General features: G+C 47.4%; 5 protein-coding genes across 8 annotated transcripts; 2 read left to right on the top strand and 3 right to left on the bottom strand.

Moving 5' to 3' along the window:
- Positions 1-4,301: 4,301 nt before the first annotated feature.
- Positions 4,302-20,731, top strand: quob (quattro b). 2 transcript variants are annotated; one of them, XM_088309549.1, is made up of 24 exons: positions 4,302-4,594; positions 8,114-8,311; positions 8,427-9,894; positions 10,886-11,071; positions 11,172-11,292; positions 12,677-12,770; positions 13,132-13,218; positions 13,291-13,407; positions 14,072-14,170; positions 14,249-14,397; positions 14,678-14,816; positions 14,893-15,009; positions 15,114-15,311; positions 15,392-16,236; positions 16,331-16,580; positions 16,777-16,866; positions 17,364-17,588; positions 18,403-18,573; positions 18,982-19,159; positions 19,220-19,336; positions 19,581-19,823; positions 19,990-20,168; positions 20,249-20,294; positions 20,381-20,731. In XM_088309549.1, the coding sequence occupies exons 1-23, from the start codon at positions 4,592-4,594 to the stop codon at positions 20,279-20,281; spliced, it is 5,307 nt and encodes a 1,768-aa protein (XP_088165675.1). In that variant the 5' UTR covers positions 4,302-4,591; the 3' UTR covers positions 20,282-20,294; positions 20,381-20,731. The 2 variants fall into 2 exon arrangements, with proteins under 2 accessions (XP_088165675.1, XP_088165676.1); XM_088309550.1 differs by lacking the exons at positions 18,982-19,159; positions 19,220-19,336; positions 19,581-19,823; ... (1 more) ...; positions 20,249-20,294; positions 20,381-20,731 and having other exon boundaries at positions 16,809-16,866; positions 18,403-18,552.
- Positions 20,732-21,508: 777 nt separating this feature from the next.
- On the top strand, positions 21,509-28,627 carry tgm2b (transglutaminase 2b). 3 transcript variants are annotated; one of them, XM_088309875.1, is made up of 13 exons: positions 21,509-21,726; positions 23,301-23,480; positions 24,486-24,704; positions 24,885-25,003; positions 25,204-25,332; positions 25,391-25,568; positions 25,678-25,810; positions 26,104-26,210; positions 26,290-26,529; positions 26,591-26,866; positions 27,388-27,548; positions 27,614-27,750; positions 28,156-28,627. In XM_088309875.1, the coding sequence occupies exons 1-13, from the start codon at positions 21,717-21,719 to the stop codon at positions 28,304-28,306; spliced, it is 2,040 nt and encodes a 679-aa protein (XP_088166001.1). In that variant the 5' UTR covers positions 21,509-21,716; the 3' UTR covers positions 28,307-28,627. The 3 variants fall into 3 exon arrangements, 2 of the variants coding, with proteins under 2 accessions (XP_088166001.1, XP_088166002.1); XR_015845860.1 differs by lacking the exon at positions 28,156-28,627 and having other exon boundaries at positions 27,392-27,548; positions 27,614-27,747; XM_088309876.1 differs by lacking the exons at positions 27,388-27,548; positions 27,614-27,750; positions 28,156-28,627 and adding an exon at positions 27,240-27,376.
- Positions 28,628-32,884: 4,257 nt separating this feature from the next.
- On the bottom strand, positions 32,885-35,662 carry LOC148326614 (keratin, type II cytoskeletal 8-like). Its single transcript, XM_088308793.1, has 9 exons — positions 35,235-35,662; positions 34,575-34,783; positions 34,421-34,481; positions 34,248-34,343; positions 33,961-34,125; positions 33,758-33,883; positions 33,448-33,668; positions 33,303-33,358; positions 32,885-33,223 (listed from the first exon to the last, which is right to left on the bottom strand). Exons 1-9 carry the CDS (start codon positions 35,571-35,573, stop codon positions 33,075-33,077), a joined length of 1,422 nt encoding a protein of 473 aa, XP_088164919.1. The 5' UTR covers positions 35,574-35,662; the 3' UTR covers positions 32,885-33,074.
- Positions 35,663-38,948: 3,286 nt separating this feature from the next.
- On the bottom strand, positions 38,949-42,668 carry LOC148326613 (keratin, type II cytoskeletal 8-like). Its single transcript, XM_088308461.1, has 9 exons — positions 42,142-42,668; positions 41,126-41,334; positions 40,972-41,032; positions 40,799-40,894; positions 40,512-40,676; positions 40,309-40,434; positions 39,999-40,219; positions 39,861-39,907; positions 38,949-39,779 (listed from the first exon to the last, which is right to left on the bottom strand). Exons 1-9 carry the CDS (start codon positions 42,529-42,531, stop codon positions 39,622-39,624), a joined length of 1,473 nt encoding a protein of 490 aa, XP_088164587.1. The 5' UTR covers positions 42,532-42,668; the 3' UTR covers positions 38,949-39,621.
- A 12,648-nt stretch (positions 42,669-55,316) lies between these two features.
- Positions 55,317-59,961, bottom strand: LOC148326612 (keratin, type II cytoskeletal 8-like). Its single transcript, XM_088309222.1, has 9 exons — positions 59,440-59,961; positions 58,148-58,356; positions 57,922-57,982; positions 57,738-57,833; positions 57,487-57,651; positions 57,172-57,297; positions 56,854-57,074; positions 56,458-56,498; positions 55,317-55,811 (listed from the first exon to the last, which is right to left on the bottom strand). Exons 1-9 carry the CDS (start codon positions 59,866-59,868, stop codon positions 55,558-55,560), a joined length of 1,602 nt encoding a protein of 533 aa, XP_088165348.1. The 5' UTR covers positions 59,869-59,961; the 3' UTR covers positions 55,317-55,557.
- Positions 59,962-64,877: the final 4,916 nt, after the last annotated feature.

The following is a 64,877-nucleotide window of genomic DNA, read 5'->3' as shown; positions in this document are numbered from 1 at the left end:
TGAAAAAGACTCATCTTGACCACAACCACAAAGCAACTGAGCTCGCAAGACGGAACAAAGCAGAGAAGTAAATACAAAAAAAAGTGAGAACAGACACAAGACAAGTGGTGACCAGGCTGACCACAACAAATAATAATAATTAATTTAAAAAAAAGGGACAAAAGGGAAACATGGAAAAAAAAAATCACATCTAATCAAAACCAAAATCAACAAAACACACTTCATCGTTTTACATTCAAATGATTGTGCCAGAGCTTAAGAAGCCGAGATAGTTGTATCGTTGCCACCTTTTTAATTGCCATCTACAGAAAAACAAAAGTAGACCGACGATTGTCAAAGAGAGCCAATACAAAATCTTTGGCCAAACGTTTTAAACCGCATAACAAGAACAACTCGCACGGAAAATGTCATGACTGCAACCGCAAAAAAAGATGACAACACGCAACATGACAATCAGCAGCTCAACAACACAAACGCAACAACGAGCACAACAACGTTCAAAGCAACCACAACATCAAGAAGAACAAACAGCACAAGAACTTTCACAAACAAGTCCAACACAAACAACAACAACCATCACAATTATTGTCATCGTTGGAATGTTGTTGTGACTTTGTTTGTCAACACCTGCTCCTGATTTTAGTTGGCCATCAAACAGTTCAGCTTCGAACCGACAACTTCCAGAAAAACAAAAAGGGGGCGACCAAAAACAAGTGCAAATGTTAACCTCGCAGCGTTTTGACATCTGCGTGCAATTGGGCTGCCAATTAAGTCTTAACCAAATAAAAAAACCACAATCAATAAAAATGTTTTGTTTCTGTGCAAGAACAATGGCGTCTCACATGAACATTGTGAGTCCTCAGCAATTCTGTAGATTGACGGCAAATCACAAAAAAAAGCCCCCCCCTCAAAAAAAAAAAATCGCACTTTGAACGCAAAGTCCTCCCACTAGAAGAACTTCCCACTTTGGCGAGTCCAGCTTTTTCATTTTCTTTTCTCTTGCCATCCGTGGTGATAAGCTTTTACTCGCACACGAAATTGCCCAAAGAGATTTGTGGCTGCGTTGTGCTCGAATTGTCTTGTGTGTTTATGACAAATACGATGTTATGAGATAAAAACACGAGAAGACGTTCGTGCACTTTGTGGGACGGTTTATCACGATTGTTTTCTTTTTCACCATAAATGGAAACCACCTAATAAGTCACAATGACAAAAACTTGCTTTTGGAATGACTCACATCAGATGATGAAGATCAAGCGGAGGACGTTTTACTTTGACGCAAGTGTGATCTAAAAAAATGAAGATGCTTTTACACTTCCATAAAACATTTCAAGTCACGATGCATCGCTCATATTTGGCACGCTGATTTTACTGAACTGGAATGAAGACGAAGAGAAAAGCGCACCTAACAGCGTCGTGGCGTAGAAATAAAACTGCAGCAGAACTTTATTCACGTGTTGCAACCAACACTACAACATGTCCAAACACAAAGCTAATATTAAACTGACCCCCCCCCTCCAAAAAAAAAAATGCGTGCCAGCAATTCAAGCGCTCACAGTCTCGCTAAGTGCGTTGGAATGTCCCTTATTTTGCAAAGCTCTCTTTTTTCAGATCTCACACGTTTTTCTTGAGTGACGTGCGGCTCAAAATTGTCTCTTGAAAGAGTTTGTGTGCAAAGGGAACATCTGCGGTGGGGGCAAAAGCATCTGCTCGATGGAGGTGGTTAACACAAGCACATTTCCAGATCACGATCTGATCCCGGAAATGACGTCACAGCAGCAAAAGGTCCCTCTGGACGCTGACAAGAGCGGAGCGAGCGCAACAAATTTGCCATTGTGCCTTTTGGCCACCGTCATCCTGTCACATCGGCACAAGACGAACCAACATCACAGTCGCACATTAAGAACTGCATAAAAAAAATAAATCGGCCTTCGTCACCGATCAGAAAGTTCGCCAGCCGCTCCTAAAACAACTTGGAAATCATGGAATGGAGTGCTGCGCGTGCGGGAGAGAGGAGAGCGTCGCATGAAGAAGCTTTGAAGCACATCCCAGTTGGGATGACGTCGAGGAGATAAAGTTGGTGTGCTTCTGCCGTTGTGCTTTGTGTCTGAAGATTATTTACAAAAGCGCACGACGTGTTTAGACGGCTGCTTAATGAACCCACTTGGGCGTGTTCTTCAAACTTCCTGCCTTTGGTTCTGCGTCTGGAAGTCTCGCTCACTATCTGTGTGTACATTCCCCCGTCTGGTTTACTCTGCTTCTCTCGTGTGTGTGTGTGCGTGCGTGTGTGTGTGTGCGCGTGCGTGCATACGTGTGTTTATGTCTGCATTTTTGGGTGCGCGCCGTATCAAATCTCCACAATCAAGTGAGTCACAAGACACTGAGCAGCCCCCCATGCAGCAATTTTTTGTTGCTTTAGATGGATAGCCCATCTGGTTTCCATGAAGGATCAAAACACGGAGACGGCCCGCTGCGGCCGCCGCATTCATCTTTCCCATGAGAAATGTTGCCGTCGCAATTGGAGCGGACGGGCGGACGAGATGTTTCTGGAACGTGACCTTGAGTCAAAGTCAACGAAACAAACAGCAAGATGACATTTGGCTGTTCAGTCACGATTTTAGATCGCCAAATGTTGCCAACATTCCAACGGCGTATTTCACGTTGAGTTGAGAGACGTCACGCAAAGAAAAGAAAACAAACAAAAAAAAATCTTGTTGCGATTGCCATGAGAGTGCAAATCTTGAGGTCTGCCAAGCACAAACGTCTGAAATAAACATGGCTACTTTTTTTTTTATTTTGCATAAAAGTTTATCGGAATACTTCTTTGGCCGATATTGTACAGTTTCAAAATGTTTGGTGGAAATCGGTCAAGTAGCCAAGTTGACCAATAAAAAAACAAAACAAAACAAAAAAATAAATCCGACAGCAATCAAGCGAAAACTTTGGAAATATTGTCAACACGAAAAGGATACAACAAGAATTTCAAAAGTAAGCACGGCGTTGTCAATAAGATGATGTCAAAAACTAAAAAGAAAAAAAATATATATTTGCCACGAGAGAATCTTGAGCAAGTGAACAAAATGACAGAAACAACCGAAAGCGACAGAAACGGTTTGCATTTGAGGCACGACAAGAACGAAAGAAATGTCAAGAAAGTCTCCGGCCGTTCTCAATTTGCATTTTGTCGTTTGTGTGTTCTGAAAGTTTTACTCCGAATTTCTCGCTCACGTCCAAAATAATTCATTGAAAATTTCAAAATTGGCCCCGAGTGTGAATGCTCGTTTGTCCGCCCTGCAATTAGCCGGCGGCCAACGGCGCGTTTCCTTCCATTTTGCAACGCGACGGGCACGTACGTGACGCATGCAAAATGGTTGCGGTTGATCTCAGCAACCATTTATCACGCCACGCCTCTACCTTTTGAGTTCGCAGTCACGCGACTCTGCTCGGACCTCATGCCGGAGTTTTTAAGAGTATTTGCAAGAAACTGCTTTCCCATCCGTCTCCGCGATATCAAGACTTAAGAAACAGGAGCCGCGCCTGAGCTCTTTTGCGGTCTGAAGAAGGAAAAGGATATTGCATGAAATCGTGAGAAGCAAAAATGCAGCAGTGAGGTTTGATCTCCAGCTTCAGCCGCGGCGTAGACCCGCTGGATTCAAAGACGCTTCACGCGCACACATCCCTTCATAACAAAACGAATGTTCAAGAAGTTGGCGAACGACCCCGCTTGCGCTCAATTTTTGGCTCTCGGACAAGAAGAACGAGCACGGGTCCCGTCCGCCTTTTCCTTTTGAGAACGTGATGCAAGCTGACGTCGCTTTCAAACGCGATGTCACGTCTGGAGGGCGCAGCGGCACATTCCTCGGGTCAAATGTGAAGCCGGCGGCCTCGCGGGCCTCACGACGTCTTTGATGGCGCTCAAAGGCCACACGGCGCGCCTCGAGACAATCGAGGAAGGAAATGAGAAAGCCCGAAGGTGATCCGGCCCGATTCAAATAAAACGAAAGCGGCCACGTCCAAGTTGGGGCTCGCTCTCTCAACAAAACGCCAGACAAATCCGTGTTTGTGCACAGCGGGCCTCTCGTTTCTCTCTCGGGCGATCTCAAGTCTGAGGGCGTGTTTGGGTGTGCGATAAAGCCAGCGTGGACTCGGAGAATGTTGTGAGAAAAGAAACTGAAAAGCCTCCAGGGGGATTTCCTCCAAAAGGGAAAGCATTCTCCTCCCCCTCTCCAACAATCTCTTTTCCCTCCCCTCTCTCTCTCTCTCTCTCTCTCTCTCGCTCTCTCTCTCTCTCTCTCGCTCTCCCCAGTTCACCCTCACACAGTCGCAAACAAGGAGACTTGGCTTGACTTGTTTTTCTTCCTCCCGCTGCTTGTTTTTTTTTCACGGAAGCAAAGTGGCTTTTGTGAGTTTTCCATCAGGACATGCATGGAGACGTATCGAAAGAGATGACAGCCCGCCAGCCAGCTTCTGTTTCGCTTTCCGCCGCTGCTGCTCGAAACATGGCAAGGCGCCCCGCGCACATCCAACGGAGCGACTCTGCCGACGATTGTGATCAAAGTTGCTGCCTGCGACAGGACAAACTTTTGTGAAGATGGTAAGCGCGCATTTTTATTGTTACGTGCCGTCCGCTTGGCTCAGGCATGTTTGCCTCGTTGTCTTGGTCAAGTGCGTGTGCAACGCAAGTCCGCTTCTTTTGTTGGGCTAAACATCAAAGACAAATGAAGCCCACCCAAGTGCAGCAAAAATGGACGTCACTTGAAAGTCCGGAAAACTTTTTGGTGCAGCACTTCAAGAAGTTGACCCCCCCCCCCCCCAAAAAAAAAGAGTGGCGCAAAAGGCTCCGTTGTTGAGCTGCCGCAAGTCCTTCACATTTAAAAGACTTCAATCACGCAGACGGGCCAAATTCTTCAGAGAGGCCAAACACTTTTGGTTCCGCAGCTTTTCAGGTCAAACGAGCAAACGTGTTTTGGAAAAACATGCTGCAAAGTCAAACTCAAGGTTTATTTCGGTTTGGGGGGGATCGTTTGCAGCGTCCAAAGAAATTCCAAACTTCAACAGAATCGCAAGTCAAAAAAAAATGTTTGTTCGAGTCCATATTGGACGTCCCATCCCAAGTCAAGTTTCTGATTTTGTAGTGACCGTCACACTTTTTCCCTCGTGGTCATTGGAGCGTCACCAAAAGCCCAACCTAAATTCAAAGAAAAAAAAAAGGAGTGAACTTTCAAGTCAAAAAGTGTCCCCAGCACATATCAACTAAATATTTGCGGTTGTGAAAATTGTTTCCCGCCACAACATCATCGGGAAAATTTCATTTTTTCGGGTCGTTGCTCTGGAAAGAAAAAGTTTGGACCACTCTGACCGAAATGAAGCGAAGGCGCTAAACATTTATTTGGGGACGAAATAAGCTGAATTGGAAGTCAATTGAAAGTTTGGACTTGAAGTTTTCACAAGGCCATTTTTAAACTACCAATAGGAAATCAATTTGAAGTGTTTGGAATTTTCTTTTCACATTTGGAAGATCAAAGAATTTTGTTTCGTTTTTTTATTTGCAAAGCATTTCCGCTGGAGTTTCTACTTTAAACACGTGACCGAGCTCCCACAGACGCGCCGAGCGGGTGTGTACATGTCAAACAACTTTGCAAACGCGTCCTCTCAAGCGACGCTGCGCCATTTGGATTTCTGACCTCGATCGGACTTGAGTGGCGAGCCAAAACCTTGCCTTTGCGGTCGCGGGGAGCAATCTCGCCGACTTCCACACGAAGGTGTCGAACCACGTCAAGCGAGCAACCTTCTTTGTGCATGACATGAGAATCAGAATGACCACATATCGTTTTGCCGATTCACCAAATTAAGGCAGACTTTCAATCCCAACCACTTCTTTGCGTGCCAAATTCAACTCCAAACTGCCAAAAAATGAAATTTCAGGTCGATGTTCTTGACGTGGTCGAGCCCAAAAGTCGTCGTCGTCGTCGTGGTGGCCCGATTCGCAGCTTTCTTGGCATGGCGTTTCCTTCTCTTGGTGACATCATCGAAATGCTTTTTGTTTGGCAAACAAGGCATCCGCACTTTTGTTGCCACTCTGTCAGCGTCTGTCGTCACGGCTGAGTTGCTGCCGTCGACGACGCGTCCTTACATGTCACACGCATGTTTGCCTCGTTCACTAACAGTGGCCCGGAGCTCACTTTTTTTTTCCGGTGGGGATGTGATGACATCTGCAAATGTTTGACGCAAAGCCTGAGGCAATATGGAGAAACAAAAGCTGCAATAGGCCGAGGGGGGGGGGGGGCTTTAAATGGCAAACAAGACAAAGAGAGCAAGAACCTTTATGGCAAACAATTGTCAGGGCGCACAAGGACTTCTTTGCTGGAGACACAAAAGCTTTTTGGAGCTCAATCTCACGGCACTTTGGCAAAAGTGGGCGGGAAGGAGGCGGCCGCGGAATGTGGCCGTCAACTCGCCATTCTTTGCGCTCACTGCATGCAGACGAGAGAAAGGCTGCGACAAGTCCGATGGAACGTCGCACACTGGCTGCTTGTGAAAGTCGCGACGTTTGGCATCTCAAATAAAAGAAAGTTCTTCTGGTGGAGGAAGAAACACCACGCTGCCGTCATTCGCAAATCATTTCAAGCGTCAAATATGCTTCGGTCCGATATTCGGAGCCCATGTGAAAAAAACTCAAGTTCAGTTGAGGGCAAATGTTCGCTTATGGGTTTTTTTTCAAAATAATTCCTGCTCCACTTTGGAACCGGTGTGACTTTCTTTCTAGAAAAACAAATGTTCAACAAATTTGTCGAGGGAAGCTCTCACAATTAATCACGTGACTCAGACCCGCCCAAGCGCCCACTGAGGTCCACTCGGGTTTTGTTTGTTGGAATTCGAACCGGAGCCACATTCAAACCTTTTAAAAATATTTGGGCTCAACTCACCAGAAACGTGACGGCCACACAACTTGAAACGTTTCGATGTTTATCGACGTGAATCTACTCCGGGAAGAACTTTGAAGAAATTGAAACGTCTCCTGTGGGAAATGAAATTCTGAAGCGTTGTGACATCAAGCTGACAGAGCGGACGGCAACAAACGACTCAAACAGCTGCGATGCATTAACGACAGCCGGCCAGACCTCCTCCTTTCGATAATCTATTGTTACAGATGCGCACGCCGAAAAGGAAACATTCTTTTCTACTTGGTGCACAATGTCTACAAGTCAGCCCAAATCCTCACAGATCAAATGTCGATCATTTGACAAATGCCGAGCGAGCGAGCGAAGGCAAAAGCGAATTCTTGACCGAACCTTTCCGACGTCCGAGCTCGTCAAAGCGGCTGCACCGCGTTGACTTTGGGTCAGGCCTGGTTCTGATGTGGCTGACAGCCAAAATCTAAATCGGGCCAGCCAGGTGAACGGATCCTGAGAAATTCCAGAAGAAACGACCCGAAACCAAGTCTCGCATTTTAACCCCGTCATCGGTTGCTCTTTTCGCGTTTCCATCAAAGTTTGGAAGAAGAAAAAAAAATTATTGCAGGTCAACAAAATGTCAAAAAGAAAAACCTTTATGTAGAAATTTCTTTGATTTTTTTTTTTTAACATCAAATAGAATTTCATCTTAAGTCACTGACGGTGTGGTGGGACATCCGCCTGACGTGCGAGCGGGCGCCGTGGGTTCCGTTCCCACTCGGCGACGGGCTCTACGACCGCCCTGCGACTGGCTGGCGACCCGTTCCGGTGTCTGGTGCTCCTTTCGTCCGTCTTCAGCTGGAATAGGCTCCCGCCACCCGGCACCGGATCGTGACATGACAGGATTGCATCTTTTTACGAATTTATTTGCTCCATTTGTTAACTGAGATCAATTGTTCCTGAGGAGGTTTCAAATGTTCAAAAAATTAAAAAATAACATTCCTCGTCAAAACGACAAATTTTGTTTTTAATCACAAGAAAAAACGTTTCCAGATGCGTAAAGATTTTTTGAAAACTTCAACACAGACGCAGAAAAGCGCAAACAACACGTCGATGTGGCACCGTCTCATCACTTCGGAGTTGCGCCGTCCGTCAACTTTCTTTCCCCTTCACACGGAAACAGCAAGTGAGCTGACTCCTTTGTTGTTGCGGTCGTGCAGAATCCACAATCTCTGGACGCGTCCATCCAGAGCGCCCTCTCGGCCCTCTACCCGCCTTTCGACGCCACGGCGCCCACCGTCCTCAGCCAGCTCTTCCGCACCATCGAAGAACGTTACCATGGCGATGCCTTGCAATGCCTCTTGGATTTCCTCATCCCGGCCAAACACGTGCTGGAAAGTGTGCAGCAGGCGGCGTGTGTAAGTAATCCGCGCAGCCGTCGCCATCGCCGCAACTTCAAACGACTTTCGTAAGCCGAGTTTGCAAGTCGACGAAGCGCGAGAAAAGAACAAACGTTTGCTTTTGTATTTGCAGGCGGGCTATTCGGATGTGGTTTTCCGCTGTGAGGGCTGGCCTCTCTGCCTCCGCGACCGAACCGCGGTCCAGTTAGCGGCCGTCAACCCGTTGCTGCTGCGGCCCGGAGACTTTTATCTGCAGGTGGAAGCGTTTGGCCGTCAGGCGGCTCGTATCGTCCTCAAAAGCCTTCTGGACGGCGGATGCGGCCGAGTGGAGGAGACGCCGATCCCCGAGACTTCCTACCCGTGCATCTTCACCGAAGACTGGCTGCGCGACATCAACGACGGACGCCGCGGGACTCCTCTGACTCACTGCTTACTTTGCACCGAGCGAGGCGTCGTCAAGTCGCCGTGGGCCGAGGTGGCCGTCCCGGAGTTTTTGGACAAGCCGAAGCGTTTGAGCGCTCGTCGGGAAGCTCCTCCCGAGCCGACGCAAACGTGGCTTCCGTGCGCTTTCGCCGTATCCACTTTGCCGCCGGAGGCTCGGGTTCTTCCGTTAAACGACACGATGTCAGCATCGCTAAGACCCGCGAGTTGTTCTTCCAAACCCGTCCGATTAGAACATTATCCACCAATCCCGAGATCCTATTCCAAAGCTCCGAGCAAACCTGTGGGTTGGGTGTCCCCGAACAGCTGGGACAGCCGCAGCGCTCTCCCAATGGAAGGCGATTACGTTGACTTGGTGGATGTGGCAAAAGGGGAGGAGTCCGTTGGCAAACACGGCGGCCAATCGCGTCCGGCAAATTCCGTCTTGATCCAAGCTGCCAGAGCGGCGCCTTCTGCGCCGCCGGCGAGCGGCGTTTTCTGCGGACGCAGCCTTCAGGATGCGCAGGAGCTTGGCGCGCCGTGCAGCTCAGAAGAGGACACCAAGTGCGGGCACAGGAACTCGTACTTGGCAGCGCTGACAAACCCCGTCGCTTTCGCAAAAGGCGACGTTGGGCACCTTGCCGCGCTGGAGGAGGTCAGCCTTTGTGAAGATCGCCAACAAAACCCACGTGGACACTTTTGCAACCGCCGCCGTCACGTGTCCGCTTACGACTTTGCCCAACACAGACACGGCGGCGAGCCAACAAGGCAGATCTCGGACTCCCCTCGCAAAAGTCAGGGCAGGCCCTCAGGTCTTGAGGCAGACGCCATCGCGAAGGAATCGCCGCTTATTTTCACGTCAACGCCTCCCGAAAGTCAACGCAAACTTGTCTGCCCGTCGGCGCACGTGGAGCCACTTTTCCATTGGCGTGATGCGGCGGACAAGAAGCCGCGGCAGAGAGCCGATGTTCCGAAATGGGCGGGCAAACACAAAAGCAAGGCGCGGTCCGTGTCCAGCGTCTCCGACACGCCCAAAGCGACTCCGCTTTTTGACAAACGCAACAACAGAAGCCGCAGTGAGATTTGCCCCGAGACAATTTGCAGCGTGATACGAGACCAGGAAGCTCAACGGCCAGATGAGGCGACGCCAAATGCGGGAAGAGTGAAATTCGACAGAAAAGGTGAGATCAAAGAATGACGTTTCCCTCTTTTCAAAATGTCCTCAATGAATTTGCACCAAAACCGAGAGAGAGCATTCGGAAAAGGCGGCATTACGTCGCGAGCTTCCCTTCAGGTCACGCATTGGAGACGCTCGTCAAAAAATGTTATTCGTCCTCAACATTCTCATTTTTGAAACATTTTTGTAATAGAGCTGAATTGACATCACCATGATTGATTTCAGGAAATGGACTCGTGCGGCACAGATGAACATGAGGACATTTTGTTGCGTTGTCCTACGCGATCCGTCGCAAGCCCGCATCTTGACCGCAGATATGCAAGTCACGCGCCAAAGGCACAAAGCTCGGGCCGGCCTTTGTTGGCTCGCACGAGAGACAAATTGCCTTTTGTGAAATCCAAAGCCGCTTTCGGAGCTCGCCCACTGCGGTGTCGCTTGCGCGCATTTGGAAAGCTTGACACAGACACAACGGGGCTGGTGTTTGTCGGCATTTACAAAAAAGGCTCATCGCTTGTGACGTGCCGAGCATCAAAGTGCAAAAGTCCAAAGTAAAATGGCTCACGTGGAACCAATTACTTGAGAAGCTTAAGCATCCTCGGGTTCCAGAAAGTTCTGTTTTTACTCGTGGCCTTCCTGTGCGAAGTTTGCGTGTTGGCCCCCCCGCTGGCTTTTGGGGATTCGCTGCGGATATGCCACATTTCCTCCCACATTCCAAAAACATGCCCGTGAAGCTTCATAGAAAGTTGGAAACCGTGCCGAATGTTTGTTCGGTCGTGCCCTCTAATTTCCGAGTCAGCTGGGATCGCCCCGATCAGAACAACCGCACCGATGGACGGATGCAGTGGCAGTCATAGTAGTCGATGCCCTCGTTCGCCATTGTCCTGCGATCGACTGTCAACCCCTCCGCGGCAGAAGCGTTCGCCGCTTAAGGCGACTGACGCTGAATTCCAAAACGGACGGACGGATGAAAGCATGTTTGTGACATTTTCCGACAGATTCGCAGCCAGGCGCGAGTGAAACTTGGTCCGCTTCAGATGGACTCCACGACTCAAAGACAGAGCACAAATCTTCCGCTCGGGTCCCGTGCGCCAGCTCGTTGCCGCCTCCGTCCAATTCAAGTCTCAAGTCCGCCCTCCAAAGCATCAGCGGTTTGCTTGAACTGGCTGTCATTTGTTTGCCAGGTACTTTGTCTTTGAACAATTTAAGATTTCTGAAGGCCAACATTAACGTCGGGAGGGAGCAAAAGCGACCTTGATTCTATTTGTCCTTGCTCACCTTCAGGCAGTCGGGACAAGACTGGTCGGGCGGTGGTGGAGGTTCACTGCGGCAAGGAGTGGCCCTCACCTCCCCTCTCCGCACAAAATGTCTGCGAGTTGCTGCTTTACCTCCACGCCTTACCCAGGTGTTGCTTACGTGCACGACACAAAAGTTTCAACAAATTTGGCGCATCATAGCACCATTTCTATCAATATGACTTCAACAATTCTTGCCCCCTCCAAAAAAAAAAATTTAAATAAAATAAATCACTGACTTAGTAGATGGCGAAATAACGCGATGTGCGCTCCTGATTATGATGCAAATGACGAACGACAACATGGAAGCTTTGCAACGCGCATGCGAACATTCACAGAGCCCTCAAAAAAAAAAGGAACTGGGTCAAATATGAAAAAAACGTCATTTGACGTGTTGTGGCGTCCAACTAGGCAAGCTAAGACGAGAGGAGTTGAAACATTGATGACGCGCATCCCAACTATTGCATCATCGCCATCTTGACTGTTGTTTTAGGTTTGTACGAAAATGACAGGCACTTACTTCGTTTGCCATTCAAGTTCGCTCTGTTGGACTTATCAGCTCTCTCTCTCTCCGCAACACGAGTTGGCCGACGTTCGACGTTTGTTTCGCTCGCACTTGCTTTCCTTGATGATTTTGACCATGTTTTACGCTGATTTTTACGCTCAGCAAAGCTTTCTTCCCCGTGCTCACCCCACCACACGATCCAAACAAAACAATAATTACCCACAGGTGTGTGCACCTTCTAATAAGAAAGACCCCCCCCTTGTGACATCACCAATCACTGTGCGAAAGTGAATGACGTTTGAATTCAACAGGATATGCCAAATGGTTTGCCAACATCGACATAAATGTGTCCATTAATTCAAACATCTTCACGCTCTCACTTGTTTGTCAATATACACGCTTGCTAAATGCTGAATCAGATCAAATTAATTGATTGTCGACAGGAATGAGGAACACCAACGTGGTGGTCATGTAATAATTGTTATGGCCACAAGATGGCAGTAAAATCCTATTATTTAATTTGCCGTCAGTGCACCTTGGGACGTCATCACAAATGTTGCTAACAGAACCCTCACTTAAAACTGCGAATCCTCTGGACGTGATCAAACGGATCATTAAGGCCAACTGATAGCGTTAGCTAGCGAGCACTCTCGACTCACGCTCGAACAACGTTTCATGTTCTCTTTACACTGACCCGCACATGGGCTTTGAAGTTCAACAACCAATGACGTCATGTGACAGCACGCTTCTCACAGCTCAAAAAGTGCAGCATGTACTGAAGCCAGGCTGGCCGCCAACTGTCTGCTTTGCGATGGCTGCTCGATTTAGCACGCATGCCCGACGCCAAGGCCCAACTCACTCGGTACCGTCTAGGCCATCATGATGTCAAAGGCTGAGAGAGGGGAAGTCATAAAAGATGATGAGCGGTTTGGTGATGAAGAAGACTTGAATGTTTGGAAGCGCCCTAACGTCACTCATTGTTTTCTTAGGAAAGATGTGCAAGAACTGGGAATGACTTTGGTCGTGGATGCCAGGAAGAAGGCTGCCCCGCCTCAACTCTACAAAGCTCTGCTCATGGCACAGGTTCAAATCACAGCAAGTGACCCAAAAGACGTGGAAGAAATAAAATCGAGTACTCACATGATCCATTTCTTTACGAATGTGCAAATGTCCACGCAACCAGGGGGCGACGCCCTCATTTGAGTGACGTTTAGAAAGAATTGAGGCACATTTGAACACGTTTTCTGGGCAAAACGTTCTGATAAATTGCCACCTGCGCAACATTTTCATATATTAATGCCAGACATCAGAATTTGCAAGTAATTAAGTTTCGGGGTGACAGGGAGCCTAACACGCAAGCGCTAATGTGTCGTGTTTCGTGTGTCGCAGAACGTTTGTCCCAAAGTTCTACACGAGAGTCACGAGCCTTTTGTGTTTGCAACAGGAGCAAGCGCTTCACGCTGTCCACAGTATTGTGATGCTGGTGGATAAAGACACATGTCCCCGCCCTGAAAAGCAACCCGGTCTGCAGGTAGGAAATGTTCGTCAGGCGCACCATCGAGATTCCCGCGCCCGTTTGCGCAACGTAGTTGCTGTCCGTTAGACGGACGTGGTGACGTCGACGAAGGCCCTCTGCAAGACCGTGGACGCTTCCCAGCTGACGTCGGAACTGGGAGGAACCTTCACCTACAGCCACAAGGACTGGCTGCAGTTTCATCAGGTCAGGCCCCGAATTGTGCAATCCTAATTATCATACTCGGATGTCCAAAAGATGACTTGGACCAAGCGGGGAGTCCCCATGGGAATCTTAAAGATGTAAATGAGGAACAGACAGCCGTCTTTTTTTTTTTGGTGCTTTTTTTGCTTTATTGACCAAAAGTTGAAGTAACCAGTCAGCAATAGCTTATTGAGCACTTGAAATAAGAATGATGTGCAAAAGATTTGCTCGACGGAGGTCATTTGACACAAAAGTGAAGAAATGTCTTCTGTCGGCTTTGAATTGGAAAGATGACATAACAGCACACGCATCGGGTTCTGGTGGGTTTCCTCATCCTTGTCATGTGCTGCTCACTGCACATGTGGAGACACTTTGAAACTTGGAATTTATTGACCTTCAAAAAAAAGTAAAAAACCCCGACTTGGGGTCACCAACGCGGAGCCCGAAGGCCTGTTCTCAAAAATGTTTTCTGTGATCATCATCATCATCGTCGTCATGTCGCTTTGTAGGCTGCATGCAAATGCAACCGTTTTGTTGCTCTTTTCTTTTTGTTCAAAGAAGTATCTCCCCGTTTTGAAATTGTTGGTGATTTTTGTTCTGAGGGAATTTCAGAAGAAAGTAGAAATCATCTTACGTTCCACTAAAGCTGAATTGGGTTTCTTTTCAGAGACTGGTTTCTTTCATAACGGACCTGCAAGACGCCGACAGTTTGTTGCAGAGAGCGATTACTCAAGTGAATGACGGCAACGTCATGGACACGGCGCAGGTCGAAATAAATCAATGAATCCATCAATAAAATCCTGTCCTACGTCATGTGTGAAGTTGTTGATTTTCACTGCTGCAGGAAGTACGCGTCGGCATTCAGGAGCAGCAAGATTTGATGAAGGAGGTGCTGGAGGACGCCCGATTGGTGACGCTGCAGAGAGAAGGTGGCGCGCTGCTGGCCAGGTTGAGGAGGGAAGAGTTTCGGTTTCCACAGTCCGAAGATTACAGGTATCACTTTTGGGTTGTCATCGCACAGAAAACGCAGAGCCGAATTTTCTCTTTAGTCTTGGCACGGGTTGGATTATTGAAAGAAAGAAATAAACAACAAGAAATCAGCTCTGAGAAATTGTGCTAAGAAAAGCAAAAAAAGAAAAGCTGGACGTCAAAGCCAAGATTGAGTTTTTCGAAATGAAAATTCGTGCCGATTTCCGGAGCATGTGCTTTGTTTTTTTTGTTTTTTGGTTGCAACATGGTCTTTGACACAAACGACCAACGCGTGTTGCCGCAGAGATGCTCTGGAGTCGGTGACGCTTCTGTACAACCGGATGGAGGAGAAGCTCCACATGCTGGTGATGAGCTCCAACGAGTCGCTTCAACAATTGGAGCTTCTTTTCGTGCTCAGGGACATGGATGCAAAAATCAAAGAGGTACCGCCACTCGCGTGTGCGTCGCCTTGAAAACAAAATGGCTGCGCCTTGATTTTGCGCCGCACTCCGTCTGCAGTCGGCCGTGTGGTTCGGCGACGAAGGAGAACGGAGACTGAAGGAATTTGAGGAAAAAGCAAAGTCGTACACGGAAGACATCTTGCAGCAGTACGACTCATTCTTCCTTCAAGCGAAGGTAGCGACATTCCTCGCGCACGCGCACGACGACTCGACGCAGGCATTTTGGCTTTCTGTTTATTTCTTCAAATGTCCCCCAAAATTGGGCAACGTTGATTCCAGAAAAAACAAGAGCACGCCTTGACTCTGGTGACTGAAGCCGAAAGGAATGCGGGCGCACGTGCGTCCGGTCCAGTGGCAGACGTTTTTCAGACGCTCGTCGCCACCTTCAAGTGCAACGTCGACGACTTTATGTCACGTGCGCAGCAGATGCAGAAAGACGTGAACGCGCTCGTTCAAGTGCATCGTTTCTGTGATCAGGTTTGGCTTTCGACGGCGACGTTTGCCCGCTTTGACTGACGTGAGCGAATCTCGCATTTTTTTTTTCTTTCTCCGCGCAGGCATCCGCCTCGGCCGAGGAATGCAGCCGTTTTTTGGAGCCGCTCGAGCTCGGGTGTGACTTGGCGCCCAACGCTCTCAGCACACTGCAGATGTATGACGAGAGATTGGCGGGCGAATTCTCCGGCCGGCATTTCCAGGCCTCGAAATCTAAGGCCTGTTCTTTAAGATCCGGATCCTCGGGGGCGATGAGCGCCTGGAATGCGGCTCGGCTGCGCTGCCAAGAGGTCAGGCGGCGTCTTGAGAAGATGCAGACGTCGACGAAGGCGTGCCGAGACAAGAAGCGGAAGCAGCCGAGCGCTCGCGCGGACGCCGGCGGACCGGACCACCAGATTGAAACGAGGCCGGCGGAACGAACCCTGACCCCGCAAGCGACCTCTCAAAACCACGCCCTTCATTTTCCCAAACGTGAAGACGCCACAGCCGCGGCCTTCAAAGCGGCTGAGCGCGGAGAACCGCCGGCTCGGCAGCTTGTCCTACTTCCAAACAAAGAAAGTCCGACCGGGCCGCAAAATGTCCGCTTGCACCTTCACGCGCGAGGACACCACAGCGAGGGTGACTTGAGGAGAACCGACGCTGAGCTTTCACGGCACCGAGTTTTGGGCCGGTCCCTGAGCGAGGGATCGCGTGGAAGCACTTCTGCGCCATCCGAGTGCCGCGTTTCACCTTTGAATGTGAAACGGCCGCTCGATCCGAGGACCGAGACGCCATCGGCGCCAAACTCGGAGCGTCTGAACTTCAAAGCAAAAGACGCGGCTCATGAAGAACGTGCCGTTTGGACCCGAAGCTGTGACGACTACAACGAGTCGTCGGTCATGGCAACAGAAAACAACGGAAGCAAAATTTGGTAAGTTTTGCTCCCTCCTTCACGTTCAAGCGTCGCGAGATCCCGTCCGGGAAACTTTGAGCGGCCTCCGAGACGCTCGGGCTTTTCTTTTCAGGAAACTGCAGAAGATCATGGAGGAGCTGGTGTCCACGGAGAGGGAATACGTGAAGGCTCTGGGTTACGTTCGCGAGCACTACTTCCCCGAGTTGGAGAGGAGCGACGTCCCGCAGGACTTGAGAGGCCAGAAGGGGGGCGTCTTTGGCAACCTGGAAAAACTGCACGACTTCCACCGCCTTCACTTCTTGGCCGAGCTGGAGAAATGTGCGGAGGAACCGTTCCGGGTGGGCCGCGGCTTCCTGCGACATGTGCGTGACACAATTCTTGCTTCATTTGCGCTCTGGCAGGTCGTCTTTGGAACGCGATCATTCTGCCTGACGCGTTCCGAGCCAACAAACGCACCGCTCGTGCGTTGCGCTCATCAAATTCGTAAAAGAATGTTTCAGCGTGACACGTCCTCGTGCTTTTTATCTAATAGCGTTTCTTTCTTTCACCTCCTTTTAGAGAGAAAACTTTGCTTTGTATGCCCTTTACAGCAAAAACAAACCACAGTCGGACCGTCTTCTCAGCAATCATGGAAAAGCTTTCTTCAAGGTGAAGCCCTCCACTCGCAATTCAAAGTCGTCGTCATGTGAACAAGCAATGTTGCGGCGGTGACGCTCCTCGTCATCTTCAAATGTTATTCAAGATGATCACGTCACGTTTTTCATTTGGCACGGTTGCAAAAGTGGCAAATTTGTGCGCTCCAAAATCAATTGAAGGTTCTCGGATCGATCGAAAAAGTCCAAATTCAAGAAAATCTGACTTAATTCAATGTTACGGCACGTGGCTTTCATCGAATAGCGTCGATAGTATTCAAATATCGACACGAGCGCCGCGCAGCAGAAAAACATATTCAACCGTGTTTTTTCTTCTGCTGTAGCGTTCCATGTCGCCATTGTTCCTAATATTTGGATGGCCTCATTCCATTTCGGAAGAAAGTTGCCCTCGAGAGGCGCTCGATGCGCTTCACGCCGTCCATTGGCTAAACTCGAGCTTCGTTGCCTGCAAGCTCTTCTTTGACAGCTTTCTCCCGTGTGCTTGTCCGCCAGCAAAAGCAGCTGAATCTCCGAGACAAAATGGACCTGTGGTCTTACTTACTGAAACCGGTGCAGCGGATCAGCAAGTACAGCCTGCTGCTGCGAGACATGATGAGCGAATGCGCGCCGCAGCAAGTCCGAGAGCTGGCCGAACTCAAAGCGGCCTTGGAGGTCGTTCACTTCCAGCTCCGACATGGCAACGATCTGCTGGCCATGACCGCCGTCCGCCAATGTGACGTGAGGACAACACACCGGTTGCACGCCCGCCTTCGTTTTGTAGGACAGTCGTCGCCTCGGCTGTCACGCAAAGAAGAAGGATTGGTCGGACGTCGAGGCGCATCCTCAGACAATTCCACTTTGTTTGTTTTGTTCAGAACGTCCAGAGATTGAGCGAGAGACAAACTGGATCGCTTGTCAGCCAATTCGGAAATTAGAGCGGCGGTCACCAAGTTGCCCTCAAGGACCACACGACAAAACGGGGCCTGCTCGGAAAGTAGCTTTGCGCTGGTGTTTCGGAATATTGCAAAAGTGATCCTGTGAGAATGAAAATAGTGGCAGACATTTATTGAGCATAGCGTCGTCGTTTGCCGCATCGATAAGTCAAAAACACGAGCAGTGTCGTTCACGTGCACGGATGAAGCTGCAAATAATTACTCGGCTCTCCATTTGCACGACGTTGCTGAGACAGGGATGGCGCTCGGCAGGTTGGCGGCTCCGATAACGTCACGGCATTTGATCTTCTAAACTACAGAGGTGGGCACTCGACCCTTTTTTGATGGTCAGCCCAAAAAAACAACGCAGGCTGAGGCAGGACTGCTTCGTCTTTCGTTCAGCAATCGTCGTCTGAGATGAGCCGAGTTGCATCGAAGCGTTTACAACGCAAATACTTCTTCCATCTGCTGCGTGCGAGGCAATCAAGTGTCACGTCACGTCACAAGACAAAAATGTTTTCATCTGGTTTCGGAAAAAATGGGCTCTGTCACAATATTTGCACAAATGGAGAAAGCAGGTTTGCTCCAATTTCTTTTCTTTTTTTTTTTATGGCCTGCAGGTTAATCTCAAGGAGCAAGGCCAACTCATTCGTCAGGATGAATTCTCTGTCACATTCAGGAAGAAAAAATGTTCCCGACATATTTTCCTCTTTCAAGAACTCATCCTCTTTAGCAAGACCAGGAAGACGGATGTGGGGAATGATACCTACGTCTACAAACAGTCATTCAAGGTACGCACGCACGCACGCACGCTGATTTTTAGCTTTTGGAAATAGGAAGTCCTGGAATTTTACTGACGGCTGCCAGAAGATAACTTCAACTGTTGCCTTCACTTTACTTATGCGACACCTTAGTGGACTGAGGAGGTGTTTGTGTGTGTTTGCTTGCATGCTCTTGCTGAAATAACAAAACTTTCACTCAACGTGAGCGTCGTGCTTTATTTGCAAGCAAAATTAGTCGTGCTCAACGTGTTCCAACATCATGTTCACTCCACGCAAGTTTGGATAAAACATGTTCATCCCTGAACGCATAATTCCAGTGCTTCTGATATTCTGCCAAATAAAAGCAAACCTCACCGCTCCGGTCTGGTGACAACCCCCCCCGACCCCCCGATGATTAATCGTGTTGTTTGTATTCAGACGTCGGACGTTGGCATGACCCAAAACACCGGCGACACCGGCCTTTGCTTTGAGATTTGGTTCCGAAAACGCAAAACCCAAGACACATACACACTGCAAGCATTTAGCCGCGAAGTGAAGGAGGCTTGGACCAAGGACCTGGAACGGATCCTCTGGGATCAGGCGCTGCGCAACCGAGGTACAAAAGTGACACGTGTGCACTCCCAAACCAAACCAAACTGGCTCTTTTGTCCATCAGAGGTCCGTTTGCAAGAGCGAGTCTTCATGGGAATCGGAAACAAACCTTTCACGGACATCCAAGCCAGTCAGGCGGCGATCAGTGACAGAGCGGTCGCCTGCGGACTGATGCCGAGAGGTAAACAAATTGTTATTGTCGTCCAGAACCTCAAATATAATCGGCCCGTCGGCGTCACCGTCGGGAGGTCCGAGGTTCGATTTTCGCACGACGCTTCGGCTGTCTGCCACATTCCAAAGAAACTTTAATGGAGACTCTAAATTGTCCGTCAGCGTGAATGTGTCTGGTGAGCCGGGACCGGACCTTTTTGCCCAAAGTCAGCTTTTTAGGATCCAATTTGTTTGTCTTTTTGCTACTTGTTTAGAAAAGAAGGCGCCGCCCAATGTGGGACCGCACAACCATCTTGCCGGGCCGCCACCGAAACCCGCTCGTTCTCAGAGTACTTCCTCCTCCTCCTCTTCCTCGGGACTGAGCTCCTTGTCGCCGACGGCTGATTTCGGAGCACCAAAGCGGAAGACGTTAAGTGCCTCGGAAGCAAACGCATCAGCGGCCGGCGTTCTCGAGGAGGACCGCCTCGACGGCGACCGCGAGACTCGCAACTTATCGTGTAAATTTGCATTTTAATGGCGGACAAGATGCTCCAAATATTTGGAGCGTTAATAATAATGAGCCTTCAAGCTTTCCACTTCTCGAAGGCAACAAGCGAGCGGCGGCTCGTGTGCACGCGGGCCCGCCATCCTCTCCTGACGCCATCTGGTCTTGTGGTGTTGCAGCGGACAGCGGCGAGTCTTCGGGAGAAAGCGGCTCGACTCCCACCGCTCGCTCCGTTGCGGAACGAGAAGCCGACGACGACATTCCGGCGTGTGACTCCGAGACGGCGGGAACGTGCGCATCCGCTGAACAAAGCCGGGCGGGGTTCGGAGCTCAGGCCGAGAGTCTGCTTTGCGCTCAGGTGCCGCACCAAAGTCAACTTTTGGGAATTTTGCTCTTCTCACCCTCATTTGCACTAAAACCAAAATGACTTTGTTACAGAACTCAAATGTTGGCAAATCAACGGAAGTTTGAACTCTCACTTGAGGTATCGTAAACGTGGGAGCTCAAAATCCTCCTCGGCGATGTTTGTTATGCTGATCAGCTGACTCCTTCATTTTCTCCCCCCCCCAGATCGAGAGACGGTCCATCTAATTTGGCAGCAGGCGAAGATGCAATCAAGCCCACCGCGTATCATATTGTAAAGATTTCTTTTCTAATCTCACGTATTCTAAAATGTCCACCGGACACAGCTTTGTTTCGATTCCAGTGAACTCGGAAACGGATCACAGCGATATTTAACTTTCTGTTTATTCTCACTTCTTGCAAACTAAACAACACTCGCATGATTCCAATTGTTTTCTTATTTTATTGTGCAGTTTGGAGCGTTTCGTGAAGGCGCAAAACGTGTCTTTCCAACACGATGTTGCGAGTTGTTCCCTTTTCTAGTTGACACCGTTTGTTTTATTCGCAGAATAAATCCGATTTACAAAGCAGAGTGGCCTTTGATTGTTGACATGAAGGTTTCCTTTTTGTCTTAAGCAAGCACGACGACGATTCGTCAATTCAAGTCGCATCCAAAACCACCTTCAAGCGACTGCCCAAATCAAAACAAATCACACTGACGTGCTTCTGTTCTTGACGCCGCAAGATAAAAGGTCATCTTTTACTTGCCTGTTAGGAATCTTCCCTCGGGGTTATTTTACAAATATTTCCTCGATGGAAGTGAATGTCGTGGGGCGAAGAAGAACAAATCAACAAATGGCTTGGCGATTTCCACCGTGCCGATTTGGACGCCAGGCTGACTTTGGCTGGGCTTGACTTTTGGGCTGACGTCCTGCCGAGCGTGGCGCCGACGGCGGTGCGCTCGAGTCCATCGCAGATGCCGCCTTTTTTTCCTCTACTGCTGACAAAGTTAATGCAAAAGGCCAGAACGGTAACAAAATTGCGGCTGGAGGGCGGGGGACTGAGCGGCAAAAAAGGCTCAAGAGCCCAGCTCTGTCAAATGCAGTGCGGTTCTTGGAGCCGCCAACCTGCCGAGCGCCATCCCCGTCCAACGGTCTCCGTTTCAGCAACGTCAACGTCGTGCTAATGGAGAGCCGAGTAATGTTCACGTTTTGGTCTTCGAAGGTCGTCATTCACTTGAGCGTAAAGGAAGCCGCCGTGCCATTGACGTGAGTGGCCGCCATTTGCCATCCCGTTTGTGCTTCATCCTGACGTCATTGTTGAATCATTCCAACGAGCGGCCGACAAAATGCTCACTCGAGCGCAGGCGAGTTCCAGTCGAGCCCAAACGTGAAAACGGCTTTCCCAGCCCCCTCGTATGAATTGGAGGGGAGGGTCGCGTACCGCCTCCTCGACACACGGGGGCCGTGGGGAGGAGTCCGAATAACGAGCAGATAACGGCAAAGAGACGCTTTATTTCCATTGAGGGGCTCCACGTGCGACATTCGACCTCCAAAACGCAATCATGACGCAAGGTAAGACATTGTCACTCGCTTTTCTTCATGAGCACTCCACTTTTCATCCATTCATGACTCATCTTTTCACTGCGCTCTTTAAATTTCAGCTCAATCCAAATTTTGAGGCATTTACTGTCAAAAATGTTGAACATGAATGTCACTTTCGTTGTTCTTTTTTTCTTAATCGACAAAATACTTTTTCTGCATGTCCTGAATTCACTCGGAACTCCTCCGAGCATGTTCAATATGCGTGTTCAAATCCTAATCATAATAAATCAATGTGACATTTGAACCTTTTGAAAGTAGACAACTGAGAATAGCAGCAGAGCAGCTGTGGCTTAGAGCCCCCCCCCCCCCATCACACATTTCCCCCTTGGAAGGAATTCCAACATTCCCAAAGAGTCAAATCAGCCGTTGACCTTTATTGTCAGTGCGGACAATTATGAACATGGCGTCATCTATTTTTAGCCTCTGGAGTTTAAAATGAATGCAAACGGATGTTGTTGTTTTTTTGCCTTATAAGGTCAACGCCGGCCCGGCTTCAACTGCTCTTTTTCAAGCGCCGCTTGGTGTGTAACAGCTCAATGATAACAAACGTGTGGGAGTGTTGTGCAAACGTTGCATACGGGCAAGGAGATTCTGTGTTTCGAGTGGCTCCGGTTTCCACAAAAGCCGCCCGGAGCAAAGTGCTCACATTGGCTTCAATTAAAAGCGCCGGAAAATGCGTGCTGACCCGTCGTGGCCGGCTCGTGTTTGTGTGCAGCCACGGCGGCAAAACAGACGTCGGGCTTGTTAACTTTCCGACTTAACATGAAGTGACCTGAGTTGGCGGGAGGCCAAAAAGCATGAAAAGCGGCAAATTGCCTGAGCAGGAAATCAGAGGGTGGGATTGTTTTCGTCATGCATGGCTCACCCGGGAGAGAAGGAGCGGCTGTGTGTGCCTAAGTGTGTGTACGTGTGTGGAATGGAAGTAAATGTTCTCCACCTTCTTTGGTGAAAGAGTCCTGCAGTGCATCGTTGTCGTCATGAAATAAATGACGGCGCCTTTTGGAAAGTCCCGAACTCAACGTAACACACGCATTTGAGTTAAGACTTCTTACGACGTACTTGTAATGCAAACTCAAAAGAAAACTAGAAGACGCTTTGATTGGAGGAAAGACATTTTTGAAACGAAGGTCCACCGTTGGTTTCGGGACACCTAAAGCCATCGGTGCTGTCGATCAGAATCATCGTTTTTTGGCGACACCAAGCGCAGCGCGGCCGAATTGAAGACGTCGTCACAAAGCAGCAAATTTGTTCGATTGTTTGATGGCGTCGCGACGTCACGATTCACTTTTTGGACGGTGCTCAAGAGCGAGCTATCAAAATGTCGAGTTTGAATTTCACACGGAACAAATCTTTTTAATTAAAAAAAAAAAATCTGAGGAGAATGCAGATTGCAAAATTCTGAGTCAATAAAATTTCAAATGGCAAGTCAAACATTAATTGTTGTAACATTCAGAAACCTTAAAAACAAACGTCCGCTGTCTTGAATTTAGCGCAAAGCAATCCAATGCCATGCTTTTGCCAAATGTTTTTTTTTTTTTTTAAAGCTCTGGACATCGATCGCTGGAATTTGGAGTGCGACTTCAACAACACAGATCATTACACGGACCTGAACGGCGTGGACCGCCTGATTGTGAGGAGGGGTCAAGCGTTCACCATCAGTTTGTACCTTCGCTCAGGAAGTTTCCAGCCAGGACTCAGCTCGCTCGAGTGCGTCGCCGAGACAGGTGACGCCTTTCTCCATTAGGAAATTGTCCGTTTGAAATGGAGTTGCAAGTTCCTCGTTCTCGCCGTGGTTGGGTGGACTTTCCTCTGACACGACGTGAAATTGTCCAATTGTGAGCGTGAACGCCGTCCAATTGGATGGCGAGCAGTCCACCTCTCTCCCAAAAACGTCATCGTCAGTTGTGTGACGAGCAGAAGCGACGGTCCAAATAAAAAGACGCACGGACGCAAACGACATTCGCATTTCAGTCACGTTTTACGCACGTCTCCATTCTTTTTTTTTTTTTTATTTATTTAATCTCGTCAAGATGACTTTTTTTTAAATTTCTTTAAGCTTCGAACTATTTAGTCCGAGCTAAATATTTTCCCTCCCAAAAATGTACAAAAGCAGAAAAGTCACCGGACCGTGCTCCAAGTTTGAAAGGTGCAAAGTGACCTTTTGGGGTTGCATCCTGTTGGGAGAGTCGTGAAATTGCCGACACGCCGTCTGCATGAGCGAGCCGACAACTTGTTATCGCTTCACACACGGAAAGAGGAAACGAGAGGAACAGGAAGAACGCAGACTTGCTTTCCTTTTTTTATTGTTTTTTGATTTACTTGAAGCCGTCTATTCTTTTCTCATAGCGGTGCAAAATATTTCCTTCGACCAACGTTTTGTTAATGTCGCACGCCGACAGTCGCTGATGAGACGAACAAACGGTCAGGAAGTGCCGCTTGGCAACAGGAGACGTGTTTATGGCCTGATAAGAGCGGCGCCCATTTCTCGTGAAGCGTATTTTGTCGAGTCGGACGGCCGACGAGCCGTTTGGTTTAGTGGCCGGGTACCGGAAGCGAGCCCGACCAGACCGCGGCTGACGGAACTTTCCACCGCAACGGGAACGTGAACGTTGACCATTTAAGGCCACACGAGTTCCAAAACATCGGCCCCAACTTCGTTTGGTTCCATTTCGCTGCCCGTTGGAACGTTTGTTGGCCAGACTGAAATGCTTGCCTCGTCTTTCTTTCAGGTCCTCAACCTTGCGAAGAATTTGGCACCCGGGCCTCGTTCGGCCTCTCTGCCAACATCGACACGTCGCGCTGGAGCGCGGCGGTCGTCGGCCCCCCCGGAGACGCCGTGGCGCTTTGCCTTTGCGCGGCCCCCGATGCCCCCATCGGACGATACAACCTGACCTTGGGACAGGCGGCGCGCATTCCCTTCATCCTGCTGTTCAACCCTTGGTGCTCAGGTGGGCAAAGGAGCCTCGCGTCGCCATTTTGGCCAAAATGGAGCCACGTTCATTTCACGTGCATGTCAAGTGGACGGTCGGATCGCTCGACGCTCCATTGATTGATTGTGACCGAATTCGAGCATGATCGTGCATCAAAGTTCCTCCCGCTTGCGTTTGATTTCGTTTGCTTGGCGACAGGCGATGCCGTCTATCTGGACGATAAGGAGAGTTTGGAAGAATACGTCTTGTCTCAGGATGGGATCATCTTTCGAGGCAATGCCAAACATCCCATCGCGACGCCGTGGAACTTTGGCCAGGTGCCAACATCAACTCCGAAGTCACGTCACGCTCGCATGAGCTCGTTTGTGGTTGGAAGCCAAAGAAATGCACGATCGCGATTTCACCAAAATCGTCGTTTTCACTCTCGACATTGCCAGCATGTGACGCATGTGAAGCTGATTGAAGCATCGTGGCTTCCAAAACAAAATGTCGTTCACTTTTTTGTCTTCCCGCACAGTTTGAAAGCGGAATCCTGGACGTGTGTTTGAGGATTTTGGATATGAATCCCAAATGTCTGCGTCATCCAGGCAAAGACTGCTCAGGCAGAAGGAATCCCATCTACGTGTCCAGAGTTCTCAGCGCCATGGTGAGTCGACCGTTTGGAAGAATTGATGATCTTTTTTTTCACTCCTTCGACCTCGTAGGTGAATTGTAACGATGACAAAGGTCTTCTGCTGGGAAACTGGACCGGCGACTTTGACGGCGGCGTGAGCCCCATGTTCTGGACGGGCAGCGTGGAGATTCTGCGCCACTGGGACACGCAAGCTTGTCAGCCCGTTCGTTTCGGACAGTGCTGGGTGTTCGCCGCCGTCGCCTGCTCAAGTAAGATCCAGATCGCACAAAGCGACATTTTGCCCCACGCGGACGGGTCGTCCGCTCCATTTTGATGCGGGTGCAGGAGCGCAACGCTCACGCGTGGATGACGTTATAGTTTCCAGAGCGCTCGGCATCCCGTGCAGAGTCGTCACCAACTACTACTCCGCACATGACGTGAACAGAAACCTGGTGATTGAACGCTACATCAACGAGAATGGCGAACTCCTCCGATCCAAAGAAATGATCTGGTAGGCATTGTGCAACATTATTTCAGATTTTTCTTATGTTTTTTTATTCATATAAGTTTGGCCAAAAGGCAGCGTGCCCGTTGAACCATAAAAATATCCGTCCATGACCAGTTGCGCTTCTCCTCACGAGGTTCGCGAGGGTCTGGAGCCTCTTGAAGCCGTCTTTGGCCAGTAGGCGGGGTCACACCCTCACCTGGTTGCCAGCCAATCGCAGGGCAGCAGCCGCTCTCACGCTTGAATTCACGTTCGTCGCAGCCGAGAAGCAACCGTGTCGCATTTTGTGCATCGTGCAGGAATTATCACTGCTGGGTGGAGAGCTGGATGACCCGACCGGACTTGACGGGTTCCGCTTACAACGGCTGGCAAGCCAGTGACCCGACGCCGCAAGAAAAAAGTGACGGTAACCAACGCGTTGGATGACGACATCCGGCGAACGTGCGGAACAAGTCAGCGCGCATCAACGCGTTTGTCCTTCGCAGGAGTGTTCTGCTGCGGGCCCGTCTCGGTCCGGGCCATCAAGGAGGGCCAGCTCACGTACAAGTACGACGCCCCCTTTGTCTTCGCCGAAGTCAACGCTGACGTGGTCACCGTCATGAAGAAGAACGACGGCAGCGCATCCAAAGTCACCTCGACCCAACTGGTGGGCAAGAAAATCAGCACCAAGGGCGTCGGCAGCGACCACCGAGAAGACATCACGCATCTCTACAAGCATCTCGAAGGTACTCGAGGCGCGACGCGAAGGCTCGAGTCCATTCGTTTCCAAATCGTTTCATTTGTCAGGCTCGGATGAGGAGCGGGAGGCCTTCAAGAAGGCCGAGCACCAAAACAAGCTTCTGCAGCTGAAGGACAACGAAGGCCTGAGCGTGAGCATCAAAGTGTCCCCCGAGATGAGGAAGGGCTGCGACTTTGACGTGTTCGCTGTGGTCAGCAACAACACGCAAAGTGACAAAAAGTGCCGCCTGCTCTTCGGCTCGTGCGCCGTGTCGTATAACGGCTTCCAGGGAGGCAACTGCGGCTTCAAAGATTTGCTCAACGTTGAGCTGCCACCCAGTGGAGGTGAGCAAGCGTCACATTGGCATCGCTTGCTGAGTTTGGGGAAAAAAAACACACAAAAAAACAACAACACACGATCCTGATCAACAGCAGGTGTTCTCAATCGGGAGGAGAATAGTGTTGACAATCAAAATGTATTCCTGACGTTTCTTAAGGAGTTTGTGGCAGCACCCGAATGGCCTGAGCCTGCGCCACATTATTTTCTCATGTTCATTAAATTGCAACTTTCTTGGAATCGTTGAACCTTTTTTCCTCTGAAAACACACGTATATCACCATTTTATTTTATTTTTTTTTGGGGGGGGGGGGCAATAAACCAAATTTGCAAAGGGCTTTTTATGACTTATTAATCCATGCAACCTTGTGATCATGTCAAGGTTTTGGGTTGGAGGAGCCAAATGCGAGGAAGCGAGGCGGGGAGTGCAAAAGATTTGAATTGACTCCAAAATAAGAAGACCAACGCCAATGGTGTCATTTGCAGGTGAGTCAAGCGATAAAATACACTGACGTCTTATTTTCTCCCAGCCAGGAAGGTTCCGCTCAGGCTCAACTACGGCAAATATGGCGGCCTGCTGACGGAGGACAACACGATCCGCCTGGCAGCGTTGCTCGTCGACTACGCCACCCGGGAAGCAACGCTGGCAGTGAGAAACGTCGCGCTGGACGATCCTGAGATTGGAGTCCGAGTGAGTGCGGCAATGAGTTGTGACGAGGAAGCTCGTCTTTCGACTTTCTCGGGTGTCTTTTGCAGATTGTGGGGGAACCCAAAGAGAATCGCAAACTGGCAGCCGAGATCACGCTCACGAATCCGTTGCCGGAGCCTTTGGAGAATTGTCGCTTCAGCATGGAAGGAGCCAACCTGACTGGCGGAAAGGTCATCTCGGAAAGGTTCGAAAGACGCCGACATGTCCGGTGTGGCATTGACACGCAAAAACATTTTCTCCTAACCGTTGAAAGTACGACCCGATAAATACGATCTGTGAACGGTTGACATACGAGAAGCCTCTGCACCCGAGGAAAGAGTTTTTCTTTTGCTTTCATCAATTGCAAACAGAGGACTAACAAAGTATTTGGACTTTATTGCTTCCCACAACTGCCGTGGACGGACGTTAACTTTGATCTTAATCAATCGGCGACTGACTTCTTCGCTGATCAATCCTTGAAGTGTGAGCAATTCAAACAAGTTTGCTCTCGTCTGTTGAAAAAGCGGCCATCGTTGCACGAATGGCAACTCGTCACCTCGACCTTTGGTGTGTGAGATCGCTCGCCACTAACATTTGCTTTGGCCCGCAGGCTGAACGCCACGATCGGACCCGGCCAAGACGCCAAGGTGAAAATGTACTTCACTCCCACGCACAGCGGACTCCGAAAGCTGGTGGTGGATTTTGACAGCAGCAAATTGCGTCACGTCAAGGGCCACAAAAACGTCATCATTGGAAAGTAATCAAAGGACGTCTTGAGTTGCTTTCAGGAGACAAAAAAAAACAAAAAAACAAACAAAGCCTTCACCAAGCGGCTTCATTTTGCAGCACATAAAATTTAGCCCAAGAAAGTTTCTTTTTTTTTCTTCATAATAATAGAAAAGTGTAATGTGACCCGAGAATAGTTTAGCTTGTGATATTTTTGTCTATAAAATGCAAATTTTCAACATTCTTTCAAATATGAAATTGAAGACCAAGAGACATTTGACCGAATGTTTTTTAAGTGCAACAATGAGCATCGTTCAAACGCGTTCTTGATATATAAACTCATTTGCAAACAAAAATGCTGTGGCTGTTTTGTTTTGTTTTCTCCTTTGCACAAACATCCAACGCAACTAAGAATGAATTACGAGTGTGATTTACAAAGAACACAAATCATTCTGTGACTTCTGCGCGGTTCTCATTTCAAAACAAAGTGATTGGCTCAAAATGAAGTTTGCAAGGCACTTTGGGATTTCGTAAGCGTGGCAGAATGTCATCGCACGTTCACAAAGTCATTTGGAGTCGTGAAAATGTGCAATTCATTGCGCAAGCGGAGACGCTTTCCAATGTTACATTCGTTCGATGGTTTTCATCACACAGCGCTCTCTGCAAACACACAAAATCAAGCGCAATATGTTACAACTTTACACATGACAATTTGAAATCCAAATTCAACATGAGCTTATTTTCGAAAATACAAGTTTATGACTTCGGCATGTCGCGTTCTGAGGCGAACCCGAGAGAAAAAAATTAGGATTCCAAAAGCGTAGACAGGGAGAAGTGAAACAAAATCTGGTCGCTACTGTACGTGTGTTTTCATCTGTGTTCTAATTTGCTGCCAATTTCGATGACACTGAAAAGCGCTTCGTTACAAGCGGCAGCAGGTGGCAAATGCGCTCGAGAAATAAAGTGGAATAGTGTTTTGTATCGTCTTAAGTGGAACCGTACGAGGACGTCTGGCGCTGGAGGGAACGCCACCAACTCGCACCCGTGCTGGGGAGGAAAAAAAAAAATGAAAAGAAAAAGAATTCGACGTGACGCCAGAGCGCCCAAACATGACACGGAGTTGCCCGATCGTTGACGATGTGTTAAATTTGAAAATAAAGACGCTAAAGGGAAGCATCAAGGTTAACTTAAGGGGAATTGTAGTGATGGGTCCAACGACACCGAGGCGTCGATGCGCGCGCCGAGCTTCCAGGACAAACCCCGTGTCGGTGCGCGTACCGCTTTAAGAAAGTCACGTGACCACTACCGGAATCCGGTCGCGCGCCAAACTGTGTTCATAAGGAAGCGCATCTGTCAACAGGATGCACGCTCAAAACAAGCATCGAGTTATTGGCGCGTTACTTTGCGTTAAATATCCGCACTCAGAGGTGCAGCGCTATACGTCAGCAGGACACGTTGCACGTACGGAAGACCCGCTCTTATACTGGAAGTCCACGGAGGCAACGTTCCCTCACCGATTTCTATTAGCCACACCGGCCTCTTCAGTGCCTTGTGAGAGGATCTTCTCAAATCAAAAATCAAAAAAGAAAATAAAATAAATTACAGAATTTGAAACTGGGGGGCACAAAAAAATGTATTCCAACTCTGGAATGCCCCAAACTGGTCTCTGTAAAAGATTGCAGAGTTTGGATTCAGAGTCAACCGGTTTGAGTTCCACTATGGACAAAAAGTTCAACCAAATGGCAGAAATGTTGGTCTGCTTGCTGGCAACTGCCAAAGTGCCTTTGAGCATGGCATCGTCATCGCCACCCGAGATCATGTGGTTCAACACTCAGCGCACCTCCCCCACGACTTGACTTTCCTCGAGCGCAGTAAATATTAGGATTTGGATTTGGACGGTTAGCTCGCCGGTCGCGGTCCGTCGCATGTCCAAATTCATCAAGCAGTCAAAGTTGGCAGACAGCGTAGCGTGAAACAAAAAAAAAGGCACTGTTGGGTGTCGTGACTGCCGGCAGATGAGATTGATGACTTTCAAACCGCAGCCACTGTAAAGAACAAACAATCGGATCCACTTGGAAGCATTTGTGACAGCCGTGTGTCCTCTTGAAGAACGCTAGGGGGTGCTCTAGCACAAAGCAATAAATCCCAATCACAATGCTGTTCAACTGAGAAGAATTGAAGGTGAAATACCAACAACAATCCATCAGCAACAAATTCAAGAAGCCCAAAAATCTTTTTTGTCGGTTCTATCGCTCGCTCAAAGATTTGGAGCGACCGCGATTATGAATCAACGTTGCAAAATTTCTTCAGCATTCATGCAACATTTCATTCATCCACGTTGCGCTTTTCGTCAGGAGAGTCGCGCATGTGCTGGAACCTCTCCGAGCCGTCTCCGGGCAGTCGGCGGGACACGGCCTGAACTGGTCGGCAGCCAATCGCAGGACACACAACGACAAACAAGCACTTGCGCTCACAATCACACCTCGCATGCATGTTTTTGGAGTGTGGCAGGAAACCGGAGTACCCACAGAAAAGCCACGCAGGCACGGGGAGGAGCACGCAAGGAATCGAACCCGACACCTCTGCGCTGTGAGGCGGACGTGCTAAGCAGTCATTTCGCTTGAACCAGTTTGCATCACGCACAGACTCGCTCACAAAGCACAATTGTGAAAAGTGCAATTGGTGGTTGTTTTTTTTTTTTTAGTTGAAACGCTTAAGTGGCCGTTGAGCTTCTTGCGGACTGTCTGACTGGCAAAGGAGAACGGCTGAAGCTTCAATATCATAAGTGACATTTTCAGTCCCGTTTAACGTCGCAAATTCCACATTTGAAAAGACAACAAATTCTGTCTTTGTGAGCTACGATGGCAAGTATCAAACAAGTCGTTTTGGTTGCGCAACATTCGTCCAGTCGATGCCCTCGGCGCTTCTTCCTCAACGTTGAGCTCATTTCGTATGCACAAGATATTCTATAAACTGAATTGCCTTCCGATGTTGCTTTTATTTCTTTTTTTTTGGACAGTCGGATTCTGTGTGAAGACAACGTTGCCTTTCGCCTTACAATGTCCACTTTGGAGTAACTTGTAACGTGCTAAGCTGTGCAACTGGGAACATTCATCATCTTCGGCTCGTCAACGTCTCCGCGCCTCTTGACAGCCGCATCGACGGCTCCGCGCCTCGCTCCCTCCCTGTCCAGCAGTTTTCAATATTGGTTGTGCAAACCCGCCGGCACGGTCTTGCAGTGCTGCAGCAAATGGCTGAACTTGCTGGAATAGTACAGCAGCTGTTTTATTTTTTTTTTTTAACATTTTTTCATTTTGACCCTCAATCAAAAGAACCGACGAGCTGACGTCTCACCTGAACTATCGCAACATGGTTTCTTTTTTACTCCTCCTTTTAAGTTTGTCGAGCGATATAATACGATCCATTCAAAGCAAAGATGGAGTTTGCATCCTTCTTTGCTTGCATCCTACGATAAAGTAGTAACGTGCGGTGAATGGGCTGATTTAGGCATGTGGACACCGGCCAAACGTTTGCAAACAAGACCAACTGGTTTTCTTTTGTTACGCGTTAGAACAGTGACAGAGACGCTGACACGAGTGCTTCAGTTAAGCAGAAGAGGGAGAGGCAAGCGAACTTTTCGCTATTTGAAACGATCCCTCACTGCCGAGCAAGACAAAATAATCGGTGCTTAGAAACATGCAATCATTTCTGTCTTAATCTGCAAAGGCCTCGTTGCTGTCAAGTGCATTTCCCGCAACAAAAAATTCAGCCAAACGCAACCCACGGAAATCTGCCTGTGAAATCGAAAGCCACGCCCGGCCGAGTTGTTGAATGGCGCCAGCCGTGAAGAGTGCGAAATGGGAACAATGAAGATATTTACGACCTGATTGGATGGTTACTTATTGGTATCATTGAAACGAGGCCTGCTCATGTCAAGTGAGCGAGAAAAGCAGGAGTGTGTTGTCATCTTCAACACGTGAAGCACATCATCGAAGAAATCCTCAGGTGCACTTTTGGGCGATTGTTGGACAATTCCTTGCAGCAAGTCAATCATGTCAGAAGTTGGAAAGTCAGACACTAAATTGTCATCAGCAAGACAATTGTGTCGTATGCGGAAAACTTTTCAACATGCTCGCAAGGCACCAACATGCTCTTATGCAACTCTTGGAATCAACGTGTTTTGGGAAAACTAATGAATTGAAAATGAAATCTTGCAGAAAAAAAAAGAATATCAGGGCGTTATTTGCCATTTCAACATTTTGCCATTTGTGAACGTTTGGCCAATGGTTCAACGGTGATGTTTGATTTTGCGTGACCCAACAATTTATGAAATATCCAAACGTGTGACTGTATAAAGGCCACAGAGGCGACAAAAAAGTCAGAGTCGGTCATATCAGAGCAGCCCAGAGCTTCTCCAGTTATCCAGAAGCATCTTTGGTAACTAATTTATCGTTAGCTTGAACATCAATAGCAGAATGCTTCCGTGTCCGACCTCTCGGTCTCCGCTACCCTGGCGCAGATGTCACAGACAGCACTTTGTTTGTCGTAAGCAAGAACATGTAACGAGTAGGATAGCAGAAGATGTTTTTGTTCAAAAGGAAAAGAAGGAACCGTGTGTTCAGATGCGTTTATTGCCATTCCAGAAGTCATCACTCATATGGTCTTTCTACGAGGGACTTTCCAAATAGTTTTAGAAACTCTTTGGAATGATTCTGAGACACAACTATAGACTGTTTAAGAGAACGGTTCATTTGGGCCTTTCATTGACGTTGGACACACTGAAGGCAAGAGGGACTCTCTTTTTTAAAGGTATCTTCTGGAGCTGGTCGTGGACAAGCTGGACTTTGTGATAGAACCGCCGTATCCACCCGCCAAGCTGCTGCCACCGAACCCACCCGCCAAGCTGCTGCCACCGAAACCAAAACCACCAGCAGAGCTGGAGCTGGCGAATCCTGAAATAGAAGAGACAATGTTTGGTTCTGTTTGTTTGGGAGCATTAAGCGCAAGAACTGTTGAAAAGGGAAAACCTACCGCCACCTGAGGACTGCTGTACATGAATAGTTGCGCTGGCGGGTCCAGAGGCCAGTCTAATAATGGCACAATGATTTTATTATTAAATGCGGACCAATAATAAATCTAAGAAATAGCGTTTGACATTAGCAAATGATGACCCGACCTGTTCTCCTCTCCTTCCAGCAGTTTCCTGTAGGTGGCGATTTCAATGTCCAGGGCCATCTTGACGTTCATCAGTTCCTGGTATTCACGCACCTGGCGGGCCATGTCCTGCTTGGCTCTCTGAAGAGCCTCCTCCAGATCTTTGATGCGGAGCCTAGCATCCTTGACGGCCAACTCACCGCGCTCCTCCGCCTCTGCAATCTGAGCCTCAAGTTGGGCCCTCTGCGCAAAGGTTAGCACCGATGAAAGAAGCTCTTTGCCGCTGTCGTCAGCAATAAGTTATTCTTGGATGCTCTGGACATCTTCTGTACCTGCCCCTTGACAGCCTCAATCTCATTCTGAAGACGGGCAATCATGCGGTTCAGCTCAGCAATCTCAGCCTTGGTTGTGCGAAGGTCGTCACCGTACTGTCCGGCAGAGCTCTGCATCTCCTCGTACTGTTGTGGGAAATGGAACGCCACGCACATTGAATGTGTGGTGTATTGGGAAAAGCACCAGAAAGGATCGCTCTGACCTTCTGTTTGTACCAGGCCTCTGCTTCCGCCTTGCTGCGGCTGGCGATGTCCTCATACTGAGCACGCACTTCAGCCACAATCGCATCCATATCCAGGTTGCGGCTGTTGTCCATCTCCACAATGACGGACGTGTCCTTGATCTGGGACTGCAGCTCCCGAAGCTCCTGCGCAAGCACAGATTGTTGCAAAAGAATCAAGTTTGTGGCAAGCGTCAAGCAGTGACAAAACCAGCATGTGCACCGTCAGGGCGAGATTAGGACCGATAGAGAAAATGGTGTTGACATACAGCCTCATAGACGGCTCTGAGGAAGTTGATTTCATCCTGAAGAGCATCGCATTTGGCCTCCAGCTCCACCTTGTTCATGTACGCAGCATCCACATCCTGCAACCATGATTGGAAAGCCTTAAAATAGGTTCAAAGTGGTTTGGAGAAGCAACGCAATAGAAATTAATTCCCACCTTCTTCAAGACCACAAATTCATTCTCTGCAGCTGTGCGTTTGTTGATTTCATCTTCGTACCTTTGGACGCAGGATAATACATCATTGAGTCAGCTTTATCTCCTCCAAAAAAAATCTCCACAATGGATCGAATGTACCGTACTGTGCACTCACTTTCTCTTGAAGTCCTCCACCTGGAGCTGCATGTTCTTCAGTTCTCCCTCCAGCTTGGATTTCTCGCTGCCCAGCCCATCGAGTTGCCTGCGCAAGTTTGCAATGTAGGCTTCAAACATGGCGTCGATGTTGGAGCGGGTTGTGGTCTGGTCCTGCAGGAGGTTCCACTTGGTCTCCAGCATCTTGTTCTGCTGCTCCAGGAAACGCACCTGGAAGGACACAGCGCCACACAAGTTTGTGTTTATATTCAAAGTTCATTGAGTTACATGAAGAATTCATTTGATGTTTTATTTCAGTGAACAGTGTTTCAGATCATATATTCGTGCTGGGTTTAGCATGATCCTTTGAGCTTTACCACCGTGGCTGTGAATTCAGCCTCCCTATGTGAATAGCCACACCCGACTGTTGCAACATTTCAACTCGGTGAGTGAGACCTTATATGAACACGACTCGAGATTTTGAGGTCGAGGAATTTGTGTCCCATGCTTCAGCCAGGTAGGCACAACAAAAGCCCAAAAATAATCACAAATGTTTGCGGGATGTGTGACTGTTGTTTAAAAAGCCAATCACAATCGTCGTGGCGCGCCAAAGATAAAGGCCAGCAGTAAAAACTGTATTTCAGAACTAATCAAGAAAAAGAAAAAAAACACATTTTCCAACCTTGTCAATGAAGGAAGCGAAGCGGTTGTTGAGGGTCTTGATCTGCTCCTTCTCCTGAGTGCGGACAGCCTGGATGCTGGGGTCAATATCCAGATTCAGGGGGGCCAGCAGACTCTGGTTCACTGTGACAGCGGTGATTTGTGGAGCCACAAAGCCGAAACCTCCACCAACCATGGAGCTGGAGCTCATGGATGCGCCAGCACCAAAACCACTAGCACCAAAACCGCCAGCAGAGGAACCAAGAGTGTAGCTAGTTCTGAAGCCGGCTTGGGGCCCTGCAAAGGACCTCCTGGAGCCGCTGCTGGAGCCGGCGACTGAGTAGGACTTCCTGGACATCATCTTGTCGTTGTAGAGGTGGTCACGTGGGAGCAGAGAACTGAAGATGTGCAGGCTTCAAATGAAAGTCGAGTCCCTCTGAGTGTTGGGCTGAAAGGTCCGCTGGCTTTTATGGCCCGGCTGAGCTGTTGGGGGCGGAGTGAGGACCCTCCCCATTACGACCTGTCCTCACACGTTGACTGGCCAAGCTGACTCCCTCCCACCTTACATTCCTCTAGCTCTGAAAAACAGGACTTTCCAGTCCTGAAAACACGTAAAATGCGCTTCTTCAATAAACACGGACACTCCTTGCTTTTAAGAAAGTGTCCTCATAGAAAGTTTTCATTGGAACATCAGTTGGATGCAAACAAACAAACAAAACTAATATTAGATCATCTGCAAGCGAGAAATCTCGACTCGGTAGTTGCAACTTGGAGGCGTGCACGCTTGTTCTCATCTTTTGTTCGTTCGCATCATAGAATGCAATGAATGTCTTTTCTCCATTTTCACAAGTTGGGATCCAATGAACCGGGTTCAGCCCGGGTGCAAAGAGGCCCGGCCACTCGGAAAGAAAAGAAAAGAAAAGAAAAGCCAGCCAGACAACCCTGACTGACCACTTTAAAGGATGGGCGAGTTTCGTGAGCAAAGATCTTGGCATTTATTGGCCGGGCTGAAAGAAAAAAAAAAAACGACACGCTTCGTGTTTGCTCCAGTGGCACACGTCGAGGGAAGCGCGCTCACATGAATTTGTAAAACAAACAAAATAGCTGACATAGCTGAAGGGCGGGGCATTGTTTGAACTTCTACTCATCACCTTTGGAATATGATCATTCAAAATGTGTTCTCATTAGTTGCACATTTCTCAAATGAACCCAAGACAACTACAGAGTCCGTTAAAGCCAGAGCGGTTCCGAATGAGTTGCTTTGGTCCTCGCATGTTGCTCATGAGCACAAATGACAAAATAATGTTGCAAAACCTGCAAAATGATGGCCGTGTATGCGTTGGAAGTCTATAATGCAGACTTTGCGTTTGGCGTCATTGGGCTCAACCAGCAAAAAAAACAAAACAATTTGTGTTGAAAGCCAGTGACAGCAGGCCGTGAAATCTCTTGCAGCTTTAACATTCAGCAGATAATGTATGGCTTTTGGGCGCGCATGTGACCTGAACGGCTGCTGTGAGCAAAGCGCATGACGATTGCAAAATGTGATTGATGCTGTCAGCCTGGCACGGCCGTGTGAAATTCTCGACGCCATCTCAGTTTGCCGAGTGAGACGTGTGACATGCGTCCCCTCGACTACTCGCCGTTTCCAGCATTCATGCCGAACATCGGAGTGGCCGCTGTCGCTTTCCACCAAAATGACGTTTTTAATGAAAAGCTAGTGTCATCTAAAAAGTTACAATTCAATATTTCTGTCTCGGGATCGTAATGCATTCTGTCGCACTTTTTAGTTACGGTCACCAAAGGACAACATTTGGCTTAAAAAGCAGAACAAATAACAGGTTAAGAATGTTGTTGAGCTCGTCGTAGACTTTTTCTAGTTTATTTGGACTTTTTCACACAATGAAATCCATTTTGCGTTGCCACAAAAGTGATGAAAATCACAATTCTTCGGACTGGCCCTCGTTTCTTCAGAAAAAGACCATCATGCGTTTGAGTCACCGAGTCAGTGCATGCAAATATTTGCATGTATGATGTACTCCACAAATTCAAACGCCGTTGGAATAGCGCTCATAAAATAGCGTCATGCTGCCTACGTTCTTCTTTGCAGTTAGCAAACTCGGTAGAAACATCGATTGCGACAAAGTCAGTAAAAGTCATCGCAATGGCTCGCAAGTTTTGAATGATTTGTTCAAGACTCGCACGTTGCCGATGACGCAGTGATGGCGTTCACAAACAACGATGCATCGCTGAGCTCAGCTGGGTTGATGTTTTACTCTTGACATTCATCAGGAAGCAGACTAGCTTATCTCTCCCAAAACTAGTGTCACTTTATTGTCGTCTCAAGCAAGAATTGAACCTCAGTCCCAAATCCCAAGTCAAAAAATACACACCCTGAACTGGCCGTCAGCCAATGGCAGGGCTCACAAAGACAAACAACCATCCGTGCTCACAATCACACCTGGGGGTAATTCAGGGTGTCCAATCAACCTGCCATGCATGTGTTTGGAATGTGGGAGGAAACCGGAGTACCTGGAGGAAACCCAGGCTGGCACGGGGAGAACATGAAAACTCCACACTGGAAGGCCGGAGCCAGGATGGAACCCACGACCGCTGCACTGTGAGGCCATCGTGCGAACCCGTCAACCACCGTGCCGCCGTCTAACATCCAATGGGAGCACTCATTCCATTGGGAATGACCGGCAACAGAATACGATAGCCAGCTGCCAAATTTCCCCATTGTGGGACTAATAAAGGACATCTTTATCTTTATCTTTTATGAAAGAAGCTGGATCACTGATTTTCTCATTCGTCGTGTGTCATCGTCTAGCAAAAGGCGGAAGGAAGTTAGAGATACTATTTGTAGTGTTTGGCATGCGCCTCGACAGGCGTTATTTTAAGTTAACCTATTTTTAATTCCATAAATAATACTCAGCCCTCGGGGAAAATGAAGATCCTGTTAATAAAACAAGAAGGAAATAGCTTACTCTCCTCCTCTAAGCGTGTTTAGACACGTCCCCTCGTAATAACAGCTTGGATGGAACTTGCAGCAGCAGTTCAATCAACGTATTGTGTCTCCGTCTTGAGCAAATTCACAGACGGATGAACCAAAATTTCCCCCAAAAAAACCAAGGTCATTGCTTTCAGCGATAAAGCAAAGAGGATTGCTGTTAGAGAAGACTGGAAGAAACCAACGACCAAGTCCGAAATCTCGGGGTTCTGATAAACTCAGACCTGACCTGCAGCAATCATATCAAATCAGTCTCAAAAACATCTCCAGACTGAAGGGCTGCATGCTCCAATCAGACCGGGAGAAACTTGTCCATGCTTCAATCTCAATTCGACTTGATTATTGCAACGTCTTTCTTCCCTCAAAAGGCTCAGAAACAGATGAGAACATATTACTTCAGTCTTAGACTTGACACTGGCCCTTCCTCTTCTTTGCTTTTGAATGTTGTTAACGGCTGTGTTTGCAAATGCTCAGAGCGGTTGCGTCTCTGCTGGTGTGAAGTTGCCGTGTGCATGAAATGAGCAGAATAAATCAAATTGTCTTGCCTTGCTGTGCAATTCGTGTAACTTTGTGTAACTGTATTTACGACTCTTTCTCTAGTCCTGACGTGTTCATCTTCAACGTCATATGCTGGTGTTTGTGTAAAAAAAAAACAAGCATGACCGTCTCCTTGCGATGCAATGGCCTTCGTGAAAGTATTTCTCATGCGAAAACAAGACAAACAGGAGATCGGGTACTCAGATTTATTGGTGAGGTTATTTGCTGCAACAGTCATCAATCACGTTGCTAAGAGGGTCTTTGCAAAATAAATCAGGTTTCAACATAAGTGAAGCATCAAGGCAGGGACATTTCAAACAAAGAAGGGAATTATCTGACAGAGAAGCCAAAAAGATCAAGGCACTCGCCTTGAAACAAATTGGCTCTCTTATTTGTAAACATGTAAAACTCCGACTTATTGATTGTCACCAGCTCTCCTGACTGGTGTTGGCACTCAAATCTAAAAAATGGAGACTTGGACTGAGAGCTGGAGCAGTCGCCCTGTCTATTTCAGAGCATCTGTTCTTTGAGATTGTGTGCAGAAATGCCAATATTTCCCTTGCATCGTTTCAACATCCCGTACCTCTTCTCCAATTTTGCGGAAGTCGGTGCAAAATTATGACAACAGCATGTTTGAGGCCACATTTACTTTGAGAAACTCTTAAATGATGGTGAAGGTCACATATGTGTAAAACAGAAATGGACCCAGTGATTCTTGGAACACCACCGGTAGCTCTTTTTTTAACTGACATAATTTGGATTTTCATGCATGCTCCATTGTGGGATGTGCATAGCGGCATGAAAGGGTAAACAGATTTTGGTCAATTCCAGATTTTCAGAGAGGGAAGAGGGACTGCTCTCCTTCTTAAAGGTATCTTCTGGAGCTGGTTGTGGACACTGTGGACTTGGTGACGGTGCCAGAAGAGCCATAACCACCAGACAGGCTCCCGCCAATGGAACTGGACATGCCGCTGCTGCCACCACCGTAGCCAAATCCACTGCCGCTGGCAGAGTTGGAGTATCCTGGAGAAGAGCATGGTCGGGAAGGCGGTTTTAGGATTTAGTGCAAGTACAGTTTATGACGAGAGGAGATCGATAACTTACCGGTCTGTTGCACGTGGATGGTTGCAGAAGTAGGTCCAGCGAGCATTCTAGTGGTTGCGCATTTTAGAAAAAGATTTGAATGCACAATTCAGACACAGCAGTGAAATAGAGTTCGACATTAGCAAATGATGACCCGACCTGTTCTCCTCTCCTTCCAGCAGTTTCCTGTAGGTGGCGATTTCAATGTCCAGGGCCATCTTGACGTTCATCAGTTCCTGGTATTCACGCACCTGGCGGGCCATGTCCTGCTTGGCTCTCTGAAGAGCCTCCTCCAGATCTTTGATGCGGAGCCTAGCATCCTTGACGGCCAACTCACCGCGCTCCTCCGCCTCTGCAATCTGAGCCTCAAGTTGGGCCCTCTGCGCAAAGGTTAGCACCGATGAAAGAAGCTCTTTGCCGCTGTCGTCAGCAATAAGTTATTCTTGGATGCTCTGGACATCTTCTGTACCTGCCCCTTGACAGCCTCAATCTCATTCTGAAGACGGGCAATCATGCGGTTCAGCTCAGCAATCTCAGCCTTGGTTGTGCGAAGGTCGTCACCGTACTGTCCGGCAGAGCTCTGCATCTCCTCGTACTGTTGTGGGAAATGGAACGCCACGCACATTGAATGTGTGGTGTATTGGGAAAAGCACCAGAAAGGATCGCTCTGACCTTCTGTTTGTACCAGGCCTCTGCTTCCGCCTTGCTGCGGCTGGCGATGTCCTCATACTGAGCACGCACTTCAGCCACAATCGCATCCATATCCAGGTTGCGGCTGTTGTCCATCTCCACAATGACGGACGTGTCCTTGATCTGGGACTGCAGCTCCCGAAGCTCCTGCGCAAGCACAGATTGTTGCAAAAGAATCAAGTTTGTGGCAAGCGTCAAGCAGTGACAAAACCAGCATGTGCACCGTCAGGGCGAGATTAGGACCGATAGAGAAAATGGTGTTGACATACAGCCTCATAGACGGCTCTGAGGAAGTTGATTTCATCCTGAAGAGCATCGCATTTGGCCTCCAGCTCCACCTTGTTCATGTACGCAGCATCCACATCCTGCAACGATGATTGGAAAGCCTTAAAATAGGTTCAAAGTGGTTTGGAGAAGCAACGCAAGAGAAATTAATTCCCACCTTCTTCAAGACCACAAATTCATTCTCTGCAGCTGTGCGTTTGTTGATTTCATCTTCGTACCTTTGGACGCAGGATAATACATCATTGAGTCAGCTTTATCTCCTCCAAAAAAAATCTCCACAATGGATCGAATGTACCGTACTGTGCACTCACTTTCTCTTGAAGTCCTCCACCTGGAGCTGCATGTTCTTCAGTTCTCCCTCCAGCTTGGATTTCTCGCTGCCCAGCCCATCGAGTTGCCTGCGCAAGTTTGCAATGTAGGCTTCAAACATGGCGTCGATGTTGGAGCGGGTTGTGGTCTGGTCCTGCAGGAGGTTCCACTTGGTCTCCAGCATCTTGTTCTGCTGCTCCAGGAAACGCACCTGGAAGGACACAGACAATTGTTCAAAGTCAAGTCAAAAATCGATCTCGAAGTATTTATTTTAATTGCTGAAAGAGATTTTTATTTGGACAGATTTACATCAGGTTATAGTTCTGCATTCTCCGGTCAGTGGTTTATCATCTTTCCACCTAATCAATGCGATCGATCATAAAAAAAGGGTGGTGCCTGGCATTTCTGACTCGTCAGCCACACCTCACTGCTCAAATGAGCACAACCCGTTATATGAAGACGTGTTTTGGGATGTGAAATCCCTTGCTTGGCTTTGAAGCTGTTTTTTTTTTTTTTTTAATGCTTTGCGTAGCTAATAAAGGCCAACGTCAGTCTAGCCATAAAAAAAATGTAGGTGTGGCAGATAAAACGAGGGAGACAAAGCAGCTGTGGGATTTTTTGCTTGCCATGTTTTTTGTCATTACATGAGCTCAATCAAACGACATCAAAAGACGAGCAAAGGTTGATTCTGCTTCCCTCCAACTGTAAGGTACTACAATTGGTTTTGGGTACTTGTGACAAGCCACCGGCAAAAAAATAAATAAATAAATAAATGAAGAAGAACCATCCTGACATGAATTATTTTCCAAGCCCTCCCATCGTACAAGCTGTTACTCATTGATGGACGCTACGCCAGACAGATAAGCGTCACGACTCTGTTGCTTAACTGAATTACATGTCGGCATTTGGTTGGCTGCTTCTGCAGATAAAGGCACAGGAGCCATCGGACAAGTTTGTTCCTTTCCCGATCTCAACTTCTACTTGATGTCATCAAGTGCAACAGGTGAAGGGAACCAACCTTGTCAATGAAGGAAGCGAAGCGGTTGTTGAGGGTCTTGATCTGCTCCTTCTCCTGGGTGCGAACAGCCTGGATGCTGGGGTCAATATCCAGATTCAGGGGGGTCAGCAGACTCTGGTTGATTGTGACCGCGGTGATTGGGGCGGACATCATTCCGCCTGCATAAGCACCACCGCCGCTGCTGAGCATTGAGCCTGAGCTGAACGAACCGCCTAAACCGAAGCCTGCAGCACCACCACCGTAAACGCCAACACCACCGCCATAACCGCCAGCATTGGAACCAATACTGTAGGTGCTTCTCTTGATGTAGCTCGTAGACTGGGGCCCTGCAAGGGACCTCCTGGAGGCGCCACTGCTGCCTGCAATTGAGTAAGACTTCCTGTGAAACATGTTGGAGTTGTTGGAGTTGTCAAGGCTGGGCTGAGAACTGGAGATGTGCAGGCTTCAAAGGAGAGTCAAGTCCCTCTGAGTGGCTGACTGAAGGGACGGCTTGCTTTTATGGCTGAGCTGAGCTGATGGGGAGGATCCTCATCATTACAACCTGTCCTCTCACTTTTCCTGGCCAACTGCTGTCCCTCCCAACCTACATGCCTCTGGCTCTCAACAACAGGAGTGGCCAATCCAGTAAAACCGGACGCGGGGGATTGTCGGAAGATAAACTGTGACACACCCTACCTGGGAAAGGTTCTTATGTAAGGAAACAACGACTTACATTAATGCTGAGTGTGCATAAAACTGGAACGGCCGTCAGAAGAGGGCAGGCCTCCAGGTCAATCAACGTTGGATCCAGATAGACGCTTTCAGATATTCCTCTTTGGAGCCGTGATTTTGGTTTTCCAGAGCAAATGTCAAAACCATGTCATTTCTGACAGAAAACAAAAGCTATGTTTCAGCATTCATATCATCAGACCACTGTCACCTTTTGCTGTTTTCCAAATGAAGCTTGTACTATCAGAATCTGAGTTGACTTCTGTCAGGAATGTTTGCATTCTGTCTTGTTTCCAACTCGGCTACAATAAGACCTGCAATTACAGTCGAGGGCTCCTGCGATTGGCTGGCTGGCAACCAGTGCAGGGTGTACCCCGCCTACTGCCCGATGACGGCCGGGATGGGCGATGGGCACGTCCGCGACCCTCGAGAGGCCGAGCGGCTCAGATAATTGATGGATGGAATCTGTTGGTTACAGTGAGATGACAGCGACCGTTTAAAGACAAACAACCACTCACACTCATGTCTACGGACAAATTAGAGTGCTCATTTAACCTCACATGCAAGTTTTCGGAATGTGGGAGGAAATCGGAACACCCGCAGAAAAGCCGCACAGGCAGGGGCGGGGGACATGCACAGCAAGGATCAAATAGCACTTCTTCTAATAGCACTCAAACTTTATTTCGTTACTTTGTTGTGTCTCCACAAATACATGCGCGGGGCTTTTCCACGGCGCACTAGCAAAGTACGCCAAAGTGGCGCGCCAACTCGGACCGCCGAGGACCACATGCTGGTTGACTCGACAGGCTAAAAAAAGGTTTTTCAAACAGCACAACAGCAGCCCCGCCAGCCCCAAGCGTTGAGGAACCAACACCAACACTGCCACAAAAAAAGTCGCATTTCTCTGCGTGATGAGGTCAAACAAGGAGGCACTCCGAAGGAAAAACGCATTTGCGGGATTCGGTCATCGCTCGTTCGCATGTCACAATTGCACCTGACAACTGCCGATGCAAACAAAAGCGTTCGAGTTCTTCGATGACGGGAGGGGGCACTCGTGCAAGTGTGTCACTAGATCGGAACGAGACCAGTCCGCCTTGCCCACCGTTTGCTGGAACGGATCTCAAGACTGGCATGGAGAAGGACAGCCAAGCCTACTGAACATGTAAAAAGTCCACCTAACCCTCCCAGAATTTAGGACGATGAACAAGTTGGGAAAACCGACACAAGCGGATCACAAGTGGCTGATCATATTTGCTTAAATAAAGCGCCTAAGCGTGCTTGCAGCGTTTGAAAGGATGTGCAAAGTGTGCCCTGCTCAGAGTGTCCTCGCAGGGCAGCAAGATGACAAAAGTGAGCCGTTGGGACGGCTGCTCAGCGCGACGCCTGCACGCAACAAATGTGGTCTTGCTGCAAGTTGCAAAGGCGTTGTGCCACGGAGTCGCCCCATCAAATCAATTTCAGCCTCCTGCAAGATTGTGTCACTTTCTGCTTCCGTGGAAAAGAAAAACGATCTTCCTCAAGCGTGTACTGGCTGCATGAGTCGCCACACCCACTTGTTGCATTGTCAAACCTCACCGCATTTCTTCGTCCACTTCACACGTTGCTTTTCATGCTTTCCAAACTTTTCACACCAACGTGCCTTCATTTCTACCGTGGTGTGGAACTTGACCCCAAAGCTCAAATGTCAGCTGTCCTCCAACGATTTGAGGGAAAATCACTCGGCATATCCATTTGAAATTGTGAAAGCAGGAGAACCGAGCTGCGAGGTTGCGGCGGGGCCAAAACAAATGCAGATCAATAGACAAAATCTTGGCTGGTGGAGAGTACTTTTGAATGTCAAAGAGGCTGCAGACATTTCCCCAATCCAACTGGAAAGGAGAACAAATAGATTTTAAAGAGGAACAACTTTGGAGCGGGGATGACGTTTTAAGGTGAAGTTGTTCTTGCAACTCTCTGAAGCCAAGACACTCTTTCAAAGACAACTCGGGCCAACTTCACAAAGAATCAACTGCGGCCGCTGATTGCGCCTTCCGTCGCACTCGCAGCTTGCTCCGTCTTAACGTCCTCGTTACAAAAGATTGGGAGCTAACGACATACGGGCGCAAACACACCCACACACTCAGACAGCTGAGCGCAATTTGCCGTTTAGGGATAGAAAAAAAATGGCAGTTTGCGTGACATTCAACGATCGGCTCCAAATGGAAAGAAACGTTTTCCGCATTAGGCGACATTGAACCGAAGTGAACGAGGCAGTTGCCGTGAGCAGAAAATCCAAAATACGGTGGCCCTTGTGTTGATATTTTCCAAAGTTTACGGCATTGTTCTAAAGGAGTTCTGTTAGCGAACTTGTCGTTGTTCATCGGTGAGGCCCATTTGCATAAAGGTGGGCAAAATGCACGTGGGCTCATTTCAATCCGGGCAAATAGCAGACAATCTGCTCGCCGGCGCACTTAGTGAAGCCTTTGCCAATTCTGACCATGACATTGGATCTCTTTGCTCCGTTTTTTCACGTTTGCGCCACGCTAAAGCCGTTTAGCCACTTCAGGCCTGAAGATGTCAAGAATCTTCCGTATTTCAACTCGTGTGAAGGACGTGCGCTGTTTGAGATGGTGACTGAATGCAAATGTTCTCATGACAACGGAAGAATTGCACAATTTCATCCTTGTAGAAATATTAAAGAGAAATTAACTCAAGATAAAAACACGATTTTGTTTTTCATTTGAAATGTTAGTTGTCCTCGGTGATACTTTAATTTGCTCACAAGCAAGACAAGTACTTGACAGGATTGCGCAATCGACTCCAAACTCTGCACGAATGACTTTTAAAAAGAACAACTGCACCGGAACAAAATTCATTGCTACTATTTGTTTGGATTCTTTTAATTTTTTTTTTCGTGACAGACAAATGGTCGGAGCTATTTTGATCTGATTTCGTCCGAACGAGTTTGTTCCATCTCAGTCCAGTTTGTGTAAAGTGAGTGTGAACGTTCCTTTGGCAGGCTTGGCTTCCTCATACTTAATCTGGTTGATGAAAAAATGATGTGGTTGAGCATTGCCTGTTGTAATTAGCAACCAAACACGTCTGCAATGCGGATAATGTACGCCGTCAAATGTGAATTTCAAATGAATCTTTCGAATGCTGTTTTTGTTTGTGAAAAGTTCCAAACGGGGAAATTGAAACAGATGCTCGTGTTTTGTCAGCTTGTCTGATCACATTTTTTTTTTTTTCTTGCAGTCGCACATTGTGCACTTTGTTGGCACAAGACGTTCCTCGTTAAGCACGTTACGGAAGCTTTTGTGGTCCTTGCAACGTCAGACACTACTACGACACCGCACCCACGCACATTTATCATCACAAGCGTCCAACTGAAGAAGGCAGCCGCATTGCTCATGCCTTTCAAATTTGTTTTCTTGCTGTGCCTGGAATGACTTTTGTTGTTAAAATTCAAGTCATGTGAAATTCATTCATGCGCTCGCATTTTGGGAAGTTGTCTCCTGTATGGAATCACACACGTGGAAAAGTGCTTCAATTCCCCAAATAAAAAAATAAAAAGACTCCATGGGCACTGAAATGACTTGAAAGTGATTTGAAAAAGCATCTGCGAGAAGAGAGAAAATAGTTTGACTGGCCTCAAAATGCGGTGCATTTGGTGAAGGCAACCGAGGATATTCGAGGATATTCGCTACCGTTTAGAATTTCATTTTCTGCGGCGAGACTAATTTATTGCAGACTTTTCTAATCGATTTCTAACCTCGCTTGCCCGTACGAGCGCATCAGCTGAGTGGAAAGTTAAATGGCGGAGCAGCTTGCGAAACAAAAAAACAATTGTGGCGATCCATTCAAAGCCAAAAGTCGGACATTGAAAAAAAAAAAGCAAATTCCGCGACTTCAATCTGTGGCTCAAGGCCACGTGAGGCTTTTTGCTTTTTGCTTCTGGTCACAAACGAAGCAGCTCCATCCCGGCGGTAATTTGCAAGAACGTCTTGATCATGTGGATTCAAATGTTTGCTGAGCCAACATGTGTCGTCGTAACAAAGTGATCACTCGGGTGCGTGCACGCAAACGCAGCTTTGTGGATTGCAAATACTTTTTCTCCGTTCACTTCTGAACATCTTTTCAACGTGACAACGCCACCGTTTGAGATGCTCTCCGTTCGGCTCGAGCTTATTTTCAAGACCACCAAAAACATTTCCGTCAAACATCACACAAGCTAAATGGACGTTGTTGTTGCTCAAATTGACATCACCGCATTTTCACCCTCTGCAAAAAGTATGAAAGGGAGCTCTTAAAAGCAAAATGTCACGTATCGCACTTGTGTTGCGGCACCGCCAGACTGGTCCGACTGGTACTCCAAGGCCATTGCCACGAATGAAATTTCGAATTTCACTCACGTCCATCCTGCAGTTCAAAAATCATCGGAGATTTTTGGGTTTTTTTTTTTTGCACACCGTGACAAGAGGTGAGGCGCATTTCTGCACGTTTGCCTTATTTGTTGCTTTGACAGTGAGTGTCAAACGGTGCCATTTATGGAGTGCTCGTTCATTGACCACATGACTCATAAGGTGAAAGAGGTGGACTCACAAACACACCCCTTCATACCTGCGTCGGCGTCCCGATGTGGGTGTGTCTCCGAGGGTGTGTTGCTGCTTTGGATAGTAATCTAAACTTGGCCGTTTGCACCTGCGAGAGGGACACGCCCTTAGAACACAGAAGGCCGCAAGTCATGAGTGGAACGAAGCAAGTGCAGAGAATGTGGTTAACCCGCATCCACGTCGTTAACATGAACGAGCGTGGCATGAAAGGCTTTCACTAAAGCTCCAAGCAGCCAGCTGAGCTGCATTGCTCAGCTGACACTTTTTTGTTTCTCACATCTTGCACAGTTGACAAGTCGACACAATTTGCATGCCAACACCGTTCCATCGACTGTGCTCGCAGGACTGCACTTTAACACCTTGTCGATACATCTGCTCCACCCCCAACACACACGCGCACGTGTACAGTATGCGCTGTACTTGTGACAGAAATTCGACACGGGAACTCTGGCGCCAGTTGCGGCGAAACTGGATGATTCACTTTTCTGCAGACATCTTGCGAGAAGTCTGGCCAAAAAAGTTGCAACGAAATTTGAGGTGTGCTTGCGTAAGCGGCAAACACATCTCCTGTGTTTGCGTTTCATCATGCGCTGTCTGGTATCCGTTTCTCGTCGTTGCCACTTTCTGCGTGTTTACTATCAGCGACTTTGTAATGACTGCAAACTTGCTATTATGTCGAATTCTTCGTTCAATCCGTTTTGGACTTGGCATGGATTGCAAAGTGACTTTTGCGCAAACTGCAAAGTGGCCATTTTTTTACTGAAGTGAACATTGAAGATTGCAGAAACATTTAAATGCCGTGATTGTGATGTCACGCAAATATAAAGTTTCACAACATTTGTTGGATCGGAACTGTGACGTCACGGATTGATCCGACGTCCGCAAAAAGAAAAACGACCAAATCCTTTGGACTTGTTCCGATCTCGTAAGTACGCATCCAACAATGCGATCTTGCATCGTTGGCGGCATTGTTTTTAGTCCACCAGATTCCTGTTGTCAGCTCGCATCTTTTGGAGCCGTCTGCCGACTCTAAACTGGCCGCTCATGATAACGTGGTGACAACTTGTCAAGCCGCAGTGAGCGCATTCCGTTTGGACACCGCCCAAGCCATCGTCTCTTGCCTCTCGAAGGCAAAGGCGCTCCCTGTGGAAGTCGTGCACTCGTCTCAGAGTGCACGACCATCTATCAGCAGTCGGGGGAGGGACCAAAAAAAAAAAAAAGGCATAGCTATGTTTCAGTCAAGTGAAAAGTGAAGAAGTTTATAATGCTTGCGGTCAGAGGGTGTGTCCGCTTGAAGCTGTTCAGTCAACACCGAAAACCAGTTTGGTATCGCAACCGGATCATATTTGAGCAAGTGTGATGATTTGTAGACGAATAAGAGAACATTTTCCACACATATGATTGTTTCTATTCCTAGAATGAGCCCAAATGACGAATTGTGTTTTGTTTTGCACAAATGCTCGCAACGTTTGCGTTGGGGCGGAACAACACCAACTTGCAAAAAACGACAAATGAGGCCGACGACATTCTCTTGCCATCGTTTGTCTCGCTAATATTCTTTGTTATTGCAGCGGCGCCTAGCAACCGTTGTTTTGTCACGAAACAACCATCACCACTAAAGATTCCAAGTTTGATGCTCAAGTATGCACTGCATCTATTAATTGTTGCAACCTGGAGGAAACAATGCAATCAAATGGCAATGTCATTTGATAAAAAGCAACTTCATTGAAAAATGAAAACTAAAAGACGAGGTCGCTTTGTGTGTACCGGTAAAAAGTGGCGTGTTTGAACAAGTGAAAGTAAAGTGAGTGGTTGTCATCCGTCCACCCCACCCAGTCACTCTGAGTGTCACTTTGATAGTAGTGAATATTTAACTGGCGCTCTTGGGCAAGAGTCAGCCAACAGGATGAGAGCACGTCGGCGAGAGCAAATGGCGGCAAGCGTGCACGTACGGACACATTTGGTGTCGGAGTTGCACGAGCAGTTGTCCACTTGCACGCTGGCGCACTCTGCTGATGTCGAGTCAACACTGACTGCCGGTTGCAGTTTGAACGAAAACGTGTATCGTGCTTGAAGGGAAATGGGCTGAAGGTGATGGCGTACTTGTCAACCCGCATTTGTGGGGACCTTGGGAATATTTTTTCATTGCGGCTTTCCCTATTTGCAGATGATGCTCTGTAGGAGTTCATTAGCTCGATTGAAGTTTCCATCATTATTTACGATTCAATGCTACCTTGAAATTTGGCCAGAATTGATTTTAGAATTAAGTTCCAGAGTGCAGATTGTTCTTCTGAAACACTAACTTGTCCAGACAGTGAGTCAAGTAACATTTTAGGATTAATTGTCATGATCAGAGCTTATCCATCCGTTATCGGAGGCATTTTATCCTCCTCACGAGGGTCGCAGGTGTGCTGGAGCCTCTCCCATCCGTCTTCGGGCAGAGGGCGGGGTGCACCCGCAACTTGATCGCAGGGCACACGTCCGCGCTCGCGATCACACCAAGGGCCCATTTAGAGCGTTGGATCAATCGACCGGCCGGAGGACTCGAAGAAAGCCCGCGCAGGCGCAGGGACAACATGCAAACACCGCGTCGGAAGGCCGCGGCCGGAATGGAACCGACGAGCAAAGATTAACCGTCATTAATCGACTCAAAACGACAGAATCAGCTCGTTTATGAGCGCAAAAGAAAACTCAACGTTTGCATGAATTTGTTCAGTTGATGGAGAGTTCCAAAATAGTCATATTTAATTCACTCTCTGTCTTTCTTTTTCTCCCCAAATTGACTTTGTGTGCGCCTAATTTGGCTGCAGAACGTGTTTGTCGATAACAGGACCTTTTGCAAGTATTGCGACAAGAGATCAATTGGTGGAATTCCTTTTGAGCCCCAAAACAATTTCTTGAGCGTCTGTATACACCTTTGCTTAGAATATTCAACAAAGACCCGAACTAACTCCACAAATTGACGGCATTACACAAGCAGTTGCGTTCACAATTTGCTGGCCTTCATTACGCCGGAGCCTGCAGCCCAACAACATTCAAAGCTTCACACCCAACCCGAACAATGCGTCGCCCGTGGGTGGGGCAGCTCCACTTTCAGATCATAGTTGAGATGCTTTGCTGGAAGTTTGCAGCGTGTCGCTTTGGGCGCCTTGAGCACTTGTGCCGAGTTGCCCTGCAGGGACTCAACCACTCACCAGTCAACATCGGTGAGAATTAACTCGCGATGATCCTTCATCCAACCTGCTCGCCTTTTTTGAAAGGGTGGCTTTGAATGCTTCAAATGTTTGCGAAAGGTGCAGCTGGGAAGTTTTGATTCCAACAAAGCCAAGTGACATGCAGACAATGCTCGATGAAGTTTGTTTTGGGGGGGTTCAGAGTTCAAGACGCCAACGGAAGCAGAACGCGAGCGACCTGCGCAAGCTTGCGTGGTCATCTTTTAGGAAAACACAAGCAAGCTTTTTAGTTGTTGCACATGTTACGTAATAAACAGACGGACGGGATGGAACGCGACACGTCCGTCCATTTTGCGCATCTCACGAGGTTGGCCGAGTCCAACTTTGAAATGTCATCGAGTCGACCTCGAAGGTTCGCCAAAATTGACTGCAAGCGGCCCGATCACCATTTTTTTCCTGTCATGGTCTGCGTTTGTTGAGCTCGGTTAAGTTTTCCTTCCATGTTTTTTTTCCTTGCGTGCCTCTCGTAAAGCAAATTGTGTCCACCTGCGCCTCTCCCTCGTGTGAGCCAATCAGCTCCCTCCACCTCTTGGTGTCTTGTCCAGGTGTTGTTTGTTGTCTCCGCAATTAGTCGGGCTTTAATTCCTTGCTTCCTTTCAGTCCCGCAGTCACGTCAACTTCTTGTTTTGTCGGTTACATTGAGGCCAGTTATTTTGAACTTTTGATTTTCCAAGTGCCACGTTTGTCTTTTTGTTTCTTTCAATAAGTTACCACCGCTCGCTTGCCTTCCCCTCCTCAACAACTTGTCCAATGTCTGAAAGGAAGTAAGGAAGTGAATAGAAACAAATTGACGTGACAACGAGGAGCACCTGGACAAGACGGAAAGAGATGGAGGGATCTGATTGGCTCTCACGAGGGTGGGCACCATCAGCAAAACGAGAGGCACGCGAAGGAAAAACACGAAACAAAACCAAAAACAACGCAGACCACGACGGGAGCCAAATATTGTGTTGACCACTTTTATATTTTCACAGTGAATTTGGTCACCGTTTTCAGACACTACGTGACAATCCAAGCCAGGATTGCTTCACGACATCCAATGCGGGTGCGTTACAAGTCGGCACACAAAAAAAAAAAAAAATCTTTTTCAGGGGATGAATTTTAGTACTGACATATTTTTTGACATAAAGACCAATTATATAAAATCCTGTGTGTGTGTGTGTGTGTGTGTGTGTTCCATGGGCACATGGCCACGCCCTGACAGCGGCCTCAAATATTGGGAAGAATGGCATGAAATGCCTCTTTTGGGTTGGACGAGGTCCTCTGGTGTGTTTCGACGTCAAGCAACCGTTGCCAACGGAAACGGATTTTCACAACGCAACGAGTGACGAGTGTCCACCAATATTCCCAACTTGTGCTCAGAAGTTATTTGAAGAAATATCTCATCTTTGTCGAATTCACGGCCGTGGAAAGGACACAAGCGAGCACGCAATAAGCAACATTGGCCGATTCTTTTGCAAGCGCGTTGCCAGGAAAACAAGTCGAAAATGCGTTTGGCTGCCAACGCTCGAATAATTGAGTGTTACGACATTTCAGCTGCAGGCACTTGGGTGATGCAAACGCCATTGCAAGTTCCCACTGAGGCTTGCTAGGTTGTATCCGAGCGACAATTTGATCTGCAATACCACACGCAGGCGTATTTTGCACGTTACATAAGACGCCGTCAAACTGGCACCGGTGACTCGTCAGAAAATGGCATCAAAAGTGTTGCGCTGAAATGTGCATTTCAGGAATGCAAAATGTTGGCCAACGCTTTCGTGGATGAATGCACAATGTCAAGAAAGTTGCGTGAGCTTCCTGCGTCCGTACTCATGAAAAATCATTTAAGCATGCGGCAGTAATTGGCTGAAAAGTGCCAGGGAACGTTTGTCTGCATCAGCGCTGCTGCCAGACGTGAAAACCTCGCCTTGGAGGCCTAATGATTAAATGCACCTTTTGATTCCCACACGCAATGATTCCAGCGCGTATCGCGCGTTAATCATCACATTTGCACAGCAAACACTCCATGGACGGCAAAATCCAGGATTGGCTCCTCGCTAGCCAAAGTTCCAACGGAGCCACTTTGGAATGGTTCTGAAGTCGAAGCTCCAAAGTTGAACTCAGTCCGTTCGGAGACTTCTCAATTGTTTTCATTTCAAAACCTGAGACGAATGATGTCAAGTGAATGCATTTGGAACGTGAAATGTTTATTAATTGGATGAGAAATATGTGAGCAACAATTTACGTGTCGTCCAAATATAATCAAGCTCAAATAAACTCAACAGACTCGAGTACGAACGACGCATGATGCCGTCTTCGAGATGAGCTTTTTATGTCTTGCCAAAATGATGAAGTATTCTCACGAATGATGTTGCTGTCTGAGCAGCTCGACATTTTGCCGCGCGCAATCGTAGTTGTAACGTTTGCTTGGCAAAACTGCTCCAGCCGTGGTATCATTTCCAAAGCCAAAGAAAAAGTCAAGGTGACGTGATTTGTTTGAACTCCACGTTTAGTTTCCTTCCAGAAACTCCCAACTGCACCACTGAAAATGATTTCAGGTTACCTTATCGTGACTTTTGATTTGCACCCAATGTCAACTGTGTTGTTGTCAAGAAAGTTTTATTGTATTGTCTTGAGCTCAAATCTCGGGCGAAAATGTGCTGAGCGTATGTCAGCAGTCGCCGGTGGCAGGACAAAAGTCTTGTGTTGCTTTCTACTTGATGCGCGCTTGCATCGTCTTGGGTGTGTCACCACCACCGCCCAGATTGCGTGTTCCAACCTGCCAACGGGAGTTCACGCATTCCTCTTCAGTAGTAGTCTCTGATCACCGGCCTTTTATTCGTCAATAAAATAATCCAAACGAGATGGATATACTGTAAATACATTAACTCGACTGCATGGACTCAAAGCAGCGCTTCTCAAACGTACCGTCTCTAAAAAGAAAAGGAATCGCTCTCCATGTGCCACCATCATGAGCAAGCATCAAAAAGGATTACGCAGCGTTCCATCATTAACGTGCTACTTTTATCGAGCAAAAATACAAATTTGATGTCAATAATCATTAGAAATGTAGCCTCTTGCACAGAAACTGTACCGAGATCAATGTTAAATTGTCCGAAAAGATTCAGTGCAAATGTACTTGAAGGTTCAATACTCAAACTAAACTGGACGTAACAAATATGTTGTTCTGGATATACTTTTGCATACCACCAGGGGGAGCCCACGTACCTCCAATGGGACTTGCGCCACACAAATTGCTGTCCTCAAAGTATGAGATCACAAACTGGTTGCAAAGACACATAATGGGATGTGTTCTCTTTGCTCTTCTCCTTTTTTTCTCACCAAACTCATTCAAGCGTGCCTTTTTTTTCATTTAATTTTATTTTCTTGCACTTGCTTTGTGCATTGGAGGGCACTCATGCCAGAAAAAAAGGGCTTCCCTCAAATGAATCCCAAATAATTGTCAATAATGTCTGTATGAAATTGAAGTTTAACTTTCAGTTCGATTGAAAAGTTTGACCGCGTTTCATAAAGATATCAACAGATTAATCCGGCCCTCTGAGCATTTACATGAAGAGTCCGGTAACGTTTGTTGCATTACTTTAGATTTTTTTTTTTAACTTCTTTTCCTTTCGGCTTTTCCCTGCAGGGGTCGCCACAGCAAATCCGTTGTCTCCATCCAACCCTGTCCTCTGCATCCTCTGCTCTCACCCCATCAACCTTCATGTCCTCTTTAACGACATCCATAAACCTCCTCTTTGGTCTTCCTCTCGACCTCTTGCCTGGCACTTGGAAACTCAGCATCCTTCTGCCAAAATGCTCGCTCTCTCTTCTCTGCACATGTCCAAACCATCTCAGTCTGGCCTCCCTGACTTTATCTCCAAAGCCTCTCACATGTGCTGTCCGTCTGATGTACTCATTCCCGAGCCTATCCATCTTGGTCACTCCCAAAGAGAACCTCAGCATCTTCATCTCTGCCACGTCCAGCTTTGCCTCCCGTCTCTTCTTCAGTGGCACTGAAGTCTCACCACACTTCTATAAATCTTTCTTTTCATTTTAGCTGAAACTCTTCTATCGCACATCACGACTGATACTTTTCTCCACCCGTTCCAGCCAGCCTGCACACGCTTCTTCACTTCTTTTCCTTCACTTTTTTTTGCCCTAAAACTGGTCAATTAAAACATACATATTCATTTTGAACCCGTTTTTATTCATTATCTCAATCATTTTTAATTGATTCAACCTATTTGATAATTAATTAATTATAATTCAAATTAAATAGCTAGTCAAATATTCATCGAATTTCTTTCTAATATTTAGCAAATAAAAAATTAGCATGATTCAGTGTACTATTTTACTAATTATTATTTTTTTCACGCATCTGTGCGTTTAGTTTCAACTCAAAGTGGAAGGTGAGCACATAAACAAAAACATTTGTAATATTTGTATGTGGAAATCAATTGGCATTCGTCACCGGAGACAAAAAGGTATGAGAATAAAAGTGTGCCTTCAGAAAAATCATCGGATGACGTCACCCACTCGTCATGTTTAGTGTCAATAAGTCTTGAGAGCTGAACACCGTCTCTGTGATCTTCACAAACGTCTAATGCAAGAAAAAACAAACACAAATTGCACGTTCCCTGACAGAAGACACCGCTCAAGCTTGTCAATGGTCGTTTGATTTATTAGCCTCAGCAAAAATATATGCTACGGCGACATCTAGTGGCCAGATGCAAGTACTGCATGGATGGCAGACCTGGCAGTGACTCAAAATTACAATTGGCATTTTCCACCTTGCTGATTACAGATCCTTGACAGAATGAGTAAGGACAGTCTCCTTAAGAACCTTTAAGTAATTTTGTGATCTTTCTTGTCAAATTCAAATCAAATGCGGCTAAAGAAGATCACTCCGCTACAGCGTCAACCTCCTCCTGCTCCTCAATTGTTGCGGCCTCTTTGAAAGCGGAAACCTCCACCTCCTTCTTCTCTTCACAAGTGCTCGCCACAGTTTCTGACGTGATGACTGTTGTGTTGCTCTTCACCGCCGCAGTCGCCGGGCCAGACGCAGAACCGCCGCTCGCCTTGACCGTGCCAAATGAGCAGCTGGCATAGGACGGGGTACGGGAGCTCTCCGGGCCATAAGTGTTGTAGTTTACAGCTGGGAATTATACAAAAAAAATAAGAATAATGATATTAATGCGCGCACACACACATATGTGCAAGTTGTTGATTTTTGTAGCCGTTTAAAATAATTTTTGAGACCAGCATAAATCGTGCGCGGCGTGTGGCATAACTCCGAATGGAAGCGGACAAGACCCAACAGTTGTTATTTTGCAGATGATTTGCCCGAGGGAGGGCTGCTCCGCTGCCAAAGTGGTCACAGCTGACTTCAGTCATGGCCAATTAAAGCGGCTCCTACCAACCATGTTGAATGCGGAGCGCCAGTTGTGGAGTAAAGTCTCGACATGACGGACGCACCTCTGCGCTCTGAAGATTTTTCATCCCGTAGCTGTGCCGCCCAGCGCGATGATTCAAAAAAAAGGATCATATAATTATTGAGAGGGCTTGATGCCTGTAGAATACATATTTATTAATTCCATACGAGGAGTTATAGGCCATAAGGTTTCTGCCAACCTTCTGACACCATGGTGTCACTCCGCCAGGCATGTCCCGAGACACTCGTCGCGCTGCTGCGGCCAGCCGAACAACGAGTCTACCAAAGTGGCAAACGTGTGCAGATACGAAAATCGCTGACTCTAAAACCGAGCCCAAATGAATGTCGTTCAAACAAATGAAATACGTACAAGTCATCTTGGACACGTTGGTCTTGATTCCAGTCGCCAACCTGGAAAGAGAAACACGGAACTTAATGCCCGCGAAGATTGATTGATGAAGCTCGGCTTTTTTAGACGCGTGTACTGTGTCTTGTGAAAAAGCAAAGTCGAAAACTGAGTTCTTACTTCAGTTTCCATGGAATGTCGACGTTTGTGTTTGGCAGTTGGAACCATTTTATTCTTAGCTGACTCCTAAATGCTTTCAACCAAAATGAGTAAATTGTACTTTGTGTTTCTGTGACTTGTAACGTGCTTTTGCTGCGACTTGTCTTGTCCAGGACTCTCGTGAAAAAGATGGAACCAACCTGGCTAAATCCAAATAAATAAAAGAATACATTGAAGGAACAAAACAATTTCTGATCACACCTGTCCTCTTCTCCCTCCAGAAGCTTCCTGTAGGTGGCGATCTCAATGTCCAAAGCTAGCTTGACGTTCATCAGTTCCTGGTACTGTCGGACCTGCAGGGCCATGTCCTGCTTGGCCCGCTGAAGGGCCTCCTCCAGATCTTTGATGCGAAGTTTCGCGTCCTTCACCGCCAGCTCGCCGCGCTCCTCAGCCTCGGCGATCTGGGCCTCCAAATGCTTGATCTGATGAAGATGAAACGCGGTCAGCCGAGGTTTTCAGATTTCGGCTGGAGAAAGATTCTTGGTGACGGCAAGCGATTGGTGCTGATCCAATCTTCACCTGTGCTTTCACCATGTCCATTTCAGACTGGAGTCGCATTATTCGCCGCTTCATGTCAGCAACTTCCGCCTTGGTTAACTTGAGATCTTGGCCGCATTTACCAGCAGACTGCTGCAAATCGGCATACTAGACGCAAGCGAATGCATTCCGTGGGAGTTAGTCAAATCGGAGCCGCTTTTCAGCTGTTTAAAACATAAGTCAAGAATATTGATCCCCGCGGAAAAGGGATGATTTCTTATTTGTAAAGACACGCTTTGGCCCGACGGCAGCGCTGACGTTTGTGCAAGTCGGCTTTCTTGTCACGATATGCACCACCTTGTTCCGGTACCACGATTCCGCCTCAGCTCTGCTTCGATTGGCGATGTCTTCATACTGGGCGCGCACTTCGGCAACGACGGCATCCATGTCGAGGTTACGGCTGTTGTCCATTTCCACCACAACTGACGTGTCTTTGATCTGACTCTGCAGCTCATGGATTTCCTACACGGAGACAACCAAAAGACGCAACTTCATTGCAGAGCCTCAGTAGGCTGGCGATGAGAAACTGCTGGACGCGACTTCATTACTGCCTCAAAGATCCGCCTCAGGAAGTCCAGCTCATCGGACAGTCCATCCAGTTTGGCCTCCAACTCGGTTTTGATCACGTAGGACGCATCCGTGTCCTACGTGGCAAAGGACCGCGTGAAGAAAGCTTTGTTGCTCACAAACAAACATTTAGTGTGACGAGTAAAAAATAAGGTCGGAACGTACCTTTTTCATGAGGACAAAGTTGTTCTCACATTCGTTGCGCTTGTTGATCTCATCCTCGTACCTAATAAAATACGAGTCACAGTTGTACGGACACAACAACGTACACCAATGACGCATTTGATTTTATATATATATATATAAATATATATGTATGTATGTGATCCTGTTTAGGTGGTCCTCATCCTGATCTCGGAGGAGTCGAAATTAAACAGCAACATCAACTCACTTGCTCTTGAAGTCCTCAACCAGTCCGGACATGTGATGCAGGTCCGATTCCAATTTGAGCTTTTCATAGCCCAAGTTGTCCAGCTGCTTGCGCAGGTTGGCAACGTAAGCGTCAAACATGGCGTCAATGCTCGAGCATGTTGGGCTTTGCTCCTGCAAAAGCGTCCATTTGGTCTCCAGCATTTTGTTCTGCTGCTCCAGGAAGCGTACCTGCACAATCAAACATTGGTTTAATCACCCAACGTTTGGAGGCGGGCCTTCTTGACCTCATGAATACATACGTACATTCCTGCAGCGATAAATGAATACATGCGAACGGGGTCTTTCAGAATGTATGAGGTCACCAAATAAATACTTTCATTGTGTGGCTGGCCCAAAAAAACAAAAGGCCAACGATTGAAAATGACTCCCCTGACACCGGCGCATCAACGTCAATTAATTCCTCCCGCAAGTTGAAGCCACAATGCAGCTTTCAACACACACCGGTGGCGTTTCCCGTTTGTGAGCCATTGTTGCCCGTTTACGACGTCCTCACCTCACCTGGGTGGGCGCTTGTGCAAACAGAACAAGCGCGCATGCGCAGTCGCACCCCGTCAAGGAAGTTGCTTTTTTGGACAGCGCAAACAAATTGTGGGATGGATTTCCAGGTGAACCTGGAGTTCACATTCCTTAAAGAAGAAAGCCAACGCACACTTGTCGAAAAGCGCTTTGTGAGAGCAGATTTTCATTCAGTGTGATTTTGCAAGTATGCTTTGATGGAGGATGCGGCTTTTGATCGATTTCACGGCAATCCGGCAAAAAAATACATTCGCCTATGGTGAAGTGAGGGTTGTTTCCACTTTTGCTCTTTTGCTCTCTTTCCATGTTTAGGGTCACGTCCACAGGAACACAGATTTTCAGAAGCGACAAATTGAGTTTTTTCCAAACTCTGTACACAGCAAATGTGTGTGCGTGTGTGTGTGTGGAGACGCAGCTCTTTGTCTTGTGCCATTTGAATTGCGTGACATGATCTACGTTGATGTCTTCATTTCCATCCATTGCGGGCAAGGCGCACTCTCGACTGGCCGCCCGTCAATTGCAGGTCATATTTTTTTTTGAAATATTAGATTTTTTAAGACATAAGCACCTTGTTGGGTGTGCACATAGTTTTGGCTTACTGGGCCAATGGAGAAAAAAAAAAGAAAAGAAAAAGAATCAGTCATCATCTGAACAAACTCCATCCCTATCCAAGACATTGCACGACACCATAAATGTGTTTCTCTGAACCCAATTCCTGAAAAAAAGTTGACTGACCTTGTCAATGAAGGACGCAAAACGGTTGTTGAGGTTCTTGATTTGCTCCTTCTCCTGGATGCGCAGCGACTGGATGTTGGGGTCAATTTCCACGTTCAAAGGGGTCAGCAGGCTCTTGTTCACCGTCACCTCTGTGATGGGGGCCGCCACGTCTTGCGCCACGCCTCCACCAAAGCCCACATAGCCAAATCCCAGTGCGCCTGCTCTTTGGCTCGACGCCCCGGCAACGAAGCCGCCGACCACCTTGAAGCCCCCGGCGCCAACGGCGGCGCCGCTGCCGCCCACCCCGCGCACCACGCAGCTCGGCCTGGCAGGAGCCGCACCTCGGCCGCCGTGGCCGGAGAAGGAGCGGCTGCTGAAGCCCCGACTCGGGCCCTTGGATGTGGACAAGGTGGAGAAGGTGGTGGTCTTCACAGCTCTGGCAGACATGGTCGCAAAGGAATCGGTAGCAACGAGGTGGGGTGAGAGGAGGCTCGAAGAGTCAGACGGACAGACCGTCGCCGGGGTTTTGTGCTATTTATCTCAACGGGGGAGGGTCCCTTCTGGTTCCTGATTGGCCCTTGTCATGAACACAAGAATATGACATGAGGTGTGCGGATGGGTGTGTTGTCAAGAAAAAAAAAAAATCACATCTTGTTGCACATTTACAGTGAGCAAACGCTTCCAGCGAATGATGAGAGTGAAACTCAGATAAAAGCACGCAAGAAATTTCTTTTTCGATTTGAGTCTGTAATGGTAATGACCTTACTTGCGCTTTCTTTTCTTTTTTTTGCTTTTGACATTGAAATATTCCGAAGTGCAACCTTGCGCAGAATGACGACACATTCATTTGCGTGACTTCACTTCTCATGGAGGTGCCATATGGCCAAGCAAATTGTTTTGTCACCGTGTGACGAGCTCCACGCGTTTGTGGCCCGCCACCGTACGTCTCACAAATGTGACAAACACGTTGTCTCGAATCGCAGATTGCAAAATCAAGACTTTTATGGGGAGTACGACATTGTGGAAGCATGAACATTCTTCCTTTATCAGCCGGTGAGAGCAAACACAGTTTTTTTTTTTGTTTTTGGTCCCACCTTAAATCTTAAATAGCTTTGAAACTACCCCTAAAATCCAACAAAAGCAAAGATATCGCTAATGCACTGAGTAAGAAGTCTTCTGACTTTGGAGCTTTTGTGACAAATGTGTTTGGCTTTCTGCGAAATGGGATCACTAGTATGGAAAGCACTAGTATGCAAATTTGGGGCATTTTAGCGCTGGTACTTTTGTCAAGTTTGCTTGACGCAGCAAACAAATGGACCTTTTTTTCCTTATGATTTCTTCTTTCTGAAAGTAAGCGAGTGGGCAGAAAGGCCAAAATGTCTTCTTGCAAATCTATTCCGAGGACTGTGACGTTTTGGTTTGTATGGAGCTGCGAAGTGACACTCCAAGTGTGGAATGTGCGGAAGGACGCACGTACGTGTGACAAGCCAAAAAGGACGGGAGCACGACGCCTCAATTAAATGTTAAACTGGCAGTTGAAGAAGAAATCTTGAAATTGATCATCAGAATGTTAGACATAAAGATAAAGATGTCCTTTATTAGTCCCACAATGGGGAAATTACTTTCCAGTCTAAAAAAAATGACATTTCAATACAATTTTAAAAAAGGTTCTAAAATTCTAGAACATGCCAGCACTTTAAATTTTGTTTTGACATAAGTTATGCATGAAGCAAAAAAAGATTATGATGGATGGTCTACATTAATTAATTGCTCATAGATCCAAGCTCCACACAATTAGGGGAGAAATTGTATTCAGTTGTTTTTTCTTAGTATTTCTTACCAAATCCTGCCAGCACACAGAATCAACTAAACGTGCATACAGCATGAATTTTTTTTTTTTTTTAAAGATGTGTGAAAACATGACCTCTGGAGGAGAGGCGATAAACATGTTGAGAAACACAAACGTTGAAAAATATCAAGACTGCATGTAACATGAAAGATGATCATATTTCAAAGCTTTATGCTCGAGACTGGACTTGTGGACTGTGTTCAGGTGGATCCTGCCAAGCCTTAAACGGTCTTGGTCAAGTCAGCCATAAAAGTCAGCGACTGGCATGCAGTGGCTTTATTGTTGCTCGGCTTACACGACAACATCGGCCTTCTCCAAGCTTCATCACGTAACAAGACAATGATCAAAACACCAACATAAGTTTTCTTGGAGCGTGGGGGCAAAGTTTGACTGGCCCGCCCACTATGTCACTCAATGTGAACCCACTTCAACTTGCATTAGACCTCCTGAAGGGGACAAACCCCCCCCCCAAAAAAAAAAAAAAACAAAACTGAAAGAAGATGCAAAAGCTAGTAGAAAAAAATGGAAAGGAATTTGTAAGAAAAAAGGCAAACAAGGAACTTGGATGAACTAAAAAGAGCAAAGTACAAAAGAACAAACATCAAAGTACCACACAAAGGCTAGAAATAAACTTGGACATCACGTCGCATCGACAAAAGACACGAGACAACACGACAGGAGTCAGGCAGGAGGACAACTGAAGTAGACAAGAAGTGAAAGCAAACGGAACGAAATCCCAACAAATTGACGAGACAACGAGGAACACCTGGACAAGACCCGAAGCCTAGGAGGGATCTGATTGGGCGACACAAGCACAGGTGGACACAATCGACTTTAACAAGAGACCCAACAAAGGAACACGAGGAAAAAACATGAAACTGCAAACTCAACCAACAAAGACCATGACATGATGTGCAGCAGGGTGGCACCAAGTGGTTTTTGAAACCAGTTCTGAGATTTGGAGATTGACGTAACACAATAGAAAACCATTTCGCATGGCAATGCATTTTTTTAACGAATCAAAATGTTAATAAAAAAGTTTATTGTAATGACACGCACACTAAGAAATCTGTGCCAGTCTTTGTGTCTGGCACATGCGGCCGAGGTGAGCCTGCGATGGCATCCGATGCATAATTCTGTCGTCACAAACAGTTCCGCCATGCAGCTGCAGTCGTCCAATGTGTGTCTCGTCCAAACAGGCCACTGCGACATGACAGTGTGCCATCTTTCTTTCTTAAAAAGGTGACCGACTGCAGGGAGCAATGCTTTGCTGCCGTCAAATGCTTGCAAGCCGCTCCTTGCTAAAAGAGGAACTGGTCATTTCAACCAACAAATTCAGGCTCAAGTCCTCCTGTAAGCGTAGATTCCAACCATTGCAAGGCGCTTCCGCCCCTCATGAGGGGATGTGCCTCAATCGTGTGCGTCACCATCCAGTCATTCCACCATGTACTTTTGCAACATTCACTGACTGGACCAGCCGAGATAGCAAAAGAGTGCAACTTTATCAAACAGGGATTCAAAGCCTTATTAGGTGCCAAATTTAAATCAGAATCAGAATCAGAAATCCCTTTATTGTCATTGTACTCAAGTGTGCAACGAGATTAGAGAGCTCCCCTCTCCAGTGCAATACAACAAGAATTCAGATAAATATATAAATTAGATAAATAAGAGAATAGTTACTGCAATGGAAATCTCCGAAATGCAATTCTTCCTGGTTCAAATATAGTGAGCCGCTGGTGTAAGACACAACACAGTTAAAATAGCCTTCTTCACACCTTATGGTGCTGAAACGTGTTTGAATAGGCCAAGTCACACACGTCATCATTGTTGCTTTATGACTTCTGCCACCTAGTGGCTGCACACTGAAGGTGCATGTCACTTGAGTGCCATTCCATTCTTTTGCGGCACACGATGTTCTGTCACCCTTGCTGAGATGGGATTGTGAGTGCGGACGGTTGTCTTTGTATTCCCTGCGATTGGCTGGCGACTAGTCCGGAGTGCCCGCATAAAAACAGAATAATTTGAAAATACCAGGAAGTTTGAGTTTTACATTGCAATGTAGAAAACTACCTCCAAGTCGTTGACAATCTTATTTGGGTCATGCATGTACGCACTTTCGATTCGATTATTACAATAATTTGAATCTGTCCAATTGTTTGATTAACTAGAAAAAAAAAAATATTTCGGCAAATATGTTGTTGCCGATGTTCCATCAAGTGAATGTGAGCTTGATCAAGACCAAAGCAATGGATTTGTCGATCGGGTGGTTTGTGTTGAGATGTTTGCACATGCACGACGCACACATATGGGTTTCATTTCTATCCATACGCTTTTTACGGTAGAGGATCGAGGTGGACCCAAATGCAGGGAAGCGCGGCAGGGAGCGGTTTAGTATTTAATCTGAAACCCAAAAATGCAAACAAAGGAATCAAAAATACTTAAATTCAAATGAACAGGGATCAAAGTAATAAACAACACCAGGACAACGCAACGTGAACCAAAAAAAAAAAATCCCCAAAAGCAACAAGCCATGGAAAGGGCAGACGAACGACTGACATGGACAATGACCCGACTAGAAGTGAAAGCAAACAGGAAACTAAATACAAGCCAATTAACGAGACAACGAAGACTTGGTGGGAGTCGATTGGTCAACACAAGCGAATAGGAAGACAAACACAGGTGGCTCCAAAAAGCTTTAGTGAGAGAAATTGAAACAATCCAATTAAATTCCCAAACCAAAATGGACAATAGACACTGCAGCTGAACATGTTTTAATGAAGCACATCAAATATATTTGCGTTGACTAAGACAACACTCGCTGCTACCCGTCCACTCCGTTCTCTTTTCTTTTTCTCGTGTCCTATCAGAGCAAGAGTTGAGCACATCCTGATTTGTTGTTGTTGTTGTGATGGTGAAGCAAAATGTTGTCAGCCTTTTTCCATACAAATAAGAAGAGTCGCAACGCTGTCATGCGGTTTGAGTCATGCGGATTTTATTTATTGTTCCTCTTCAGATTTCGCTCCTCCCATCAGAAAACGGATTTTCCACAGTTTTTTTTTTCTTTACTTACTCATGAGTGAACTCATGGGTGACACTGACATGTAGACAGTCTTGGAACAAAAAGCGCTGTAGAGCGAGACCAAAACGCAAAAATGCAGTCTGAAGTTGAAGTCGGGGCAAAAGCGGCCCCCCGTTTCTGACGGCTCGCTGGCTTCGGTTTTCTTTGAGGTGCAATTGGCTTCTGTGACGAGGGGGAGGGGCGACCATTCCCACTGATAAATGAAAACAGATAAATCATGACCTAAAAAAATCACTCAATGGCGTGGTGGATTTGATATTCAACAGGGGGGCGGGGGGGGCGCTATGGCTTCTCAAAGTGCTGTCGTACGTTTTCGGCTTTGCAGCGCATGAAAGCTGATATGGACAAGAAGATCCTTGTGATGTCAGCCGTTGTTTCCTTTCAAAGATATCCGTAAAGTCGGTCTTCACAAGAGCTGATACGTGAGCATGTGATTGGTGAACAAAGGTGTGTTTTGTTTGTGACGGTATGATGAGCATGCTATCAGCTAACGCACAGTCTTTGTGCGTCGCACCTTTTGCCCAACCT

The sequence above is a fragment of the Idiotropiscis lumnitzeri genome, chromosome 11 (genome assembly GCF_059441095.1).
Source record: "Idiotropiscis lumnitzeri isolate Australia: NSW breed Sydney's pygmy pipehorse chromosome 11, RoL_Ilum_1.0, whole genome shotgun sequence".
Taxonomy (NCBI): Eukaryota; Metazoa; Chordata; class Actinopteri; order Syngnathiformes; family Syngnathidae; genus Idiotropiscis; species Idiotropiscis lumnitzeri.
The sequence above is the reverse complement of the archived record's forward strand: the minus strand, read 5'-3'. Positions and strand labels throughout refer to the sequence as shown.

Excerpts from the sequence above, each read along its gene's own strand:
- LOC148326613 (XM_088308461.1), bottom strand. The coding sequence starts at position 42,531 with ATGTTTCACAGGAAGTCTTACTCAATTGCAGGCAGCAGTGGCGCCTCC. Across the intron at positions 41,033-41,125 it reads GTGGAGGACTTCAAGAGAAA|GTACGAAGATGAAATCAACA; the intron begins GTGAGTGCACAG and ends CTGCGTCCAAAG. Across the intron at positions 40,895-40,971 it reads AATTTGTGGTCTTGAAGAAG|GATGTGGATGCTGCGTACAT; the intron begins GTGGGAATTAAT and ends TCATCGTTGCAG.
- quob (XM_088309549.1), top strand. Across the intron at positions 19,824-19,989 it reads CGAGACTCGCAACTTATCGT|CGGACAGCGGCGAGTCTTCG; the intron begins GTAAATTTGCAT and ends GTGGTGTTGCAG. Across the intron at positions 20,169-20,248 it reads AGAGTCTGCTTTGCGCTCAG|AACTCAAATGTTGGCAAATC; the intron begins GTGCCGCACCAA and ends ACTTTGTTACAG.
- tgm2b (XM_088309875.1), top strand. Across the intron at positions 23,481-24,485 it reads CGAGTGCGTCGCCGAGACAG|GTCCTCAACCTTGCGAAGAA; the intron begins GTGACGCCTTTC and ends TCTTTCTTTCAG. Across the intron at positions 24,705-24,884 it reads GTTCAACCCTTGGTGCTCAG|GCGATGCCGTCTATCTGGAC; the intron begins GTGGGCAAAGGA and ends GCTTGGCGACAG.
- LOC148326614 (XM_088308793.1), bottom strand. The coding sequence starts at position 35,573 with ATGATGTCCAGGAAGTCCTACTCAGTCGCCGGCTCCAGCAGCGGCTCC. Across the intron at positions 33,359-33,447 it reads CTGGAAGGAGAGGAGAACAG|ACTGGCCTCTGGACCCGCCA; the intron begins GTCGGGTCATCA and ends TGCCATTATTAG. Across the intron at positions 33,224-33,302 it reads ACAGCAGTCCTCAGGTGGCG|GATTCGCCAGCTCCAGCTCT; the intron begins GTAGGTTTTCCC and ends CTTCTATTTCAG.
- LOC148326612 (XM_088309222.1), bottom strand. The coding sequence starts at position 59,868 with ATGTCTGCCAGAGCTGTGAAGACCACCACCTTCTCCACCTTGTCCACA. Across the intron at positions 57,983-58,147 it reads GTTGAGGACTTCAAGAGCAA|GTACGAGGATGAGATCAACA; the intron begins GTGAGTTGATGT and ends GTATTTTATTAG. Across the intron at positions 57,075-57,171 it reads TGGACATGGTGAAAGCACAG|ATCAAGCATTTGGAGGCCCA; the intron begins GTGAAGATTGGA and ends CATCTTCATCAG.